The sequence below is a fragment of the Oncorhynchus masou genome, chromosome 14 (assembly GCF_036934945.1).
Source record: "Oncorhynchus masou masou isolate Uvic2021 chromosome 14, UVic_Omas_1.1, whole genome shotgun sequence".
NCBI lineage: Eukaryota > Metazoa > Chordata > Actinopteri > Salmoniformes > Salmonidae > Oncorhynchus > Oncorhynchus masou.
The window spans coordinates 18135321-18205377 of NC_088225.1; the positions used below are offsets into that span (position 1 = coordinate 18135321).

Sequence of the window (70057 nt, forward strand, 5' to 3'; positions counted from 1 at the left end):
TAAGCAAAAATGCATGTGAAACACTCTGAGCATAAGGCTATGACTTCTAGATCGTTTTTTTCTTCTTCTATATGACTAGAGAAAACCAGGCACACACAGCCCATCACTGGTTTAACACCATCCCTACCGTGAAGCATGGTGGTGGCAGCATCATGCTATGGGGATGCTTTTCAGCGGCAAGGACACAGGCAAATCCTTGATGAGAACATACTTCAGAATGTAAATGACCTTAACTTGGTCACGGCCCCAGTCTAACAGGACAGTGACCCCAAGCAATACAGCCAAAGCAATGCTGGAATGGCTTCAGAACAAGAATGTGAAAGTCCTTGAGTGGCCCAGCTGAAATCCAGCCTTGAATCCTATTTAAATTTGTGGAAATTCTTGAGGATTGCTGTTCACCGCCACTCCCCATCTAATTTAACAGAGCTTGAGAAGATCTGCAGGGAAGAATGGGAGAAAAATCCACAAATCCATACAGTATGTGCAATGCTGATACAGATACACTCAAGATGACTCAAAATTGTAATCAATGCCAAAGGTGCTTCTGCTGGGGCCGTGACTCTTGAGTATGAACAATTATCTAAATCAGATATTTCTAAAAAAAGAACCATTTTAAAATCACAGCATATCTTTTGGCTGTCTTTTTGAGTTGGTGAATATAGGTTGGAATCTCATTGATCAACATATCAACCAACTATTACCCAATTATCCACGTGGAAACTACATGGTGTGCCCAGTGGGAAGGGATCACTTGTCACTGACTTTTATTTTGACATGAGGCAAGCAGAGAAGTGGGACCCACATTTGGAAAGTCTGATTTAATATAATTTATTTGGAACCTTTATTTGACTAGGCAAGTTAGTTAAGAACAAATTATTATTTACAATGATGGCCAAACCCGGAAAATTGTGTGCCACCCTATGGGACTCTCAATCATGGCCGGATTCAAACCAGGGACTGTAGTGACACTTCTTCCACTGAGATGCAGTGCCTTATACCGCTGAGCCACTCGGGAGCCAGTAGATACAGTACAATCCTTTTAATATTTTGTCTCAAAAGGACCAATCCCCCAGACAAATGGGCAGACAAAGTTCAAATGTAATTTTATTCAATATTCTGGTTTCCAAAGGTCATGAGAGAACCGTTTCCAAAGATGTATTGTATTGCATTATGTCAGACTGTGACTAGCTTGCTGGCTATCACTGGATGATGTATCAGGCTAGTCAGAGGCTTACTTTCAGGGGCTGGTAATATCACACTGGACATAGGATGGTTAAAGTTATGGTCAAGTTTATTCTGAAGTTGTTTGTATAAAATGTACCATAAAAGGACAAAAACCTTAAATGAATCTGAGCATATTAATCTTTGAGCATGTCACAATGAATGTTTGACAGAGAGCTCAGTCTATTGCCTTGCAGTTTTTGCTCTCCAGAGACCCTGCCACTCCTTCAACTGCTCTTCTTCTTCCACTCCACCCTCCATTCATCCCAGTCCAGTTGGGTTCGACTGGTCTGCCATCCAGCTACCTCCAGAGCTAGAAGAGATGAAGCACAAACAATGGTGACTGACCAGTGTTACAACATCCAGGGGCGTCAGTTGGGTATGGCGCTCAAGACCAAAAATGTAAATTAGACTCAAATCATTCCAATCCCGATTTAAAATGCAACAGCTGTTTAGCATATTGAGAGCTGACTTTGGGACCATGTGGAGCATCGCTCGGAGAGAGTAGAGAAAGAGACACCCCACTCCCAATTTTTTTCTGATTGGGGCAGGGCCACTCTTGTCTACTTATTGCCCCTGATGGGGCGGGAGCGGACAATAAGTAGACCAGAGACAGCTGTTCCTTCTCTTGCGTGAGCATGCCAGATATTATGGGTAACATGGGTAAAGCCTGCTCATGCAAGAGAGGAAACGACAACTTATACAGACAGGAACCGTGACCATTTTTTCTTCAATGGTTAACGGCCTGAGTAAACTCTTATTTATCACTTTTAGAAAGCAGGGACAGTGCCAGTTTGCTTTGTCGGACAGCAATTTCGGCAGTGTGCTGAATGCTTTGAATTTGATGTCGGCATTTGAACTGTCTTATTTGATAGCCAGGAGATCATTGGGGGAGGTGGGGGAGCCCTCCTTTTTGGTTGCCGTTCAAAAACATAAGCATTTATTGCCATTAAAATATGGGTTATGAAAGCTGTAGAGCTAATTAATATTTTCATTCATTCACCCAGTAGGCTAGAGCAAGTTTGGTTTCCTGGTTTTGGCCTTAAAAACAAACAATTGTAGGCTATAACAAATGTGCATTGTCATGCAGTGACAGAATGATTATTGAGATAATATAAATCATTCATGATTACTTAGTTGGGCTAACTTTTTTCAACTTCTTGCTGTAGGTCAACCTCATGATCATCATCATCCTCTGCCTGCATCCTTAATCCCTACCTGTAGCCTACCTGCCTCTGGTATAATGCATTTCCACCACTCACTATCAGTCTTGCTTGTCCATCTTCCTGAATTAAAATTATATATTCTAACAATCTTGCTTGCAAAAGTTATTTAGCTATAGTGTGGATTTGGCACTTTTTAAATATGAGCACCCTGATAGTGATGTGTTGCATACACAGAGGTTGCACTATCAGATGGAGACAAGCTGGCCCGGGGAACAAATGGAGCGAGCCGCCCTGTCGTTGGTTATGGAACTCAGGGGGGGGGGGGCAAAATCAAAAGTAACAGTCGGTATCTGGTGTGGCCACCAGCTGCATTAAGTACTGCAGTGCATCTCCTCATGGACTGCACCAGATTTGCCCGTTCTTGCTGTGAGATGTTACCCCACTCTTCCATCAAGGTCCATCAAGTTCCTGGACATTTCTGGGGGGAATGGCCCTAGCCCTCAGCCTCCTATCCAACAGGTCCAAGAAATGCTCAATGGGATTGAGATCCAGGCTCTTCGCTGGCCATGGCAGAACACTGACATTCCTGTCTTGCCGGAAATCAGCCATACTGCTCGTTCTGTGCGTGGTGGCATTGTCATGCTGGAGGGTCTTGTCAGGATGAGCCTGCAGGAAGGGAACCACATGAGGGAGGAGGATGTCTTCTCTGTAACGCACAGCGTTGAGATTGCCTGCAATGACAACAAGCTCAGTCCGATGATGCTGTGACACACCGCCCCAGACCATGATGGACCCTCCACCTCCAAATCGATCCCGCTCCAGAGTACAGGCATTGGTGTAACGCTCTTTCCTTCGACGATAAACGCAAATCCGACCATCACCCCTGGTGAGACAAAACCGTGACTCGTCAGTGAAGAGCACTTTTAGCCAGTCCTGTCTGGTCCAGCGAAGGTAGGTTTGTGCCCATAGGCGACGTTGTTGCCGGTGATGTCTGGTGAGGACCCGCCTTACAACAGGCCTACAGGCCCTCAGTCCAGCCTCTCTCAGCCTATTGCGGACAGTCTGAGCCCTGATGGAGGGATTGTGCATTCCTGGTGTAACTCGGGCAGTTGTTGTTGCCATCCTGTACCTGTCCCGCAGGTATGATGTTTGGATGTACCGGTCCTGTGCAGGTGTTGTTAAACGTGGTCTGCCACTGCGAGGACGATCAGCTGCCTGTAGCGCCGTCTTAGGCGTCTCACAGTACGGACATTGCAATTTATTGCCCTGGCCACATTTACAGTCCTCATGCCTCCTTGCAGCATGCCTAAGGCACGTTCACGCAGATGAGCAGGGACCCTGGGCATCTTTCTTTTGGTGTTTTTCAGAGTCAGTAGAAAGCCCTCTTTAGTGTCCTAAGTTTTCATAACTGTGACCTTAATTGCCCATCGTCTGTAAGCTGTTATTGTCTTAATGACCGTTCCGCAGGAGCATGTTCATTAATTGTTTATGGCTCATTTGGGGCGGCAGGGTAGCCTAGTGGTTAGAGCGTTGGACTAGTAAGATTGCAAGTTCGAATCCCCGTACAAATCTGTCGTTCTGCCCCTGAACAGGCAGTTAACCCACTGTTCCTAGGCCGTCATTGAAAATAAGAATTTGTTCTTAACTGACTTGCCTAGTAAAATAAAGGCAAAAAAATTGAACATGGGAAATGGTGTTTAAACCCTTTACAATGAAGATCTGTGAAGTTATTTGGATTTTTACGAATTATCTTTAAAAGACAGGGTCCTGAAAAAGTGCCACATCGTTGGTTAATAGAATCTTTAAATACTCTGAGGCACCTTGATAAATTGCCTCAATATTCGTTGAATGTTTTCCTTCCCTGGAGAATATTACAGAAATTATAAAATGAGCTTGGTGCGCACACATTATGCAGCGCAATAAGAGAAATTGTAGCTAGTGGAAATATATGGGTTTCCTCTAGTGGCCAAAATTTTAGCATGGGCAGCGCCATGAGGGCTTCCACCATTTTAATGTTGTCAACTGGATGGGACTTCCAACTTCATTGGCGGAGCCCTCCTGGTGACCGTGTTCAAAGAAAAAAATAAGAAAATTGACTACATCAAAATGGAGATTGCCTCAATGACGCTGCTCATATACGCTACGATGGCACATATAAAAGATGAAACTTCTATCTATCTCTATGGTATGATAAGGTGACATGTAAAGGGGCCTTAACTCCCTTTTTTAAAAGGCATGTGTAGATTTTCCATTTTGTATTCCGTGATTTTGGACATTCTTTGGTCGAGTCATGCGTCCTTGTCAGTTGTAGGCCTAAGTAAGTAATTTTGTGTAGGCCTATGCTTTTTATTTCAATGCATGTTTATGATTTATCTGGCATAGTTTACATTCGCGACCAGTTGTTTTATTCACCAGATACTCACCTTTATTTAACTAGGCAAGTCTTAAGAACAAATGCTTATTTACAATGACGGCCTACCAGAAGTCAAGTCAAAAGCCTTCCTGCGGGGACGGGGTCTGGGATAAAAAATAATAATAATAATAAAAGAAAAGAACATTGATATCGGCATTTGAAAATCGTACTTGTTGTGACTTGATAGCCTGTATTATGCATCTATTTCATGTTCACTGTATGTGCTGTTCCACAAGTAAATGAGTAAATTTATGAAGTTGAGTAGTGGTTGACATTTTACACACCATTCCACAGACATTTAAACCCAATATTGAGGTGATAATTAATGGCTGGGATCATTTTTTATTGGTTTTTGCTGTTCTCCAAATAGCATTTTAAACTGTGTAGAAATGCAGTAAATGAGCTTCAACTTCCAAACAATTCCTTGGGAGAGGGGCATACCCTAGGTTTAGCTGAACGGATGCCACTGACAACATCCCAACATACACGGTGGGAGTAAACAGCTACTGACTGAGCTTACCTTTGAGGAATGGCTGAAAGATTTGGTCCATAAGTTTATGACTCTCATGCACCAGCTCCCAATGATCTTGAGGGAAAGGAAAAAGGATAACATAGAGGAAAAAGGGATAACAGAGTTATAACACAGCATTGACAAATAGATTGGTTTAAACTGTCATGTAAAGATGATCATTAAAGGCTCACTGTTGCTGTGTGACATTGAGAGTTGTTTGAGAGCCCCCTCTAGTGGCGAGACAGGGTGTAACACAGTGCAGAGGCACACTGCTTGGCACACAGCCCTAATCTCATCACATACAGATGCATCTGGTCCCAAACAAACACACACAGAGCCTAAGGGAGAGAAATAGCACATTCAAGAACACTCAGATGACATACACCATCTTTTAAAATTACATGATGTATTGTACATCCATCTAGAAACAACCCACGTCACAACTGAGTACAGCAGTTGGTGGGGGATTACTGAAAGATGTTATACACACCATGTTTGACTCCGATAAGGAAGGGCTTGTGGTTGTTTTTCATGGCCAAATTAAGGTCTTCTGACCTACAAAATGAAAGAAATTATATCATTGATCATGAACATCCAAATCTGAGCACACTTCACTTTCACACCAAACAGGCAGACACCAACTTACGTATAAATAAGTTCCCCTAGCCTCACTCCCAGTTTGATTGGCACTGTCCTCCTGAACTCTAAAAACATAAGCAGCAGAAAAGTATGTTAAAGCCATTGATAGTTGATAGCCATAATGATCAACAAGCCATTTCATTGTTTATTATTCACTGAATGTCAGCCATACCCAAGAATACAGGCTCTTTAAGATTGGCCTCTAGTGGACCGAGGACCCGTCCATCTCTCAGGTATTGGTGGAGCACAATAGCAAGCCGAGCTTCGTTGAGTGTCTCCATGACAACTGAACGCACTGCTTTGTAATTTGCACAAAGGTGGAGGATGGTGAAAAGGAAGAAGAGGACGAACGTCAGCCTGAGGAGATGAGAAAGGATGGAAAACAGATCAATCTCCATCGAATAACCAATAGGTTAGCTATATAGAGCTGTCATGTCCTATCTCATACAGTGGCAGTGTAAGCAGTGCAATAGAGGACTCACAGTGGACTGTCAGTGACAAGAGGAATAAGGATCAGACTGACCAGCAGGCCAGCCAGATTCACTAAAGTCTCCTGTAAAGAACACATGAATTACAATAAGATCCTCATCTTAAAGCAGCAGTACAAGACAGGATAGTAAAAGCCATGGGTTAGTTACAGTATCTTACAGTATCCTCAAGTAAAGAAATATGTATGGAGCACCTGGCTGCCATCTTTGGCAGAGATGTCCGCCATGTTGTCTCTGCGAGCTTGGTGAAGAGTCAAAGCAGCTCTGGTGGCCCCACCTGCAACCCCGACAATGGACTGACAAACACAGAGAGAGATCGAACAGTGTACATTTACATTTAGCAGATGCTCTTATTCAGGGTGAATTACAATCAGTGCATTCAACCAAAGTAGGTAAAACAACCACATATTAGGAACATTGCAAGTAAAACCTTCAAAATAGCTGGTTGCTATCTGCAAAATCAACGATAGTGAGAATATGGTATTCAGATTTACCTTGAATATTCCAGCAGAGCACACAATTAGAGTGAAGCATGTTGGGAAGTTAGGAGCCAGTATTTCCATGAACATGGCGATATCATTGAGAACATCAGCAACAAGCCTAAGGAAAACAGCACAAGCATTGACATACCCAATAATCCCATAACACACAATGAACACTCACTTTGGTGATGCTTGACATCCCTACCTCCATTTTTTGGCCTCAGAGTCCAGTTTATTCCTAAAACACAGAGAAAGACAACATTTGAAAAACAATATTGAAAATGACTAATAGTAGATTACAAAACAAATCAAAACTCACCCTTTAAGCCAGGCAAATAGGATTCTTCCCAGCATGCCTGTGCCATCTAAAATGTAGATTGTTTTTGTTTTTAAACCCCTTAACTGGAAAGAAGACAATAGTCTTATCACAGTCATTAACACTAACCTCGTAATAACCAGGTAATTGTTGCAGCAGCAACTGTTGCCTCTTGGTTTCCAACACCAACACCCCTTAAAGAGGCCTGGGTGGCAAGAGTACCTGAAAGAGAACTGGAGAAGGCCTGTGTGTGTGTGTGTGTGTGTGTGTGTGTGTGTGTGTGTGTGTGTGTGTGTGTGTGTGTGTGTGTGTGTGTGTGTGTGTGTCAGAGAGGGAGAGGGGGAGAGAGTGCAACAGAGTGTTAAATGTACATAATATATTTGACATTTCAAAATAATGGCACACATATCCACAAAACATCGTCCTCTGTCTTCCTCACACAGACCTACCTGAAGAGTATCCCAAAATTGATACTGCAGGTAATCGCCACTGACACTCTCTGGATACCCTTGAGGCAAGAAGACACTCTAACAAGAGTAAATGAGATATGAGAGATGAGAGAGAGAGAGAGAGAGAGAGAGAGAGAGAGAGAGAGAGAGAGAGAGAGAGAGAGAGAGAGAGAGGGGGGGGGTTAGGGACGGATTGACATTTACAGTATGGGTACCTGGAGGAAAATGAGGGAGGGTCAAGCTTTTTCAATTTCAGTCAAGGGGAGGGTTTAGTATTTTTTAAATCTACTCCAGTGGAGGGTCATGTAATTTGTAATTGATGACATTTCTATATTTCTCAGTGTTTTAGAATGAGTTGCTTACTAGGCTATATATCGATGTGTGCCCGATGTCTCCCCTCATCTCTGATTCTCCACTGGGCATGCAATATCAAGTGTGCTTAAAGGCTATTTAGTGTGGTCTCAATCAAATGATCCATAGCCTATATGTGCATGCTTGGAGAAGCACAGAGCAAAGTTATATTTCTAAGATAGCTGTTGGGATGGGGTAAATAAAACTAGGAAGCATTACACACTGCAATGGATATTCCAACCCTGAGCCCCAGCCTGCTCTGTTCTTGCTGACTAATGCCTAACCAATGGCTGTGCTGTGTAGGCCTACGGTGGCAGTTCAGGAGAGTCAAAGACTTCTTCTGAATTTTTGGGGGATTGCGCGCCGACTAGCCTATGTTCTGCTTAGGTTAAGAAGGAGAGGGTGAATATGAGAAGGAGCTATAGGAGGACAGACTCATTGTAGTGGCTGGAATGGAATAAATGGAACATATCAAACACATGGAAACCACGTTCGACTCCTTTCCATCAATTACATTCCAGCTATTACAATGAGCTCGTCCTACTATAGCTCCTCCCACCAACCTCCACTGGTGTGAACAAGCTTCACAACTCAGCCTGGAAAACACCCTCCATTCACCTTTTATGGTGCCAATAACACCCTCCATTCACCTTTTATGGTGCCAATAACACCCTCCATTCACCTTTTATGGTGCCAATAACACCCTCCATTCACCTTTTATGGTGCCAATAACACCCTCCATTCACCTTTTATGGTGCCAATAACACCCTCCATTCACCTTTTATGGTGCCAATAACACCCTCCATTCACCTTTTATGGTGCCAATAACACCCTCCATTCACCTTTTATGGTGCCAATAACACCCTCCATTCACCTTTTATGGTGACAGTAACAACCTTTATTTGCTGTATAATTTGGAACTATTGGCATTAGGCCACGGCATGCAAATATTTAGTTTATTACATTTACATTTAAGTCATTTAGCAGACGCTCTTATCCAGAGCGACTTACAAATTGGTGAATTCACCTTCAGATTATTGGGTTTAAATGCCCTGCCTTGGTATAGGCTCTGGGATTAAATAGGCAATGATGTCGTGTTCCTATCGCACAGCAATACCATAGCCTACACATACTGTGAAATATTTTACCTAAACTACTGCCCTATTTAATGTATTAGCAGTCATTTATGCTGTAACTGGAAAATAACTGTCAGTTTCTGAACGAGAAAACAATGGCACATTTTCATGGACCTGTCAGCAGAACATTTTAATTTGACAATGTTTTACATGGACTTTTCCCCCAACCTAAATATGATAGAGAAACCGTGAATTCTGAAACATAGTAGGGCAGTCTACAAAAAAATGCAATTACAGTACTTACAGTAGGTACAGTTCTATTTCTTCTGTGTTTTTGTTTTACTTCACTTTTTAATGTATGTTTTATTGTACTACTGATATTTATTACTGCTAGAAAAGCATTTCACAGTAGGCTACTTATGCACATGAGAATACAAATTAAAACGCCATACATAGGCCTACTTCAATGTAAAAGATCAGCTATTAAATTCAACTGCATACCGGTATTATAAACCGCGCTGCCTATGATTTTGCAAAACTTGAAATACATATAGCCTATCTATATACAAGGCCACAAGGTCCAATTCAATGAGAGATGTGGATGGTAATTTGTTGTTTGGCGTCTTTGAGAATATAAACCCTGTACGTCCAGAAAAAGTGAGGAATATATTCTCCAAATATATTCCCTAAAAAAGGGAAACAGATTCCTATATCTAATTATAAGATTTCTATGTCTAATTATTTTCGATTTTAAATATAAACACATCTATTTTCATTCTTCTAACTAATGGTAAATGGTTGCATTCTTGTTCATATGTTTTCCTGTTTTTCGTTTTTTATGAAGCTTTTCATCATATCCTCCATTTGTACATAATACTTCCTCGCAGTGGCGACCCGTCGTTCAGGGCAGAGCCCCACCGGTTTTACGCAACAACAAAAAAACAATCTACTGGCAAATCCTTTTTAATCCTTGTCATATGAAGATAAATTATAGATAAAACGTATCGGTGCTCATCGGCCAATGGACATAAAGATTACACAACAAGTTGGAAACCGCAAATTCACCAATGAGTTGTTTGGAAGGAATCAGTGGCTAACTGCAAGCACTGCAAAGCAACCACTAACATTAGTCTGCTATTCAATGGAGTGGCTGTGTGTTTTTTTCAGAGTTCCCACCATAAATCCAGAGAATGGCAGACTTTGATGACAAAGTTTGTTGACAAAATGTGCCCACAAAGGACCGCCGCACCACCTTCACAACGTGATTCCAAAAATGTATTTTATGCTGCTGCATAAATGATGTAATATGCAAGGGAGATATGTACACTGTAGCTAAGAAAGTAATACTAAGTGTATGTTGTGTAGTAAGCTGTTAGTAGCCCATGTCATTCGTGGCCGGTGTGTGCTTGTTTGCGCAGCTTTGACGGTGCTACTGATAGTAGTTGTGGCACCTGGGTTGCACGTGCAACTTTAGCACACACAACATTCTACAATAGAATGTTGTTATTTGACATGTCAAATTAAAAGCTTATTTAATGCATCGAAAAGTGTTATGACATGTATTTTTTTTGACGCGCAAAGACCCAAGCGGCGTTCAATGTGCCTCACCCTAATAATTTGGTCTTTTTTCACCTCTTTATTTTGCCTACTGTTCTAACTTGGTGGTGCACATGTAGCCTATAACCTGTTTTGGAGAGATGTAAATCATTGAATATTGCAAGAGCTTTCATTGTCTGGTTTATATGTCCCCTTTATTTACCCTACAGTTCTGACTTGGTGTACAGGGAGAATACTGTAAGAACGATCCATGTTCTGAATTCTGTCGCTGTACATTTCAAAAGTGCTGAGCAAATAGTTATATTGTCTACGTCCATCCTACCTCGTTCATTAATATCTTAATCAAATGACGGATTGCCTCTTATCCGCTCGTCATCCCCTTATGCCATAGTTTGTACATCTAAATTGCCAGTAGAAACCACATTGGTTTAAGCAAGTCATCCATATCAGCTATGTTTTTTTAAAGGCAGTAAATGAGGCTGAATGGACTGTTTTGCTGCCAGACAAGGCTCCGCTGATAGCCAGGTGTAACAGTGGTAAGGTGTTGGGACTCTGCTGTTGGGACAGCTTTATGTAGGCCTTAACCGTTTGTGGGAACCATTTGTTACTGTTATAGTGCAATTAATGTATTGTTTAGTGTTGTGTTGTGTAGTGGCTTTGTTGGCATGCATCCCACATTTTTGTTTTTGCCCCACCAATAGATTTACATGCTAAAATTGCCACTGCTTACTTGGAATACAATATATGTGCGTACACATGGTCTAAAGTTTGCGGAGAGGTGAGCACATTCTCACAGTCAAGCTAAAAAAAATGTAGATGCCAACTTTTGTGTGAAAAGTGGCGCAAGCACATTTTGGGGTATTATTTTGTACTTAGGAAAGGTTTATAAATTAGGCCCCTGGTCTGTCCCAAGAAGTGAGGGTAAACGGTAGGCATTTTCCCTGTTATCCAATTTACGTTGAATTATTTGGGGTATAGATGAGGGTCACTTGTTTTTTTTCAAGCGTTCAGGGAGGGTTTAGGTAAAATATATTTTGCTGAAGAGGGCCAACCATTTTCACTTCAGAGATGTCCGATTTTCTCAATGTAACCCTTATTATAAATAACGTTCACTCCCTTAGCAGTTGTGAGACTATATTTAGTGAGCCTTTATCAAAATTCATTATAATGTAAAAAAAAATGTCTCACTTTGAACACGCTAATGATGTTTTTTCCAGTCGTCCCACCGTTGCCACCTTCTCTTTCTCTCTCCATTACTCCATCCTTCAACTGATATTTCCATGACTCGAGGGAGCCATATCTCTCCGTTGCCACCACTGGCATTTTCTCTTTCTCAATTTAATGAAACACCACCTGCACGGTTAGACAGATGTTTGTAAATAATATATTTAGTTATGCATTTTATGCAATAGTACTTTCTGCTGCATGTTTTCACTTCCCAAAGCTTTACTTCCGTGTTTTCAGAAGCCACGTCAGCTGTACAAATTCTGTATTTTCTATTGGCTAAGGACTGAAACTGTCCCCGCAGTTTAGACCAATCCCGCGATTGCTTTGGGACAGCTTGATCCAGAATCACAGATAATTTCCCACAGGCTTCGAATTGAGCTTGTTTGTCGTATTTTTGTGTGTGTGTGTTTCTGTGTGTGTCAAACAAAATCAATAAAATTGTATTTGTCACATGTTTCGTAAAAAAACAGGTGTAGACTAACAGTGAAATGCTTACTTACGGGTAATTTCCCAACAATACAGAGTTAAAGATACAAAAATGGAAAAGTAAAATTTAAAAAATAATAACAATAATGAATAACAATAACTTAACTAAATACAAGAAGTACCTGTACTGAGTCAATGTGCAGGGGCACAAGGTAATTGAGGTAGCTACGGTATGTACATATAGGTAGGTGTAAAGTGACCAGGCAACATGATAGATAATAGACAGTAGCAGCAGTGTGTGTGTGTGTGTGTGTGTGTGTGAGTGAAAGTGTGTGTGGGAGTGTGTGGCGTCAGAATGCATGTGTGCGAGTGTTATGTGTGTCTGTGGACAATTGTGCGTGTGCTTGAGTGACATCACTGTTGAAGAATGCAGTCTGGTAGTCCCCAAGTACTGAAATAAATATTCCTTACCTCTGAGTCAGAGAACAGAGTAGTTTGGCAGAAGTCTTGAAACAGGGTGTGCAGGTTAACTTAGACTACAGTAGCAAAACAGTTGACGTATAACAGAGACCTTGAGAGAGTGGGCATGTCTCAACACATAGTTATCCAATTACCTAAATCATTCTCACTTATGATGGACCAAACATATGAAACAAAGCGTGCATGAAAGGTGTGAGTTTAAAAGAGGGATACAGGGGGAGACAGACATGAATACAGTGTCATAAAGATATTATTAACATGTACAGAAGAGGATAAAGAAGAACAGAGTACATGAAACCAAGCTGTTTGTTTTCCCTCAAGGCAAGGCATGTTTTGACTCACCTATGCAAGTTTTCAGGAATGTTGCACAGAGCGAGCAAGAGAGAGAGAGAGAGAGAGAGAGAGAGAGAGAGAGAGAGAGAGAAGAGGAGCTAAGAGGCACTGTATTCCATAACATCATGATTGATAGAATAATAGAATGTGGAGAACCAGCAAGCATGGTTGAAGTGGAGGTAGAGTGTAGTTAGATATAGATAAAGGTAGGGCCTGAGTGTGTGGGAGGGAGTGGGACGTCAGAGGAGGTTGAAGTGTGAACAGTAAAGGGGCGTGGAGGTTTCACACAAGAAAGAGTTATAATCCACTCCCAGTCTTCTACTTTTTCAGACACCACTAACATTCATGGTGACCACAACCAAAACTGAGACTGCAAAAGAAAGAAAGATTGCTCAAGAAAATATTATAAACAAGAAACATCTGGATAACATTTGGATATGTTAAATCAAGTCTTCACGAACCTGAAGCCACAACCAACTAGCAGCTGTGATCATTAACTAAATCCAGGAAGGAAAATAAATCAAAGAAAATATCAGCTTTCTTCTTCACAGCTCTGTCAGCCGTCATAAGTGAGGATTTCAGTTTGACTGGAGAGTAGACAGAGGCATACAGAGCTGTACTTTCCCAATCAAGATCAAGCCTGGACTCGTAAGCCAATTATTATCTGTGATATTTTTATGGTGTGTCATATACTATTGTTTCATTTCAGATACTGTGTGCTTTGTTAATCCACAAAAATGCTGTTATGTTGTTCGGTATGTGATTCCCTTTGAGAATGAGTGTATGAGACCATATGGGAAAAGAGCTTAGCATCGCTCATTCATTGCTTTGAGTAATCAGGACTTTACAGACACTCCAAGTTATTTCCCTAAATTACTTCTCCTTTATGATCAGTTGATGAGGAGAGGTCAAGAAAAGCCCCCAATAATGTTCTGTTGTCAAAGGCTGAAGGGAGGGACGATTACAATGTAACTATTCTTCATTCATTGATATGATCTTTGCCGTAAGAATACATATCAAGTCACTGGAATTCACCAGGTCAAGTCTGAAACTGGGACAGGAAAAGGCTTCTCATGTTAACATTACAGCAGTAAGATAATGTTGACGGTATCTAATGACATCTAACACACTTAAATGTGATATACACTGAGCAAAACGTTAAGAACAGCTGCTCTTTCCATGACATAGACTGACCAGGGGAATCCAGGCGATCCCTTATTGATGTCACTTCAATCAGTGTAAATGAATGAAGGGGAAGACATGGTAAAACAAGAAGAAGCCTTGAGACAATTGAGACCTGGACTGGGTGTTTGCTATTCAGAGGGTGAATAGGCAAGACAAAAGATTGAAGTGCCTTTGAACGGGGTATGGTAGTAGGTTTGTGTCAAGAACTGCTACGCTGCTGGGTTTTTCACGCTCAACAGTTTCCTGTGTGTATCAAGAATGGTCCACCATCCAAAGGACATCCAGCCAACTTGTTGGGGTGCAACTCAATATAAGGAAGGTGTTTGTAATGTTTGGTATACTCAGTGGACATACAATCATAACATTTCCCTCTTGCTGTTTTCTTTCTCCATGGCTAATGATTTAACTCTGGCATATATTCACTTGCACACTGCAGTGTAATCATTCCAGTTCTTCAGGCTCCTGTTTGATTGATAACAATGCATACCTCATCCCATGAGGCATAACAGTGTTTTGTCTGTAGAAAGTACCCTGGCAGAGAATGAGCCTCTCAAACCATTTTTGTTGGCATGTCAGTGAAAGACAATTACAAACAAACTAATTTAGTTTCAGTAAACTAATATCCTACATCCTTTATGACAATGTCACAACTGCAAGTAATACAGTCAGTCAGACTTGAATAATTGTATTCCCTTGTTCTGCATTTGATCTATCCTCTGAACTCTGCTGCATCTATTTTTTCCTCAGAAATGTCTGCCCAATCAGCAACAATGGAGGACATTCCACTGACTGCTGTCCCAGGTACAGGTGAAACGACAGATGCCCAAAATGACACCACCTGCCTTCAAGTGATCACCTGCTGTGGTCGTGACCATACTGTTCCCTCCTGTGCCAAGGACAGGGACTATAGGAGACTGGCCATTAGCAGCATCATCTGTGGACTCTCCTGCATTGGAATTTTAGCTTTGGTCAACTCAGTCAAGGTAATTTCAAGCTTTTTTTTAAAACCTGTTCTTGTAAACATTCTGTAATGTAATAAAAGATGTTGCCCCTTTAGGGACCATCTTGGTTCTCAAAATGTGCACATCAACACTTAAGAGTCTATATGTTAGATATGAGTCATATCAAAATATAATGTACTCTTCTATCCCTATGACAGGCTCGAGAGGCAAGGAAGACGACACCAGAGAAGGCTAAACAATACTCCCAACGGGCAAGAACGTTTGGGATCATTTCTATTGTGGTGTGGGTGGTGATTCTGGTACTCAGCCCACTACTATTGGTACTGGTGTCATACATACTCACTCTGATAGACTGACCAATTCCCAGGAACCACCAAGGTGGATGTACTGTACCATAAGGATGGCTACAGGACAGCGGTCCAACTACTTTAGTATTGATCTTGGACTGCCGTGACACTGTGAGGTGGGAACAGATGGAAAAGCACCTCTGGTGACTCAGGGAGACTCCACTGTATACAGCCTTCCTGAGTATCATTCTGATAAGTCTTGCTGATAAGGATTTACAAAGGCACCTTTAACTTTCTTTTGTGTCACTCTGGAATTTATCGCTGGAAGACTGGTTTATAGTTAACATTCAAGTGATGCCACAGCTATAAATACGTTATAAATATTAAGATATTTTGACATTTATCAGTAGCCCAACCAGACTTTTAGCACTTAGAGTAAGGACTGTAGTCAAACTACCTTCTTCCTGAATAAGAGGTTGGTTCAGAGACGAGAGATGAGCAAGGGGACACAAAATAACCAATTGTTTTTGAGATAGCATTTAATGGACACGGATTATTTGCTGACATTCATGAGTCCAAGACTGTATGAGTATAAAACAGCAGATTTAAAAAAATCCTGTATAAATTCAAAACAAACTGTGAGGCACTATACAGGGGCCTGACTCCAAAACACTCCCATGTCCACTATCGGTCTCGACGTTTCACTTTCACCATTTATGATATGCAACACAAACTTAATTTTTTAACAATGTTATATTTTTATCAGTGAAATAAATAATTTGTATATGTGAGGAACTAAATATAAATGTCGAATTATAAAGGACAGATTGTGAACTAGGTATAATTAAATGAGGGCAGTGTTTCTGATTTACAGTAATAGTGAAAACTGCCTTTGGTTTTAAATACCAAAAATGTACAATACTTAATTTTGTTTACATTATCATTTCTACATTTACTGTATTCATGTCATTGCCTTACTTTGTATTTTATATTTATACATAGCATGTTTTAAAGGATTTTGTAATTAAATGAAAATACATTTACATCAATTTGATCTGAATTAAGTTCCTTTTCAGGCTATTTGCCTCATTTACATTAAGTTAATAGCGACAAATACCTTTTACTTAATATAAAGTCACTCTCCAGCTGTAACAAAAAAATGCATACATATACATTTATTCAATACAAACCACACAGTAAAGACAAATATTTTCAGAAATATAATTACAAAAAATGTGATGTAATAGAAAAGTAATGTGTATAGACAAGCAATTTTCAATTAAATATTGCTATTCAAAAACAAATATTACAATCCACAATGATACAAAACAAACTAACTGCATTGATGAAAATATTCATGCTAATGTTTCCATAGAAATACTCAGAGTGTCATGACGTTTACGTTCAATTTTACAAGTAACAATTCAACATAGATTATTTTTTACAAAAATGTATAAAATGGACAATATACATTTTATTTGCTATAGTTATAATCCGGAGGTGAAGAAAACAATACAATGTAATGTGTATACAAGGCGAGAATTGGCAGGAACAGTCAGGCAACAATTAAAGGACGGTTCTAAATGAAAATATGAAATCTGTGATTGTCAGAACCAGAAACATTACAGCTGTAATTTGGCCAAAAACAGAATTCTCAACATTCAATATATCTTGAAAGTAGCTGCCATTTGATGCTAGTTGCCAATAACAGGTTTGCACCTACAGCTCAATTGGGAATTATCATCTGGAAATTGTTTGGCTAGTAAGAATCCTTACTTGAGAAGTATGTGCATTCAATAACTGCTGTGTAAATACACATTGATGTCAATGGATAATATCCACAAAGATTTGAGTTGCATGTGAACTTCCAAATGTAGGATTCAGTAGCAAATAAAGCAGGACGTGTTTAATAATGATTAAAAGGCTGAGGCATTGGCATATTAAGAATGCAGATTATCAACAAAACTGGTGGTAGAAATAGTAGCAGTTTTAAATACAAACACTTATGCACTCACTGACCTAAACCAATGATATAAAATGCATTACATCCATAGATAATCAAATATTACAATAACAGTATATTCCATATCGTTATCTACAAATAGTACACAATGAAAATACAAAAATTCTTCAATGATCATTTTAAACGACTCAATGGAAGGTAAATAATACACCCCCACAAAAGAAAAACATTGTAAACAATTACAGAAGATGAGGACGAGCTTGATGTTGGATGGGAGGCAACGGGACTGGGCAATTTGTAATAACAATATTTTGAAAATGTAAATGTGCTATTGTCTACCCCTTTGATTGGCATTTGTCAACAGATATTCTGGTCAAAAGCTAACCAGGAATCCAGCTGGTCAAGCTTGGAGCAAAGAAGTGAATCAAGCTCCTGCAGATTGAGGGTGGGGTGATCTTTAGAAGAGAGGCAACCCCCGCGCTTGGGCCTTCCAAAAGGAGAGCCAACCCCAGCTTTCCTGGGTAAAACACCCCCTGCCCCAGCACCAACAAGTGGCTTCCTTGGCTTTCTGGCCACACCAACCTCTGGGAACTCCACAAAACGCTTCATGCGCTTCTGACCAAGGAGGGAATGAGACCCATCGCGTCGACTGAGTGGCACCTCAAATATGGTCTCCAGCCGTCTGGGACGAATAAAAACAAACACAGAGCAAGGAAGTTGTTAATGAAAGGAAAGTGACAGTCAGTCGTTACAATGATGATTACATGTACTGTAGGATGAACAATAAGATGCATGAGTGAACAGTAACCTTTCAGGGGGCTTGGTGAAGTTTTTATTAGTGTAGATTTCCTCCAAACTGAACTCCTTCTTCTTCACCCTGTTGGAACACAACAGATGAGTTGGGGTTTTAGTCATCCATGTCATAACATTTTACGAATACAGGTGGCAAGTTTACCATATACACACAGGCACACCATCACACAATCACACATACCTGATAGGCTTGGGCAGGCCCATGGGTGTGAGGTTGTGGAGGGGTTTGGGTAAGGCTTTGCGAATTCGAATGGATGACACTTTCCTTCGTTCCTCATGTTTGCCGGATTCCAACTGTGCAAGCACCACCACAGTGGTGAAGGTGGGTTAAAGCCAGACTCTTATCTACACTTCTTTGTAACTAATCACATAATGTATGTCATATGTAAATGACATAGTTCACATTAAATATTACGTGGTCAGTGTACCTTAATTTCAGAATCTGACAATGCTTTTTCCTCTCTCATCCCTATGGCTTCGAACTCATTCCTGAAATGGTTTTTGTCCTCCACATTCTCCCCATCCTCCTCATGCTGCTGGCTTGTCTCATTCTCCAAGGGAATCTTTGACAATGCACTGGAAACATGATGGAATTAATAATTTTTAACTACTGTAATCAAAAAGGAAAATATGTATTTTCAAACAAAGGACAAAGTGGTGTTTTACCTGCAAAAGGAGGAGACTGAAGCAGAGGATATGTCTGATGTCAGGTCACAGGGGTCAGAACTGGAGAACAGGTGACGTACAGAAGAGCAGGTTGGTGAAATGGAAGAGGAGGAAGGGGAGGTATCATGACTGCAAGCACTACTAGTGGCAGCTAGACTTCCTTTTCGCAATTTCCTGGAGAGGAAGGCCAGGGGGCTTGACAGGAAGCAGGAGGCCCAGACAGAGATGGAAGTGGAGGGTGGCACACTGGGTAACAGGTGGTAGGACGGGTTGCCCAATGAATAGGTCCTTCTTGAGGGAAACACCTCCTTACGCAGGCATAACGGAGCCATCTCCCGCTCAATTTCCACACTAGAGACAGTATGACGGCGTGGACGCCTGGACGGTGCGGGAGGAGTGGGGACAGGAGGAAAGAGGGCGGGGTGGAGCCGGGGTACGGAGAGGATCCTGCCATGCAGAGAGGTGGTCCAGTGGCTGTCATGGTGGAGGAGAGCAGGGATCTCTGGGCAGGAGTAGCTGCGCAACAGACGCTTCTTAAGGGTGGTGTTGTTATCTGATGAAAAGTCCATCTGCTCACCAATCGCGGTATTTCTCTCCTCCTCTTCTTCCTGCCCCCTCTTCCTAGTCACAGGCCTGTGCTTCTTACATTGAGTCGCTGCTTTCTTTGGCTTCTTTTTCCCCCCCCTCCCCCTGAGCCTCGTCTCAGAGGGTACAGGCAGTTCAGAACACTCATCCTCCTTCCCCTGCTCCTCCTCAATCACCTGGTCAATAGTCTTGTTCTGGCCAAGGTTAGTTGGTTCACAGACAGTGGAAAACACTTCTACATCAGAGTCCATTGCCACATAATTTCCTTGCAAAGCCATAGAATGTTTCACTATATTTTTGTTCAGCTTGATTGAACATTTGGGATAAGTTCGCACAGGCCAAGGCACAGTTCCCTTTTTTTCTTCAACTGTTATTTGAGTAAGTTGCAGGGACTGAGTTGTCTCGGCATTGTCCTCTGTGGACGGACCTCCCCTGACTCTCTTACGTCCACCAAGGGGTTCCACAAACCTCTTATCCACCAGTAACGCGTCACTGACAGACATTTTATTAGATCCATTCCGACTCTTCTTTGGGCTCTTGCTAGAGTCAGACCCACTCATTTCTGCTCCCCAACCTGTGTCTTTGTGGACAGCCACCACTGCGGTAGTCTGTAATGTCTGTTGTGTAACATCTGAAGATCTAGAAGCTACATGGACATTGTCATCTTTGCTGGGCTTCAAAGAGTGCAAGTGATCGGCCCCAACACCAGTCAGCCCTGAAGACGTGCCAAGCTGTTGGGTTGAGCGTGAGTTATGAGACCTCCTGGATTTATTTTGTTTCGGTGGTTTTAGTGGACAACTCTCTTCTGATGTGATCTCATTCAACTTCAGACACTTTTGTTGATTTTGACATGACGCCACTTCAACCACTGTGGAAATCTTCCTCTTCTTACAGATATATTTTTGCTGATTTTTGGATGCCGTTTGAGGCCACTTCCCGTTGATATCCAAGTACTGATCAGAGACAGGCAGTTCATGATTTTCTTTCATCAATGCGGTTGTCATGGTAGTTACCATTTCCATATTACATGCTGAACTAGAGTCAGTGTCACCATAACTCAAGGCACTGGTCATACCCCTACTATTGCTGGCTGCTATGCTGTTGTCACACAAACTGTCATTACTGTGCTCTAGTACACTCCCATTACTTGAAGTGGCCATTACTGTGAGAGACGTATTTTTCTTAATACGCCCACTTCGACCTCTACCTTTGTCCTTAGTCACCTCCATCAGAGGTACATGTGTTTCAGAGGGTTTTTGAGTGGTTTCAATGTATACGGTAGAACTCTGGCTAACCCGAAGCAGCACCCTACTTTTAAGAGACTGAGATTTAGAAGTTGCACACGGTTTTGATCCAACCCCCGGCTGGACAAGTTCTACATCACTTGCGTGCTCTACCGATGTTAATGTGTAACTTTCTAACGCAACATCTACCTTGTCTTCTTCTGTGACCTCTTCACATCGCTCTCTTTTCATCAGTTTCACGCTTTTCTTTTTCTCTGCATCTCTCTTGATCGCTATAAAAGGAGTTGCTCTGCATCTCCTCTTAGCTTCCTTTGCTGAGCCTGCCATATAGCCTTGCTTCCCTTCACACTCATCTGTCTGCTTTTGAAGACACTGACTGACTGAGGCACAGTTGTTCAGTGTTGTGTTTACAGGTTTTCTGGGGCTTTTCCGGATAGACATATGTGACTGGGAACCACACACCAACATGTTTTGGTCTTGAGGCAGACCAACAGTTTTTATGCTGTAATCATCTGCCTGGCATAGACTCTCAGAAGTGGTATTGTAGATACTGGAAAATGGACTAGATGTTTCACTGTCAATACAGTCCCAGATTTTGTACTCTACATACGATTTTGTGGCAAGCCGTTTAGCCTTGGGCTCACAGATTCCTACTTCAGCTGGAAAACTAGAGATGCGGTCGGCTTCAGACGCGTTAATTGCAGCAGAGGGACTGCTCTGTGTTGCGGCTTCATTTAGAAAAACAAATTTTCGGTGTAATGGTCTCCGGTGAGCCCCTGTCAAATCCACCTGCTCCTTCATTTGAACAATGAGAGACAGTTTGGACCCACATGAGGAACTTGAGGGGTCAGGGGGTTGAAAGGACGTGGAAGAGCATGAGTTGAACTGGGACTCCGTTGATTCAGAACCACACTTGATACTGCTTCTGAGTAGAGGACTACGCTGCATACAAGGTAATGAATCATTATTATTGGTCTCATTTTCTGAGCTGTTTAACATACAGGTGTCCCTTTGCGCATCTCCAGGTGGCATCATATTTTGTTTCCCCTCAAGAGAAAACTCATCCTCTTCTGGAGTGCCGTGGGTTTTTAGATCCATGCTGAACTTTAAGTGTTTACGAGAGGCAGGGTCATTTCCTCCTCCTCCAGCTTCCAAGTGTTGCACTGTGCCAGAGGTTAGCTCATACCCAGGTCCTTGTTGGTGAGAACTATGAGAGGCAGAGGAGACGTCTACATCTGGTTCAGGTGGGGAGCTATTGGGTTTGAAAAGTCGGACGGGACTCATGACAATCTGTGTGAAACTGGCCATCTTGGTTTTAAATGACTGAAACAATGGGCCAATCACCCATCGTTTGACAGAGGTCGGGCTTCCAGTGGACTTTCCACAGCCAACCTCTTCATCCGCCTCCATGCCTGATTGGTTGAAATCATGTTCAGTCTTGTCAGTAGTATTTACATCAAAAGTTAATGTGGAAGAGGATGGAATTGCTTTGTTATTTGAGCCTTTTGTGTCTTTGTTCCTATAATGGAAAGAAACAAAAAGAACACATGAACAGAGAAAAAAACAACACTATTGTACAAAATACAGGTATGTTTAACAAACTACAATTGGTGGAATGGTATTATTCATCCAAACTAAGGCTAGGCACTAACAGCTTGTTTTTATGAATTCCCTGACTAGTACCCCTACCTTAAACTACAGTTGGGGATATGAAGAGGTTGAACGTAATCAAACAAGCCTTCAGCTAATCTGAAATGTTAACTCCATCCATTTCACTTCATCTATTTTTCCTCCATCCTTTTTCATCCCAAAAGAGATCAACCTGGTCAACTGAGCAACACCATCCATGATCACTGATCTCACTAGGCAGGTTTCCATTGACCCAGGTTTATTTGACAAATGCAATGCCGCAAAAAAAAACATTAACATGTAATTAAAAACAGTAGCTATAGGAGAACGTTTCTAAAGATCGACAACATTTGTATCCGTTCGACAGGGGGCGGATTATTATTATTTTTTAATCTTTATTGCAACAAATCATGGAAATAATTTTCTGAATAAATGATTGCTGAATAACTTAAGGCACGCAGGACACGTGATGTCATCACCAAACTATAAAGCTCTTCTCAACATTTAATTCTAAATGCCTACTGTTTTCTAAATGTATTATTCAACTATGAAAATAATGTTTCGTTGCAGGATAAGATTGGTCTTGACTTTCAAGAAAGCCTGAATTGCTTCGCCTTGCTTTTCTGATCGGCTGGATGCAAGTTTCACCATTCAATTATTTCAGATCTACAGGAGTGCAGGTTTCACAGTGGCACATGGGAATTATATGAGAGGTTCTCTAACTTTTGGGGGGAGGAACCCCACCATGTAAATAAAGTGATAGAATCAATGGCCAAAGTTCACTTTTTTTCATTGGGACTATGACAGTCTATTACAAATCTGTCCGACAGTGCTTTTGATAATATTTAAATCTGATGGAAGTATGGTTTGAAGTGACTGAAATGCACCAGAAAGGTATTGGGAAGTTCAAAAGATCCGCAATCATTTTGTATGCTCTTTTCTGTAGAAAATACTATCATTGGTGATGTTCTTTTCCTCCCAGTCTTATTTAGTGCCTGGTCTTGTCCACTCTGTTCTAATGAGCCCTGCGGGGCTTGTGGGCATTGTAGAGGGAAACAAAGTTGCATCTTTCAGTGATGGGGTCTTACTATTTTGTTGCTTAAACAGTTCAAAAGACTTCACCATATTTGTAAAAAAAAATAATAATAATAATACAGAAACCACTGTTTAATACAACTGCATCTAGCAGCTATCGGAGGTTACTGATGTAACCCCAGTTCTATGAACCAAGAGCAATTTTATTTATTTTTATCTCAGAGTTTCTCACGACCCCATTTTCAAATCAGGCGACCCCACACGGGGTCGCGACCCCTAGTTTGGGAAACGCTGTATAAGAATGTGGCAAATAGTCAATTATTGAATTCTATGCTTTTGAAGGTCACACAAAACATGAAACAGATGGGTTGGAGGGCATACAGGCAATAACCAATTTAATCATGAGCAATTTGCCTCAATGGTTAATGGAAAGACTTCAACCACTTCTTTTATAGGTGTGACGGAATTACTTCCAGCTGTTTTTAAATCGACACAAGATAGTTAATTGGAAACGCACCGTAGCAGGCAAATGTTGCATCTATTTTCTATGCAAACTTGCTAAATGTTGACAAAAATCACTTAATAGGTTAATGGAAACAGCCACTGACTGAATCAATTTCTCCACCCATGGTAAAACACTTGGTTTCTAGACATTTGAACAAATAAAGTCATATGCACACAAAAAAACATTGAACTTCTATGTAAGTCATCATACTCACTTAGACATTTGACATTCTGATGCAACATTGAGATCCAAACCGCTCTGCAAAGTAAGTAAATATTTACATCATAAACATATCCATATAGTGTAATCACTTTGCCAATAATTGCCTCTGCTTTAATCACGCATAGTGACCATGAAAAATAAATAGGTTATTAAAGATTTTATGCAAAAAAAAAAAAGGTTTGTTGTTGTTTGGTTGCAAAATGGCTTTTATAGAGACAGCGTCAATCTGCAATAAAACTGATTGTTAATGTAAACATCACTGAGAATGACTGGCTAGTTAGGGCAGTCATGTTTGCAGACACTAATTATTGCTCCTTGCTGTGCATCTCTAAGATGCAGCAGACCGTTTAAGAGGATTAATTTACATCTTTCTACCGTTTACACCACGGCATTGTGTAGGGCACTGTACTACCAAAACACAGTGCACTAGGGTTGGGCATGTCTGGAATAACACATGGTCCTGTCAAAACGTCGTTGATATGCGATCGTATCGTTTATTTTCTCTCTCAGGAAGGGGGGGTTGCAAAATGATTTACAAATTGGTAGGGCTATGTTTCTCATGTACATAAAAAAACTCAGATATCAGTTATATTAGCCTGCTGTGAACCATCTGGAGGTGTGGGGGTAAATGGGAGTCAGAGGGGCGGGGGCACTCAGGGAATCCCTGCCGACGTCACAGGAATATTACCGGCGCAGGTGAAGGCACAGGGGCAATTACGCACAGGGGGAAAAAAAGAGAAGTGGGAAATGCGGGAGGGGAGGAAGGAACGGACAAAGAAATAAGGAGAAATATAGAACAAAGAAACCAGAAACGGACAGAAGAGGACATCGAAAGACAAAGAACAGATTAAAAGAAAGAATGTGAGTGAGTGATTCCCATAATCGCGAGCCAATGTCAAGCTAAGCCACAAAAGAGACTATTTAATTTGTTGATTATCGAAAGGCTTATTGGTGTGCAAGTAAAGTGCTCTGAACCGAGCTAGGATTTTGTTTCCTTTCTTGAACCGGCCGAGTGCCATTCTGTGAACAGTAAATACATCACTTGTTTTTGCAACATAAAAACCTGACTCTTCCTCTGTTTACGCCACCGCATAGATCGGAACCCTCTGGACTGATCACACTAGCTTTTAAAAAACTAATATTATAGCCGTACCAATCGTAGGCTATTGTTATTTCATCTTGATCACCTGGGTAAGAGCATTTGCGACATTCTTCCATTAGGCTACATTCCAAAAGTAGACCACAAGCGAAGGGAAAAGGTGAGAGGAGAATGCGTAGATGGAAGGAGAAGGAATTATACATAGAGCAAATAGATGATGCTGTTTGTATGTGGCTACTATGAAAGTGAACCGTTTGTGCGGGTGATACTGGGTGTATTAATTCCGCCGACTCTGTTGAGAAACTTTTATTAAACGGAGGCAAATGGAGCGAAACAGGTATAAACCTACCTGAATTTGTCCAATTGAAACTCTTGTTTGCAACTGTTTGGACTAATGATTACACCAAAATCAGCTAGATGCAGGCAAGTGTGCAAGGAGGTATTTAATGTGTCACTCTCTGTCACCTTGATAACTCCAATTAGTTTCGCAGCCTGTGCAAGCACAACATTATAAACGTTAATTCGTAGGCTATGTTGTAGCAACCTCATGATGGGTATAGGGAAAATCATGTGGTAGTATCATGTAGTAGCCTAAAGCTATCAATGTTACATTGAGCTGGCTAAATGGAATATGAATGACAGTCATCCAATATGCTGTCATAGAAATAAGGCCATGCTCATAAAAAATGTAATAAATTGTCCACCCTAATCTTAACCAGCACCGACCACCACTGATGTACAGACAGATTATCTAGAGTGGATACAGTAGAAAGCGGCCCATGCACAAATAGACATTTATTGCATACCTTTTTTAGCGGTTGTTTGCGGGGGGGATCAACTCTCATTAGCTTTACCGACAGGGACTGAGACACTTGCATCTAAGGATCAGAAAGGAGTGAACTGATTACCAAACAAGACCCTTTTAAGTAGCCTATAATATCTAAGAAACCATTAAGACTTAAACATGAAACTACCACACTGCTCTCCCTCTTGGCAGGGGATGTATTTTGTCTGGACTCCACCACTGTGTCTTTGGGCTCCTGCTTCTTCGGTGTCTTCTGAATGCGCCCACTCCTCCTCCTGTCACCAGGCTTTTTGCCATCTTCACAGCTGTGGGAGATGAACAGTTATGGTTTGGACTCTTCACCAGTAGCTCCCAGTAATTGCGATGGTAGTTAAAAACATGGGTTTCAAACAAGCAAGAATATAAATAGGGGGAAGAGGAAAGCAAAAGGTGGCAGGGGGACTATACCTGGGGGTGATGGAGGAAAGAGGGAGAAGGTGGGGTGGAGGTTCGCTGTGAGGGGGATTACAGAAAGGGGTTGGGGGAACCTTGGCAGCTCCCTCCATTGGACAGACTATTTAGGGGAGCAAGTCAGGGAACTAGATCAACATCCTCACTCTCCCCCTATATGTCTTTCTCTGTAAAGACAACAGAAATAAACATGCTGGACATCAACATAAGTGAAACATTTGATAAACATGCTTTTATCTCATTTCCAAATTAAGAAGGCACTAGCTTGCTTGCTTATGGTATATGTTCAACAATTGCACAGTATACATTTGTGGAAAATGTTAGCTAGCTGGTAGTTTTATTTTCATCCAGCGAACACATATATAGATCACCTTCTAGTTGAACCTTTCCAGAATGAACAATAAAACGTGATTTGATTAGTTTTACCTTGTCAGCTAACAAATACGCGAATAAGCCACTAATAGCTACACGTATTTGATCAAATGCATAATTTTTGCCTCCTATTGACAATATATCATTTTCGTGCACTCTTTTGAACAAAGCACATTATTGATGTTGTCATGGGGATGGTACACCGGTGGAGGCCACTTCTACAAGAGCTCGTTATTCGTTAACTAGCAGTAGATCTGTGTTGTGCATATCGTGAACTTCAACGCAATAGCCAGCCACGGTCTACGTGGTCGTCAGCTAGCTAAGTTGGCTTGGTAAAGTCGGGAGAATTCAATCATTTCAAGGAGGATAACGTAAAATGACGGTAGGGTGAGTATTAGTAGCTAGCTAACGTTAGCATATATATGCTAACGTTCGCAGCCAGCCAATGCACTGCTGTGATAACGTTATAGTCATAAACATTAAAAATATGCATATTTTATGAAGCCAACTTGAAGTAGTAAACTTACCGCACCGCCCCAATTATTTGCTAAGAAAAATATGACGTTTTGTTATAATATAATTGTGTACAGACATCTTTAACGTAAACACGACGCAGGACGGCGCCCAAGTTTAACCATTTCACAAATGTCGGTTCATGATCAAAAGTTCCACTGGCACACCGACCAAGAAACCAATCAGAGGGAAGCTTTCACATGGAAGAAATCCCTCCAGAAAATCTAACCAATGAAGGAAAGCTATAAACGTCTCTCAACCAACTGCATTCTAGTGAAAGGATCTTGTTCGGTAAGGCCGGCCAACAGAAGTCAGAAAGCAGTCTTTGTCCTCGAGTGATGTATATTAGAACCAATCAGAAAGACGGAAAGTAGCTGGTTCAGAAGCCAGTCTAATACAAAAATGTTATTTTAGCAAATTTGTCTAACTGCTCTTAAAACCAATGTAACACTATATAGAAACCCAAAAATAATTAGTAAAATGATTTAGCAATGTTTCAAGACCTTGCTTGTAGGCTTAGCAGCAGACAAGAAAGACCATATAAAATGCCAATTTGTTTATTTTAAAACAGTAAGGCTACATACAATAAGAGATCATATAACAGAGAATTTGGATGTGTGTGTGTGTGAGCGACTATCATTGGTATTTATTAGGATCCCCATCAGCCACTGCAAACGCAGCAGCTACTCTTCCTGGGGTCCACATGAAACAACATAATACATAACATTATTAGTCAAGAACTGATCATGGTCATGTGTAAAGATCAAAGTCTAGTCTCTTGGAATTGTAGAACTGAGCGCTTCCCTGTTCAATCCTCCTGCAGTAAACACCATCTTTGAAATAGCCCTCATCCACCCAGCCCTGAAAGAGACAGAAAATAGGGATTACTGGGCAGAACCGGCTTGGCCTAATCCAATATAACCAGGTACAGGATCATAAGGGAAGAAGGAAAATAAACTGTGTGACCACCAGGAAAACTAACCAGTAACAGAATGGCAGGTACTGTTGATGTTCCTACCCATAGGACAGTTAATAGAGAAGAAGTACAGATACTACTGCCCTTAATTTAGTCCATTACACTGTAATAGAAAATAGAGAGACAATTCCAACCTGCATCTGCTGACTGCTGAAGGGGCCGTAGAGTTCAGAATTCTCCTCTGTGTCCCATTTATACTCCCACATCACCTCATCACTCACTTAAGACAAACAAAATATGTTTACACATACATCTCAAAAGTCAACAAAAATAGCACCTGTAATAGTAGTGTAAATGGTTTGGAACCAGCTGACCGCAAACCAATTTACTCTCACTAACCTGTCTCATCATCCTGATCCTCTTTGTCCGGAGCTTTGACACTGTGCTTCTCGTCAATTTTGTCTGCAAACATGTCAAGCTCATCTTCTTCCTCCTCCCCATTTAAACTCCTCCCCACTGATTGCTGCTGGCTCTTCCCTTTCAGTGTGTAGGCCAGTTTTTCATACGTCTGTTGGTATATTTCAAACACTCCACTCCCAACCAGTCTGTCTGCCAGTGCCGTGAGCCTGTCCAGTTTTTCGGTATCCCTATTTGTTTCTTCTGCTTTTCCGTTCTCTCCCCTCTGCTTTCCCTTCTTACGCCCACCTAGGCCTCCAAGCCGGCGAAGCCCTGCGGCAACAGTCTCCCCAGGTAATAGCAGCTCCAACACAGCCTCTGTGAGCTGATGCTGGCTGTAGGATGCCAGGGGGTCCTCAACTGGCTCCTTTTCTTCTTCCATGTCTTCCTCTTCATCACTGTCTGCCTGCTTCTCCTCTCGCTGTTTCTCTTCTTCTGCCTCATCTTCATCCCCCACTCTCCTCCTCCTCTTGGCTGCCAGACCTTTCTTCTTTCGTTTAGTAGGTTGCTCTCTTATTTTCACCTAAAGAGCGAGACAAATGCATTACTTCACTGTGTGTAACATTTCTGCAGTGAACAACTAATCAAATAACTAAAGACACAGTTACCCAGTCAATGTTGTCAAGCCAGTTGTCCCTGATCTCCTCATCCTTTTTGACGTAGTAGTTTCCTTCAGAGTCAAAGTGCCCTTCTTGCATCTCCTCATCCAGGTTAAAGGGTGTGATGGGAACTCCCTCGTCACAGTTAATTGTTGCCCCCTCCTGACCTAAAACAAAACATGCACTTTTAGACATTAACAGGTAGACTCAGCGATATGACAGATGCAAAAACTAAACAGCATAGTGGATCAAATTGCTCAACAGCTAAGAGTGTTGAAGTGCAACGCTCAACTTCTCTGCTGATTTGGTCCTGTGGCTACCACGTTGTAATGGGTAAGGCGAACCCGCGCACATGTGTAGATACTGTGTGTGACTGTGTGAGGGAAGTCTTGCTTCTTACTCATCCCAATATCTGCAGTGCTGCTTGTGGCAATGCCATTTCTCAGAGTCTACCTTTAAATGACTGGAGTGCCAGGTCTCAGTTATGAAGACAATCAAATGGGTAAGACAAACCTTCCACATCGTCACTGGCCAATATGTTGTATTTGCTGCTCTTGTCTCCATCTTCTTCCTCGTCCTCCTCGTCACTGTCCAGAGAATGTTTCCCCTTGAACCTGGAGCCCGGCCCAACCACGTCCTCACATAACTGGCGAGATCCCAGGTGAGATAGCAAAGCAAACCGGTCAGTATAGAAAACCCACAAACAAATACCTCTAGCTAACACAAGTAACTGAAAGATTCTTACATCAAAAAGCATTTTGTGTTAGTCAGATGTAATTCGTATGTCCCACTCTATGCTGTTAAAAATGCATGTAACACTGTACTTAAGATCTGAGAACAAGTGTTTGAGGCAGCACCTTTTTCTTTGGAACGTCCTCATCCAACAACTCTCCACCATCGCCGTCCCCAAACGTGACTTTTCTTTTTGACATTCTGTTGATGAAAACAGAAAACAAATCTAAATGTACATGTTTGTAGTATACATGTCTATATATTACTGTACTATAATTAATCAAATGGAAGCAATCGTCTTAGCTCACCACTGCGCTAGCTAACTAAGGTTAGTGTGCGAGCTAACCATTTACTGAAGCCTTTGAATAAGTATGTTATCAATATTTAAGGGAATACACTATTCCACGTGACGTTAACTTACGTGATACGATTATCTCCACAATAGTGTGACTACTACAGCTATAGCTAGGTCAATTTGTTTTGTTTTGCTAGCTGACTAACGTTACAGTACTAGCAGGTACCAAGAAAACAACGACACGTGCAGAGTTGGTAAGTAACGTTAAAGGGACGTAAGTTAGCGAGCTTCACAACACATTGCATGTATCTGAGGATGGATAAGGATAATTAACAATACCAAAAATACAACATGTATTTAAAGGCAGATAGCTAAGGAAAACAAAAACTACCTCTCTAGCTATCGATACGAAAAGTCTGCAAGCGCCAATCAACTAAGCAGGAAGTGATGTCGAACCTGATGCGTACAGTTCTGCGGCGTGTTCAAGAGGTGTCACGGTCACAAAAAGTTCTCTATAAACAATTCAAAACGTTCAGCACCACAACGGGGTGTATTCAGAGTCTGTTCGTTTCGAAGTGTTTAAATGTTATGTAACGTATCCATGCAAGGCCATTTCATGGGTGTTTGGGGGGTATTTGCCCCTAGAGACCAATTTATTGAAGGCTAATGACACTCCTCCTTTTCTTATGAGCCTTGTGTTGTTACCATGTTCAGGTAAGCATCATAGTATTTTTATCATTTTTGGGCTACTACGATTTCAGTGCCAGCACAAGTTTTCCCTTGGTCGAGGTCAGATAACTCTCATTGTTCTCTAGTCCTTTTTTGTTTTTATTGTTCATAAAAATGCTTAATTTCAATAGGTAAAAACTGCAATGATAAAGCTCTGTTTATGTGGCTCTGGCCCTCATTGCCACTCATGTTAATGTAGTGGTGCTATAGGGTCCAACTAGGCCTTAATGAGAGGATTCATTCTTGGTTATGAATCGATCACCAGAGGAAGTAAGGAGCATTTAATCAACTTCAAGAACACATTTAATACAATTTGATATAGCAAGACTTCTTTCTAAAGCATCACTGAGGAAACTTAACATTTTACACAGAACAGGGAAGTGAGGAAGAACACCCTCTCAATGTATACTATCTAGGTAGTAGGTGTGGACTAAAGCGTAGATAGGAGAGAGAATATTGTGAGTCAGGGTTTTGTTTCAAGGAAGTGGGTTGAGTTATTTATATTTCAACACTTGTCCTCTAGTACCCAGTGGAGGACCTGTGTTCGTAACCCGAAACTTTATATTTAAACATTGTCTTATTCTAGATGTGTTGCAGTGAACACAAACTACTGTGGGAATTAGACTGAGAGGAACAATTGAAGGTTTATGGCAGAAAATCTAAAACATATACAATTGGATGGATAGAGAGTGACCATGAGAGGTAAGCTTGGATGACACATTACTCCGCTAGACTGGCAAGAGATAGAGGTGGAAATTGTGTGTAGATTAAAGATCATTGTCATAAAGAATGGACTAGTTGAATACAGGATGATGGCAACTGGTTACTGGCAATGTGTCTTTACTGGTGAAAAAGAAAGGAGGTATTATGACAGACAAACAAGGCTCAAAGGTTATGTGTCTGTACTACTGGTGCTGGATTGATATCAATGATGCCTTTCATCCTCTAAAGGATCCTCTCTTTGTTGGAGAACATTGTAATGAAGATCCATGAGAAGATTTTAACCCATTACCTATCCTGCACCTCACCGATAGATAAAGAAGGATACCTCTACAAAAGGTATTGTAAAACTTAACAGACACAAGCAAGAGACAAATTACATTATCAATATGCTGTGAGATTCTGTAATAACACAGTCTTCTCTTGGCCTTTTGCGTTTCCCTGTCAAATAATAATTATGTCTCAACTGATATTTGATGTTTGAAGCTACTTTATTATTATCAATGTCACCCCCCCCCCCCTATTGATATATCACTGACATAAATAGAACATTGAAGTGGAGGGCTTGTATAATGGCACTCATTTGGGTAAAAATTATCTCTGTATTTATCTCTGTATCTATTCTGACTCTTTACAACTTCCCTTCATCAAAAATATTGTTACCTACTCCTCCCGTTCTCCATCTTTCCCCACCACCCTGGCATCCTCCTCTTACACATACCACACCAGAAAGAGAGGACCTCCTCCTACCAGAGGCGCTGGTTTGTCCTGAAAGCCAATCTCCTGTTCTACCAGGAGCGTCCGGCAGATCGAGACCTGCTGTGGGTTATTGTCCTAGAGGGCTCTGCTGTCCAGCGCTGTGAGTCTGAGGGAGGACTGTTTGCCTTCTCCATGGTGTTCAGAGGTTCAGGGCTGAAAACCTACGGGCTTGCTGCTGAGGACCAGCTGGGCCAGGAGAGCTGGGTCAAAGCCCTGCTCACAGCCAGCCACTGCTACCTTTCACTGTTGGTCAGAGACCTGGGGAAGCAGTACAAAGGTGAGTGTGTGGAGAAAGTGTGGTGTGTGTGTTTGTATTGTTGTATTCATGCTTCAAAAATATGTGTTCCTTTCCTGCCTCTCAACCTGTATTATTTTGTCACTAAGCAGAGGCTAAACGCCAAGCTGGCCCTGTTGAATCCCATCCACGAACCACTGTGACTGGTCCAGGCTCAATGTGCCTTACCCAATCCATGACTTACCTGAACTCATGCTCCTCCTCCTTCCTCATGCCAGGACCAGAGAGGAGAGAAGGGGGAAGCCACAGTGCCAGTAATCTATTACAAGCCCCTCCAATCCCCAGCAACGTGATCAATAAGAGGTCCCCTAAGCATTGGCCCAAGAGAAACGCACGTCACACCGATAAATGGACCAGCACCACCATATGGGGAATGGCCACAAGTGGACTTTGATCCTCTAGAGGATTTCACCAAGCTACATGATTACTATAGAGAGGAGGTGAAGCTGCTGAGAGCTGATTGGCTGAGGAGGAGGCAGGAGGAAGAGGAGCACCTTGAGGAGGATCTCATTGACCTGAGTGAACACTGACCCACAGAGATCAGACAGTCACCACTCTGGTTATTTTGATGAGGACTTTGGTGTGAATGCCAGTAATCTGAAATAAGAAAGTGCCTTTATAATTTGAGGAACTAGAGCATTAAAGAAGAACTAGTCACCTAGTTCATCATGATGGGATTATAGTCCTAGGAAGTTGATGATGACCCTCAGAATGTCTTGTCACAAAGCAGAGACTCATCATCAAACTCATAGGACTATCACCCTTAGTGGTGTTGCAATCAACCGGATGCATCAGCTCATGCTGTATACACAGGTGACTGGTTCCTCTTAAACTCTCTAGTTCCTCAAATGATAGTCACTTACTTATTTCAGGGTACTGGCACGCCTACTGGTTTGTCTGTTACTGTTTGTAAATTATCATTAAAATCACTGGTATATTTTCTAGGTAATATTGATGGTAAGTGTGAAGCTTAACCTTCTGTCAGCAATCAGGGTAGTTATGCAATATTGAAGCAAAGAGCTTCCAGTCGAAGCTGTCATCCACTACAAGACCATGGTGCTAACCTACGGAATAGCAAGATAAACTGCCCCTCTCTACCTTCAGCCTATGCTCAAAACCTACACCCCAACCCTAGCACTCTGCTCTGCCACCTCAGGTTTCATGGCCCTCCATTATTTTTAAGCAACTTTAATGCGCCAAAGGTTGATGCAGCTCAGCCATGCTGTACCACCAGAGGGTGCTACAAACACTAGCTGTGAATTAAACCATTAATGTCCACTGATTAAAAAGTGTGACAAGACTCAGTTTAATTCAATCATCATATTGTTATAGAGAGAGACATAAGTATCAAAGAGCCCTCTCTGGTATTGCCCTGATGGGACATCCATCCACCAGCCAACATGTAACACATTCAGTTGAAAAACCAAGAGATGAAAGTGAGCTAATATTAACAGGACCAATGTAGTCTCTCATGACAGATGTGAGATTTGGATCTGGGTTCTGAGATAAGGATATATGAGGATTAATATAATGTACACTAGTGAGACACCAGTGGTAAAATAAACAAGTTACATATTTAAGAATATCAGATCAACGGATCAAACTGAAGCTCACACGGTGGCAGGTATCCTAGCGGTAAAGAGCATAGGGCCAATAACCCAAAGGTTGCTGGGTCGAATCCCTGAGCTGACGAGGTGAAAAATCTGTGAATGTGCCTTTGAGCAAGGCTCACATCCATATTTGCTTTGGGTCAGCTAAAAGTTGAAACATTAACCTTTTAATTGAAGTGTGAAAGTGGTTTTCTATGTGCATCTCAAAGATGAGACTTTGGCTTCACCACATAGCAGAAATTCATACCAATCATCTAGAATGTGATAGATTTGTCCAGGGGAGCGTGGAAGTGTGTCACCTTACACAAAGCACATCTGTATATTAACACCTCCTCACACTGTGACAGGATATAAACAAGCCATAAGGTGTAACCCAGGGCTGTTCAATTCCCTTCCTGGAGGGCCAAAACACTTTGTTTCTACCTGGTACTTAATTGCACTCACCTGGTGTCCCAGGTCTTAATTATTCCCTTATTAGAAGGAGAGGATGAAAGTCAGAATTATTTCGGCCCTCCAAGACCGACATTGAACACCCCTAGTAACCTGTCTTATGATACAGTAGGCTATGTGCACTCTATATAAGGACGTATGGGGTCCTGTTACAGAACTGTGTGTAGATAATATATGCATATATGCATATATATATATATATATGCATATATGTACACCATATGACCATGCATCCTTGAATGTAACTTCCCTGGTTAAATAAACTAAAGGATCATTAAAAATGACTTTACACTTTACCATGGCAATAACAAGGCAGATCAGAGGTCATAGAACAACCGACGGCAGGTTACAGGCCCTACCCTAGTCTCCCGACACTGGGGAAGCTTCTCACCTGTCTGGTGGCACTTTGGGTTGTTGTTTGAAATTTAAAAAAAATCAAAGACACCAGACTGTAATATATAAAAACAACTAGAATAGTGGATGAACTATGGATGGACAGTTTTAAAATTGATGATGAGTGGGGGGGGGGGGCAGACAAGTTTCCTTTGCTATTTTGGTCTTTCTCAGCTGTCCCTCATATATATATTCTCCTAAGAGCTCCTCCTGCACCCTCAGTCCCCCTCCCTGTGATCCCCTCCAACATGGCATTAGGAGTGGAGCACTTGAGGAGGGAGAGAGAGCTGCTGTGTGTGTTTTTGTTTATGAGTCCACAAGGAAAAATGCTATTTTAGGCTTACGGGTTAGGTTCTGGGTTAGGGTTACAATTGGGGTTAGGGTTACAATTAAGGCTAGGAGTTATGGTTTGACTTTCTGTGTGTGGCACTATGAAAGCAAATGCACGTGTGTGCATCACTAAAGTAGGATCCCTAATAAAACCTAGGAGAAAAAAGGGCATTGGTCAGAAGTTGACAGTGCCTGAAGTTTCTTGGGTTTTTGTCAAAGGTTAACAACATGAGGTTGGTTTTAGGGAGTATAGTTTCTTTAGCACTCCTGCCACTGATGGTAAAAACCTATTAATGGGACCCTTGTACTAATCAAATTGGCTAAATAAAAAAAATCCCTGTAAAAATCTGTCTGTTTAATTTAAGCTTGAGATATCTGAATTGTTTTGGGATGGGCTGCGTCTCCAATCCATCGCCCTCACCGATGTCGGCCTTCTGCATCTGCAGTGGAAAGTGACGGAGCCACAGCGGTGTTTGTCAGTCTTCTTGCAAAAATGTCTGTAGCATCCAATTAATATTACAAGTTTGAAAGTAATTTCCTGAGCTTTCTTGTATCTCTCAGATATAGGACAGACACTTTAAAACATGCTTGCTTTTTTTTGCCATGTATAAATATGTTATTCAATGCGTTTCTATAGGCTAATAGCAAAAGGTCAAATTCAATGTTCCATCAAATAATAAAATACTGTATATATACACACATTACACAGGATATATATATATATATAAATAACCAATCAAAAGTTTGGACACACCTACTCATTCAAGGGTTTTTCCTTTATTTTCTACATAATTATATATATAATGCCAAGAGCGTGCAAAACTGTCATCAAGGCAAAGGGTGGCTACTTTGAAGAATCACAAATATAAAATATATTTAGATTTGTTTAACACTTTTTTGGTTACTACATGATTCCATATGTGTTATTTGATAGCGTTGACGTCTTCACTATTATTCTACAATGTAGAAAATAGTAAAAATAAAGAATAACACTGGAATGAGTGGGTGTGTCCAAACTCCTGACTGGTACTCTATATACAGGGCATTCAGACAGTTCTCAGACCCCTTGACTTTTTTCACATTCTGTTACATTACAGCCTTACTCTAAAATAAAACATTTTTTAAATTATATCCTCATCAATCTACACACAATACCCCATAATGAAAAAGCAAAAACAGATTCTTAGAAATGTTTGACAATTTATACCAAATAAAAAACTGAAATATAACATTTACTTAAGTATTCTGACCCTTACTCAGTACTTTGTTGAAGCACCGTTGGCAGCAATTAAAGCTTCGAGTCTTCTTGGGTATAACCCAACAAGCTTGGCACACCTGTATTTGGAGTTTCCCATTCTTTTCTGCAGATCCTCTCAAGCTCTGTCAGGTTGGATGGGGAGTGTCACTGCACAGCTATTTTCAGGTCTCTCCAGAGACGTTTGATTGGGTTTAAGTCCGGGCTCTGTCTGGGCCACTCAAGGAAATTCAGAGTCTTGCCCCGAAGCCACACCTGCGTAGTCTTGGTCTTTCGTCCAGACGTGACACTTGGCATTCAGGCCGAAGAGTTCTATCTTGGTTTCATCAGACCAGAGAATCTTGTTTCTCATCAAATCAAATGTATTTATATAGCCCTTCGTACATCAGCTGATATCTCAATGTGCTGTACAGAAACCCAGCCTAAAACCCCAAACAGCAAGCAATGCAGGTGTTGAAGCACGTTGGCTAGGAAAAACTCCCTAGAAAGGCCAAAACCTAGGAAGAAACCAAGAGAGGAACCAGGCTTTGAGGGGTGGCCAGTCCTCTTCTGGCTGTGCCGGGTGGAGATTATAACAGAGCATGGCCAAGATGTTCAAATGTTCCTAAATTACCAGCATGGTCAAATAATAGGTCTGGGACAGGTAGCACGTCCGATGAACAGGTCAGGATTCCATAGCCGCAGGCAGAACAGTTGAAACTGGAGCAGCAGCACGGCCAGGTGGACTGGGGACAGCAAGGAGTCATCATGTCAGGTAGTCCTGGAGCATGGTCCTAGGGCTCAGGTCCTCAGAGAGAGAGAAGGAGAGAATTAGAGAACGCACACTTAGATTCACACAGGACACCGAATTGGACAGGAGAAGTACTCCAGATATAACAAACTGACCCCAGCCCCCTGACACATAAACTACTGCAGCATAAATACTGGAGGCTGAGACAGGAGGGGTCAGGAGACACTGTGGCCCCATCCGAGGACACCCCCGGACAGGGCCAAACAGGAAGGATATAACCCCACCCACTTTACCAAAGCACAGCCCCCACACCACTAGAGGGATATCTTCAACCACCAACTTACCATCCTGAGACAAAGCTGAGTATAGCCCGCAAAGATCTCCGCCATGGCACAACCCAAGGGGGGGCGCCAACCCAGACAGGATGACCAAATCAGTGAATCAACCCACTCAGGTGACGCACCCCTTCCAGGGACGGCATGAGAGAGCCCCAGTAAGCCAGTGACTCAGCCCCTGTAATAGGGTTAGAGGCAGACAATCCCAGTGGAAAGAGGGGAACCGGCCAGGCAGAGACAGCAAGGGTGGTTCGTTGCTCCAGAGCCTTTCCGTTCACCTTCCCACTCCTGGGCCAGACTACACTCAATCATATGACCCACTGAAGAGATGAGTCTTCAGTAAAGACTTAAAGGTTGAGACCGAGTTTGCGTCTCTCACATGGGTAGGCAGACCATTCCATAAAAATGGAGCTCTATAGGAGAAAGCCCTGCCTCCAGCTGTTTGCTTAGAAATTCTAGGAAAAATTGGAGGCCTGCGTCTTGTGACCGTAGCGTACGTGTAGGTATGTACGGCAGGACCAAATCAGAGAGATAGGTAGGAGCAAGCCCATGTAATGCTTTGTAGGTTAACAGTAAAACCTTGAAATCAGCCCTTGCCTTGACAGGAAGCCAGTGTAGGGAGGCTAGCACTGGAGTATTATGATTAGGATTCTAGCAGCCGTATTTAGCACTAACTGAAGTTTATTTAGTGCTTTATCTGGGTAGCCAGAAAGTAGAGCATTGCAGTAGTCTAACCTAGAAGTAACAAAAGCATGGATTAATTTTTCTGCATTATTTTTGGACAGAAAGTTTAAGATTTTTGCAATGTTACATAGATGGAAAAAAGCTGTCCTTGAAACCGTCTTGATATGTTCGTCAAAAGAGAGATAAAGGTCCAGAGTAATGCCGAGGTCCTTCACAGTTTTATTTGAGACGACTGTACAACCATTAAGATTAATTGTCAGATTCAACAGAATATATCTTTGTTTCTTGGGACCTAGAACAAGCATCTCTGTTTTGTCCGAGTTTAAAAGTAGAAAGTTTGCTGCCATCCACTTCCTTATGTCTGAAACACAGGCTTCTGGTGAGGGCAATTTTGGGGCTTCACCATGTTTCATTGAAATGTACAGCTGTGTGTCATCCGCATAGCAGTGAAAGTTAACATTATGTTTTCGAATGACAACCCCAAGAGGTAAAATATATAGTGAAAATAATAATGGTCCTAAAACGGAACCTTGAGGAACACCAAAATGTACAGTTGATTTGTCAGAGGACAAGCCATTCACAGAGACAAACTGATATCTTTCCGACAAATAAGATCTAAACCAGGCCAGAACTTGTCCGTGTAGACCAATTTGGGTTTCCAATCTCTCCAAAAGAATGTGGTGATCGTTGGTATCAAAAGCAGCACTAAGGTCTAGGAGCACAAGGACAGATGCAGAGCCTTGGTCTGAATCCATTAAAAGGTCATTTACCACCTTCACAAGTGCAGTCTCAGTGCTATGATGGGGTCTAAAACAAGACTGAAGCATTTCGTATACATTGTTTGTTTTCAGGAAGGCAGTGAGTTGCTGCGCAACAGCCTTTTCTAAAAATTTTGAGAGGAATGGAAGATTCGATATAGGCCGATAGTTTTTTATATTTTCTGGGTCAAGGTTTGGCTTTTTCAAGAGAGACTTTATTACTGCCACTTTTAGTGAGTTTGGTACACATCCGGTGGATAGAGAGCCGTTTATTATGTTCAACATAGGAGGGCCAAGCACAGGAAGCAGCTCTTTCAGTAGTTTAGTTGGAATAGGGTCCAGTATGCAGCTGGAATTTTTAGAGGCCATGATTATTTTCATCATTGTGTCAAGAGATATAGTACTAAAACACTTGAGTGTCTCTCTTGATCCTAGGTCCTGGCAGAGTTGTGCAGACTTAGGACAACTGAGCTTTGAAGGAATACGCAGATTTAAAGATGCTTTCTAATATTCATGATCTTTTCCTCAAAGTTCATGAATTTATTACTGCTGAAGTGAAAGCCATCCTCACTTGGGGAATGCTGCTTTTTAGTTAGCTTTGGGACAGTATCAAAAATACATTTCGAATTGTCCTTATTTTCCTCAATTAAGTTGGAAAAATAGGACTAGCTTTCCAAGCTAGTCGGAAGACTTCCAGTTTGGTGTAGCAGCAGTAAGGGCTCGTCGATACGGCACGGTACTGTCTTTCCAAGCTAGTCGGAAGACTTCCAGTTTGGTGTAGCAGCAGTAAGGGCTCGTCGATACGGCACGGTACTGTCTTTCCAAGCTAGTCGGAATACTTCCAGTTTGGTGTAGCAGCAGTAAGGGCTCGTCGATCTGCACGGTACTGTCTTTCCAAGCACGGAATACAGTTTGTCTTAAGGGCTCGTCGATACTGCACGGTACTGTCTTTCCAAGCTAGTCGGAATACTTCCAGTTTGGTGTAGCAGCAGTAAGGGCTCGTCGATACGGCACGTTACTGTCTTTCCAAGCTAGTCGGAATACTTCCAGTTTGGTGTAGCAGCAGTAAGGGCTCGTCGATACTGCACGGTACTGTCTTTCCAAGCTAGTCGGAATACTTCCAGTTTGGTGTAGCAGCAGTAAGGGCTCGTCGATACTGCACGTTACTGTCTTTCCAAGTCGGAATTTCCAGTTTGGTGTAGCAGCAGTAAGTGCACGGTACTGTCTTTCCAAGCTAGTCGGAATACCAGTTTGGTGTAGCAGCAGTAAGGGCTCGTCGATACTGCACGTTACTGTCTTTCCAAGCTAGTCGGAATACTTCCAGTTTGTGTAGCAGCAGTAAGGGCAGCAGTCTTTCCAAAGTCGGAATACTTCCAGTTTGGTGTAGCAGCAGTAAGGGCTGCACGGTACTGTCTTTCCAAGCTAGTCGGAATACTTCCAGTTTGGTGTAGCAGCAGTAAGGGCTCTGTCTTTCGAATACTAGCACGGTACTGTCTTTCCAAGCTAGTCGGAATACTTCCAGTTTGGTGTAGCAGCAGTAAGGGCTCGTCGAGCTAGTCGGAATACTTCCAGTTTGATGTAGCAGCAGCTAGGGCTCGTCTACTGCGGCACGGTACTGTCTTTCCAAGCTATTCGGAATACTTCCAGTCTGGTGTAGCAGCAGTAAGGGCTCGTCGATTCTGCACGGTACTGTCTTTCCAAGCTAGTCGGAAGACTTCCAGTTTGGTGTGGCGCCATTTCTGTTCCAATTTTCTGGAAGCTTCAGAGCTCGGGTATTTTCTGTATACCAGGGAGCTAGTTTCTTATGAGAAATGTTTTTAGTTTTTAGGGGTGCAACTGCATCTAGGGTATTGAGCAAGGTTAAATTGAGTTCCTCAGTTAGGTGGTTAACTGATTTTTGTCCTCTGACGTCCTTGGGTAGGCAGAGGGAGTCTGGAAGGGCATCAAGGAATCTTTGTTTTGTCTGTGAATTTATAGCACGACTTTTGATGCTCCTTGGTTGGGGTCTGAGCAGATTATTTGTTGCAATTCCAAACATAATAAAATGGTGGTCCGATAGTCCAGGATTATGAGGAAAAACATTAAGATCCACATTTATTCCATGGGACAAAACTAGGTCCAGAGTATGACTATGACAGTGAGTAGGTCCAGAGACATGTTGGACAAAACCCACTGAGTTGATGATGGCTCCGAAAGCCTTTTGGAATGGGTCTGTGGACTTTTCCATGTGAATGTTAAAGTCACCAAAAATTAGAATATGATCTGCTATGACTACAAGGTCCGATAGAAATTCAGGGAACTCAATGAGGAATGCTGTATATGGCCCAGGAGGCCTGTAAACAGTAGCTATAAAAAGTGATTGAGTAGGCTGCATAGATTTCATGACTAGAAGCTCAAAAGACGAAAGTGTCTTTAAAAAAAAAAAAAATTTTAATTTGCTATCGTAAATGTTAGCAACACCTCCGCCTTTGCGGGATGCACGGGGGATATGGTCACTAGTGTAACCAGGAGGTGAGTCCTCATTTATCATAGTAAATTCATCAGGCTTAAGCCATGTTTCAGTCAGGCCAATCACGTCAAGATTATGATCAGTGATTAGTTCACTGACTATAATTGCGTTTGAAGTAAGGGATCTAACATTAAGTAGCCCTATTTTGAGATGTGGGGTATCACGATCTCTTTCAATAATGACAGGAATGGAGGAGGTCTTTATCCTAGTGAGATTGCTAAGGCGAACACAGCCATGTTTAGTTTTGCCCAACCCAGGTCGAGACACAGACACGGTCTCAATGGGGATAGCTGAGCTGACTACACTGACTGTGCTAGTGGCAGACTCCACTAAGCTGACAGGCTGGCTAACAGCCTGCTGCCTGGCCTGCATCCTATTTCATTTTGGAGCTAGAGGAGTTAGAGCCCTGTCTATGTTGGTAGATAAGATGAGAGCACCCCTCCAGCTAGGACTCTCATGGTCTGAGAGTCCTTTAAGTGCCTCTTGGCAAACTCCAAGCAGGCTGTCATGTGTCTTTTACTGAGCAGTGGCTTCTGTCTGGCCACTCTACCATAAAGGCCTAATTGGTGGAGTGCTGCAGAGATGGTTGTCCTTCTGGAAGGTTCTCCCATCTACACAAAGGAATTCTGGAGCTCTGTCAGAGGGACCATCGGGTTCTTGGTCATCTCCCTGACCAAGGCCCTTCTCCCCCTCTTCCTCTTGGTGGTTCCAAACGTCTTCCATTTAAGAATAAAGGATGATGTGTTCTTGGGGACCGTCAATACTGCATAATTCTTTGGTACCCTTCCCCAGATCTGTGCTTCAACACAGTCCTGTCTCTGAGCTCTATGGACAATTCCTTCAACCTCATTGCTTGGTTTTTGCTTTGACATGCACTGTCAACTGTGGGACCTTTATATATTTATTTTTTATTTTACCTTTATTTAACCAGGCAAGTCAGTTAAGAACAAATTCTTATTTTCAATGACGGCCTGGGAACAGTGGGTTAACTGCCTGTTCAGGGGCAGAATGGCAGATTTATACCTTGTCAGCTCGGGGGTTTGAACTTGCAACCTTGCGGTTACAAGTCCAACACTCTAACACTCTAACCACTAGGCTACCCTGCCGCCCCAAATACAGACAGGTGTGCCATTCCAAATCATGTCCAATCAATTGAATTTACCACAGGTGGACTCCAATCAAGTTGTAGAAACATCTCAAGGATGATCAATGGAAACAGGATGCACCTAAGCTCAATTTTGAGTCTCATAGCAAAGGGTCTGAATACTTATAAGGTATTTTTAAAAATATGTTTAATACATTTGCTAAATTTTCAACAATATTTTTTGTTATTTTCTTTGTCATTATGGGGTATTGTGTGTAGATTGACAAAGGGGGAAAAATGAATGGAATCCATTTTAGAATAAAGCTGTTTGAATACTTTCCAACTGCACTGTATATATATATATATATATTAATATTATTTGTTTTATTATTGTTATTTAATGAAACTTTGAATTTGGCCTTTTGCTATTAACTCAGATATATACCACCACAGAGGTCCTTAAATTCAAAATTAAATAGCTGAATGGTCCTTGGTATAACATTTACATTACATTTAAGTCATTTAGCAGACGCTCTTATCCAGAGCGACTTACAAATTGGTGAATTCACCTTCTGACATCCAGTGGAACAGCCACTTTACAATAGTGCATCTAAATCATTAAGGGGGGGGGTGGTGAGAAGGATTACTTATCCTATCCTAGGTATTCCTTGAAGAGGTGGGGTTTCAGGTGTCTCCGGAAGGTGGTGATTGACTCCGCTGTCCTGGCGTCGTGAGGGAGTTTGTTCCACCATTGGGGGGCCAGAGCAGCGAACAGTTTTGACTGGGCTGAGCGGGAACTGTACTTCCTCAATGGTAGGGAGGCGAGCAGGCCAGAGGTGGATGAACGCAGTGCCCTTGCTTGGGTGTAGGGCCTGATCAGAGCCTGGAGGTACTGCGGTGCCGTTCCCCTCACAGCTCCGTAGGCAAGCACCATGGTCTTAACCACCATAACCACCACCATAACCATCTTACAACTCCATTTGTTTGCCAAATAGAAACCAATCTCGGGCCCTTAGACTCTAGAGGGATTATGGGAGACCTCACTACCGACACCAATTAACATGGTCTAATATACACAAACACTGTACCAGAGTGTTCCCAAAATATTCAAAATATTGATGCATTGACAGTATTTTATGTAATGACATTACACATGCATGCTGGACAGTGCAGTGCCATGCAAAATGTGAGAAGGCCGTTTCAATTGCCTGTGGAAATCGCTGGACATATGAACATAGAAAGTGTAGACAGAGAAATATATCTACCCATGCATGCACATGCATAAAAATGTACATTTCAAGTCGCTGAGAGCACAAAATGTGTTTATTTAAGCCTTTAATATTGTAATGGAAAAACTAAAGTCAATGATAGGTTGATGTGCCACACTGAAGGGTGATGGTGATGGAGACTATGGAGGGGTGGGACGGTACCAAGATGTGTCCAGCCAGCCAGCCAGCAGTCCATCAAGCCTTTTACGTCCTGAATGTCCATATTAGTCCACGTGGGACACTAAACGTATGGCCTGGTCCCTGTTGTATCGGGTTCCCTTCATTCCAAGACTCCTGGGTCTATTTCTGATCTCCTGTAAGGTGATAGCTTGTCCCTCATTCTGCCTGTCGCTTAACTTTTGCTTCAAACTCATCCCTCCCTCTCCCTCTCTCTCTCTCTCTGCCTCTACAAATCCAAACTTGAGGCTGTGGCTAAAGTTAGCGCGGTCTACAGAGGTATATAAGCCCCCGAGGATAGAGGTTTAATGCGGCTTCACATCAGTCTCTTCTCTTGTTGACCATCCAAACCTCCATACATACCGTCTCGAGATGGTGAGTAACACCGGTCCTCACTTTCTGACTGCTTACCTGTCCACTACACTGTGTGCTGTCGATGGGAACCTCCAGGAATAACACAGCATTTCCAGATTTTCTTGTTTTTCTATTTTAAGCTTTTTTTGCTAGATTGAAAAATAAATTATGGAACAACTTTTTAAAACTCAACTATACTTTTTTTGTTGGTGATATTTTTAGACATTTTGTGTAAAGCTGTTCCTGGATATATAATATCATTCACATGATCTAAACATTTTGTTAACACTTTATTAACAACATTTATATATAACATGCTGTAAAAGGTTAGCTACCTGAGGAAAATTAATGTTTTATTACATCCACATTCAAAAACATCCTCCTCTGTCCTGAGCCAGAGAAAGAATGTTCCTGAACTGTTCTGAGAACATGTCAAGAGCTCGGTAGTAAGGGATGTTAAACTACATTAAGACATAGTGGCAGGATTTAATGGTGGGCCACACATATTCACCCCACATCACACTGATAGTCAAAGCTAGATAGCAGATGCTAGATGGCAGACGGAACAGTGTACTGGACCTACACACAAGGACATCCTTTCACCTGTCGCTGACCAGGAACAGCTTGACACTGAAGTCAAAGGTCACTAATTGGCCTCCTGAGGCCTACAGCTGCAGGATGAACAGACCTAGAAGGTCCCATTGTTAAGCAGTTGATGTGATTGTCCTTCAGGCACCCAAGAAGGCCAAGAGGAGGGGAGCAGCAGCAGAGGGCGGTTCCTCCAACGTGTTCTCCATGTTTGAGCAGAGCCAGATCCAGGAGTACAAGGAGGTGAGGATTTCTTAACACACTATGCAACACCTCATCACTTTCACACCTTAAAATGTCAATGGGACAGATTTCCTTTCAACTCCCTATCTGGGCTGAGAGTGAGTGACTCTAGTCTGGCTACCAGTCAGTTTCATTGTAACCTAATTCTGCTGTAGAGTGGCTGAAATAGTTGCTAACACTGAAACAGACAGGCACAGCGGCTAAATTGATACTGTTATAATCATGAGTCAATCATAGTGTACTGTTTTCCTTGTTTCATTAAAGGAGCGAACCCCAAATTAGATTTAGGTGGCTGGCCTCTGATTGGTAAATTCTCAGTGCAGTTGCTATTTTGTCTGCCCCCCTCCCAACTTAAAAAAGCAAAGAATGTCATGAGGAGAAGCTCTGAAGTTTCTGTAACCTTTTGAAGCTCTCCAGGCCTCCCTCTCATCTGAGCCTTCAGCTGTCACTCAACCTCTCATCTTAAGTCCTCTGCTGCTGAGGGCTGCATGTTTAAGTATGGCAGGACAACTGGGCCCTGGCTGGCACTCTGCACACAGAGGAGAGGGGAAGGGCAGTGGGGTGGGGATGAATGGGGGGTGACTGGGGGTGGACAGGGGGAGAACAGGTGGGGACAGAGGGGAATAGAAGAGGTGGGGGGGGCACCTTCTTGAGCTTCTGATAAGGTCTAAAGTTTGGAAGGCAGGTTAGTGTACCTGTTTATGAGGAGAGGAAGGTCGGAGAGGTGAACGGTATGTAGATGAAAGACGGAGGGTAGAAAGTGGAAGGAGTGTAGGGAAGGATACTGTGTGTATGGAAGGATGGATAAGGTCAGGAAATAGGGATCTGGCTGTAGGTGGGAGATTGTATATGATAGTATGTGTTTTCAAAAGTGTTGTCAAGGGATATGGGCACAGACTTGACGGAGGTAATTCTTGCTGCTGTAAGTGATACAGACTTCTTAAGTTTCACTTGGGGAATGTCTGGCATCATCATTGGGACAGTCTTAACACTTTGCCAGGATGGGGGAGTGTGTGCATGTGTGTGAGTCAGGAAGATGGATTACCAGCTGCTTTTTTAAGTTCAAGACCAACCATGGGGGTCCTCTTGGGTTTCATAGACGTAAGAGATGAGGTCCAGAGACAGGCTGGGACAGTGGAAGAAGGATTTAATAGGTGTAACTTAATGAGCTCTCCCTAAATGAACGTGTAAGAATTTAAATTTCTTCTGTTCTTTTTAGGTCTCGCCTAACAAGGATTACATAGCATTGTGACATAAATAGGCAGCACCTGACACTTAAATGACCATAGTTGACAGAGGTGTCTCTAAGTTGTATGGAGTGCACATACTACCCACGTCCCACTACACACAGGACTGAACCCCCCCTCCTCCATGTCCCACTACACACAGGACCGAACCCCCCCTCCTCCATGTCCCACTGGGGATGACAACTTGGCAGACTCTGGTGACTGGTGTTCATGTCATGTCAGACATTATCTGTCTTCCTCACTTCTTCCCTCCCTCCTTCCCTCCTTCTCAGGCTTTCACAATCATTGACCAGAACAGAGACGGTATCATCAGCAAGGATGACTTGAGGGATGTGCTGGCCTCAATGGGTGAGCAAGGGTTACATTTAAGACCTTTTAAGATTCTGAGGACACATGTGACTGACTTGTCTCTATTAAAAGTGTGCCTTAGCATGTCCACAATGTCCTATGTGTGTGTGTGTGTGTGTGTGTGTATGTGTGTGAGAGAGAGAGAGAGACTGAGAGAGAGAGAGAGAGAGAGATAGATAGATAGATAGATAGATAGATAGATAGATAGATAGATAGATAGATAGATAGATAATGGTGCTTGCTAACCTCCACTGCCTCCCTGCTCTGTAGGCCAGTTGAATGTGAAGAATGAGGAGCTGGAAGCCATGGTCAAGGAGGCCAGCGGCCCCATCAACTTCACCGTCTTCCTCACCATGTTCGGAGAGAAGCTCAAGGGTGGGTATATAACTCACTGTACTTGCTTGCTTTATTTCTGTTGCACATCTCCTAATTTCTTAATTTGACTCTGTTAGGCTTACTATCTAACTTGTTATAACCAGGTTATAATCGCTTCAAAGTGTTAGTGGCTTTCTAAGTACACTTCCATATCTGAGGACATTGCATGTGTCTTGCTGCCAGTGTAACATGCCTGACTGACGCTCTGTGTGTCTCAGGGGCTGATCCTGAGGATGTCATCGTTAGTGCTTTCAAGGTCCTGGACCCCGATGCTACCGGTTTCATCAAGAAGGACTTGTGAGAATATTTCCTTCCTTATTTTACAGTTGTAGTAATGAGTGCACTCCATAACAGAATCCACAGCTTCATGAATGTTTCTGACTTTGTCTCCCTCTCTGTCTCTAGCCTTCAGGAGCTCCTGACCACTCAGTGCGACAGGTTCTCTGCAGAGGAGGTGAATACATTTCTAATCATTCAGTTTTAATATTATCATGATCTCTCGTTGTCCCTTGACTTGGCGAGTGGCTGACCCTCCTTCTCCTCCACTCAGATGAAGAACCTGTGGGCTGCCTTCCCCCCAGATGTGGCCGGCAACGTAGACTACAAGCAAATCTGCTATGTCATCACACACGGAGAGGAGAAGGAGGAGTAATGAAACAGACAGAAGAAAAGAAAACAGCCTCCCTTGCCATTCTACCTTCCTGCTCCTCTCTTCTTCCTTCTATTCTCTCATACCTTCCTTCTCTTTATGTGTACTCATGTGCGCTGTCTCTCACTCACACAAATTCTCTAAAAGACTCGTCTCCACTCAAGACATTTGTGTGAGAGCGGGTGCTCATGGGTTGTCTATGTTTGTTCGTGGGGATATGGGATTATTTTCAATAAAAATGATCTTTTAACATCTCCATCTCTTTCTCATCCGCTTTCCCTTCCCTTAACCCTCTTCCTCCTTTTCATCTCTTACTCCTATCATTGGTTGTTTCCCCAGTCTCTCTGTTAGAAGAAATGCACACAGCAAGTCGTATTCCACTGCTGTGGTATGGATGTGTAAACCCCAAGGTGAAAAGGAGCACCAGTCTTTGCCTGGCTGCAACAGCTGAGGTTAGACCTGGAAGTCCTTTCACTCCCCCTTAATTTAACCCTCAGGTGGGCAAATAAACCAAACAGGGATATCGTTCTATAAATATTGTAGATGTTATCTCCTGTAGATAAGGTGGGAAAATAGGAGATATTCTAAGAAGGAATGAGGCTAGAGAAAAACATGGTCTCCTTAAAGTGACGGCTACGTTTTTCTCAAGAAGTGAAAGGCTGCTCGAGAGAAGAGGACCCAAAGAAAACTCGTCTTCACCTCCTTTCCCTCCTCCCTTTCCTCCTTTAGTTCTACCTCTTTGTTTTCTATAAGCTCCTTTGTTTTCTGCACCTGGACTAACTTTAGTCTGCCAGAAACTCCTCTGTAATAAATAAAAGGGACTAACTGTGAATAAAAGCTCTTATCTTTTGTACACTAGTGTCTCTGTTCATGAGTGGTTCTGGTAGAGTGGGGTTGAGAAACAACAGGGCTGGTGTGGGTGTATTTCCTGTGCTGTGTGCATTGGGGGAAGAAATACAAATTTTCTTGAGACACCACCAAAATCTTATCCGCACTCGGCCCATTTGTAAAGACAGCAATCATACATCTTTACTGCCCCCTGCTGGACCATAGACTGTCTGAAATATGAAGTTTTTCCAGAATGGAATAAAATGTTCATGCACAACTCATTGGGAGAATGTGGGCTATATCAATATGAAAAGAGAATGCAAGGCAGAGCAGGGTTCTTTAATATATTATGGTTTATTATTCATCACAACTGTCATTATCATTATTAATGAAATACATCATGTGTAGATTTTCTGCAGTTAAGGAATGAATTTTATTATCTAGGATTTTATTTTTCCACCAATAACAGTTCCATGTAAACTGAAAACAACAAGACATACAGTTGGGGAGAAACCATGACAAAATAGAAAAACATAACAGCAACAACCTTTAAAAAAATCTAATCAGTGGGACACTCCCGATTAAAAGCAATCAAGCTCAAGGATTTCAGGACCAATGCAGAAATGCACTCAGGATCTAAATGTCTCTGTTGACTCATCCTGGCTATTTCAGGCGTGAGGACTGATTCCAGATCCAGATCAATTTGGGAGCAATGACAGGATGACTGTCACGACCTCTTGATGACTCAACATAGAATCGAGGACCTTAAGGAGCCTATCCAATTGGATGAAGCCTGGGCCTGCTTGGAGAAATATTGCTCCATCGTGATTGTTTCTATAGCATTCTCAGGGTTCTCCAACATTCTCAGAGTTCTCCAACTTCTAATTATTGCCATGAAAACTACTGATCTCAGTAGTGGCATTGCTGGCCGTCAGTGCTGCTATTTGACAATATGCTTTGTGAACAGTAAGGTTTGCATAAACATGTTCAAGTCATCTTCGCCGACTCTACTCTGATCCAAGTGATTCTGAGAAGACTGAAAGCCAAATGTGAGGGAAGAAGTGGGAAAGCAGAGGCTTAAAAAAATAACATGAGTTGGGGAAAAAAGACAAATAGTGAACAAAAAGGACATTTTGGCTACGATTACACTAAAGACCCTCCTCTCCTACAAAAACAGTACAGAGAATCAGTGTTGAGAATCAGTGTTGAGAATCAATGGTTTCCACCAAGGAATGGTGTTACAGTAACTAACGGACACTATCCATCTAATGTACAGTATAGATACGTTACATTACACTGTGTGTGAGTGGGTTAGGGAGTTATTTAAACATCATCATGGTGGTTGGTTACAACATACTGGTGTGACAAAGACAGACAACTTCAGATCTTCTTTACAACCCTTGTCATAGTTGACTAAACGCCTCCCAGTTTCATATACAGTACTTTATGACCTTCGGCTCACTCAAATTATGTCATATCTAAAATACTCATGTGAATCCTAGTTCATCGGTTGATGGTCATTCCCTTGTTCTTCAATCACTGTCAGGTTTAATACTGTAATAAGGTAACTGGAGAATTGTGGGCCTAACATTACCCATAGCTACCACAGTAAACTTGAAATATGAAATGACAAACAGGATTTGTTATCTTAGAAGATGAGGACAAATGTGCAATAATGAAATCAAAACAGCCATACCAGTATCTAAAAAAAAACAATACTTAACATTATCCTCAAACTGGGCTTCACATCGCCAGCCATCCTTCCAGTTAACCAGGTGTACTTTACTCACATTAGAAAAATAGCAGTCAGATCCAAAATAAAGAATACATATATAATATCTGATTAAATTAACCAACTTTGTACATAAATACATCATAGCCCGAAGGTCAGAGTTCAGAGGTTAATGCTACATTGGCAAGCCTGACCCGCCCAGCACCAAGTGGCTTCCTATGGGTCCTAAAGGCGCAGGTGTAAGAGGTGAAACTATCCCATAGAGATGGAAATAGGCCTCATCATTGTATCTGTGCCATTATAGCATCTGTGACAGCTTCATTGAGGCAATCTCCATTTCAAAGTAGTCAATTTTCTTCTTCGCGATTGGCTGATCCCTCCTGATGTCCTGGTTGCACAACTCCAACAGGGTCACCAGTAGGGATCGGTCAATGAAGTTGGAAGTCCCACCATGTTGACTACATTCAAATGGTGGAAGCCCTCATGGCCCTGCTCATGCTAAAACAGCCCTTTGGCCACTAGAGGCCTCTATCATTCTGTATGAACTATCCAGATGAAATTCAACAACCTACCTACCAACCAAACAGAAGTGGCCAACTTAAGTTTCTCAAATCACTCTAAATAGATCACATTCCAATGGGTTAATTTACTAAAAGCCTCACCCTTATTACTATTTGGCTAAATAAAAATATATATTATTTAATTTATCACAAGCAGAAAAATAATAGATGGACATTTGGTCTGACGGGCAGATTCAGAGTTGTCATTAAATGCAGAAGGACCCTCCCTGGCTAAACTACCAGTATCTATTATCATCTCCCACTATAAACATACTCAAGAGAAACTTGAAAAGACAAAAAAAAAAAATTACATTCTAAAATGAAATCACTCTGTGTTGTTAGGGAGGTGCCATCCTGATCCATGCATGTCTGTCTGTCAAGGCTCAGAATGTCATGTTCATTTCTCCCTCACCTTACAAACCCTCCCTATCGCAGTGTAAATCTCTCCATTTACATTTAGTCACTGGTCAGAAGACTAGAGATCAAGAGATTAGAGAAAGGGGGGAGAAAACAAGCAACTCAAAAAAGAAGACAAAGACATGAGAGAAAGAGCAGAGAAAATGGGTGGCAATATTGAACGGTAACTCAGCTCACTACGCTACTAAGGCACACACTCACACAACACTTAACACTACAATAAATAGGTCCTCCCAGACATCCAAACACCATAGTACTACCAGCAATCACAGTCCTCAGTGCCTGGGTTTGAGATATTTTTCAATTGTTTACTTTTATCTGCAGGCATTCCGGTTGGACATCTGACCACAAACTGGACATGACAGGGCATTATGGGGAACGACTCAAGGGTCCTACATGGATTTAGGATGTTCTATTTACACCCAATCTATAACTCCAACCTACTCTATGTCCACGGCTTGTCTGTCCACCAGCTATAGTCTGATAAAAACTAAATAAAATTATAAACTAAATGAGAAAACAGTTGTGTGATCTTGGGAGATCCATTGTGAACCACACAGACAATTCTCCAGTTGCAAAAGGAAACGTGTCCCATCTTAATTATTCAAACTCATTGATGAAGAAAGCATGGGGGGGGGTATGACCCCTGGGGTGCTAATAGAACCATGATCCAGATGTCTCCTGACTATATGTAGTCCTCAAGATGCACTATACAGGAGGCCTTCTCCTTTTCTCTCTTTCATTCTACTTCTGGGGGTCTTTTGTTTCCATGTCCTCTTTTTTTCCCTTCTCCGTTTTCTTTCTGAAGGAAAACAGGAGAAACTAGGCCGAATCTCTTGGTGCTGTGGCTCCATTCTTCTCCTCTGCCTCTCCTCCCCCCCTGTCCTTTTTCTTCCCCCCCTTCTCCCTTTTCTTCTCTTTCTCTGCCCGCTCCTTCTCCTTCTTCTGGCTCTCCTTGTCTGCTTTGTCCTTCTTCTTCTCCTTCTCTTTCCTCTTCTCCTCCTCCTTCTCTTTCTTCTTGTCTTCCTTGCTCCTCTTCTTCTTCCTGTCATCCTCTCCTCCTGTAGCTGCTGCTCCTCCTCCTCCTCCTCCGTCTGGGAACGGGGGCAGAGGCGTGTTGTTAGCGGTGGGTGATGGGATAGTGGGTGTGATCTGCTCAGAAGTAACTTTGGGGGAGAGGGTGTTGGGTGGTGTATGGTGTACTGGGGCTGATGCACCAGGCTGGCTCTGTGCTGAGGTCTGGGCTGGGCCAGAAGAGGGGCCTGGACCAGACCCAACCAAAGGACTCTGAGAGGCAGGCGCCCTAGCTACAGAGCTAGTAGACATGGGTGGTTTGTGGGCGGGGCCTCTGGGTGGGCTTGAAGCTGCCACTGAGGGGTTCTGTCGCTGCATGGCCTCCATCCCAGAGGCCCCAGAGAAGGAGCCCATCTTCTGAGAACGGAAGGGGGTTTTGGACTTGCGGAAGCCGGGGAGGGAGAGCAGGCTGGAGGACGCCCTGAGGGGCCCTGGAGGGGGGATGGACCCCAGGAAGGAGAAGCTACCCCCGGAGCTGATGGCGGAGGCCCGACGCTTGTGCTCGTGGATGTCCCGTGTCCCATGGAGCCTTCGGACAGGCTGGTGGGTCAGTTCGCCCCTGGACTCCCTCCACTTCCTTACCTGAATACTGCACTCCCTCTCGATCAGAGCCTCGGTCACCGCCAGAGACACCACCTACACACAGACAGAGACATACAGAGGAAGTCATCAAACCAGATTTAGACACACAGACAGTGAAACGTCAGTTGACTCATTTGACTCGTGTCAATGAGTCAGAGTAGGAGTATGTTTAGAGAACACATGTATGTCTGTAAACACTGTTTACAGTCTCACCTCCTGCACCAATAGGTCCTCTCTGACAGACTCAGGTGGGATGTTCCGGAGGCGCTCCATGGTTTCGTACATGCCCTGGACCTCCCGCAGTTTATCCACCGAGCCAAGCATCTGCTTGAGCAGCACCAGGCCCACACGGAACACTATCTTCACTCCTAGAAAACAGCACAGTTAGCTTATAGTTATCCACAGCATCATGTGCACTGTGTGTGTGTGTGTGTCTTACCCTCACAGAAGAACATGTCCCACACACGTAGCACACAGGACCACGGCAGGGTGCGTGAAAAGACACACATGAACCACTCGGTCATGTAGAGAATGGGGTCTATCTTAAACTTCTTCAGGTGACGGTAGGCCATGGGACAGACACGACGTAGCAGAGAGAAGAAGATCTCTCCGTCCAACTGGATTGCTTCCTAAAAGAATGATGAGTCGGCTCAGTGTACACCGAAGAAGAAGATACAGTGTGTGTTCGTTCATTTACTCACCAATCCAGCACTATAATATCCAGGCAGGTACGTCTCACAGATCTGCACCAGACACCAGAAGGCATGCTGCAAGTTGGGAATATACACATTACACCACATTATAAACACCTCGCCACATCCCACTACTTCATCATTCTAGAACATTGTTCCCATTCCCAGTCTCCTCCACAGTCCCCCTCTCTCTCTGTGTCCCCCAGCAGCCCCTCACCTCCGCAGGCATGTGCATGAGCAGGACAGCAGCCACCGGGGCCTGGGCCTGGCAGTATCCCTCTTCAGGTCTGTACACTGTGTAGGCTTTCAGTACCCGGTACAGATCCTGCTGCCTGGAGGCCACACCAGAAGAGAACAGACAGTTTGCACACATGCACCCAAAGTACATTTTTATGGTACATGTCAGCATGCTCTACATGGACTGAACAAATCCTATTATACGTCAGTAAAGCATGGTCATTTACCCGTGTCCACCGCGAGCAGCAAACATCTCATGGAAGGGGAACTGTCTATGCAGGTCCTTCTCTATAATGTCCAACCATTTAGGGTCTCCCTGCTCCCTCTCCAACTCCTACAGAGATTAAGAGAGAAAGAAATGTTCAGATCATTTCTAATTGAGCAACTTTAAAAAGCAACAAATCTAGTTGGAGCAGAATAATATGGAACAGGACTGAGTATAACTAGGCCTTTAACAAAGCATGTCTGTGTCAGAGTGAAAGCAGAGAAAGGGAAGGAAAAAGGGTTTATCTGATATGATCTGTCCAGACCCCCAGGTCTGTGAAGGTAGACCCAGTCAGGCTGGATTACTACCCAGGATAAGAGGCTTAGAGCTGGGGAGTTCTCTGCGCCCCCTAATAAACACCCCCTGGAGATCTAACTGGTCGAACGAGCCACAACTCCTCCCCATCGCATTAACTTCTGTTCCAGTTAGTCTGTCTACCTAGGAGGTCACTGAAGAACTTCTGTTCCAGTTAGTCTGTCTACCTAGGAGGTCACTGAAGAACTTCTGTTCCAGTTAGTCTGTCTACCTAGGAGGTCACTGAAGAACTTCTGTTCCAGTTAGTCTGTCTACCTAGGAGGTCACTGAAGAACTTCTGTTCCAGTTAGTCTGTCTACCTAGGAGGTCACTGAAGAACTTCTGTTCCAGTTAGTCTGTCTACCTAGGAGGTCACTGAAGAACTTCTGTTCCAGTTAGTCTGTCTACCTAGGAGGTCACTGAAGAACTTCTGTTCCAGTTAGTCTGTCTGAAGAACCAGTTAGTCTGGAGGTCACTGAAGAACTTCTGTTCCAGTTAGTCTGTCTACCTAGGAGGTCACTGAAGAACTTCTGTTCCAGTTAGTCTGTCTACCTAGGAGGTCACTGAAGAACTTCTGTTCCAGTTAGTCTGTCTACCTAGGAGGTCACTGAAGAACTTCTGTACTCAAATATGTTCTTTTGATTACAGTGATATTTTGACTACAATGACCCTAAATAGAGGCTGTAGGAATGATGGCCTTGGATTTGAATGGGTGAAGAGTACATAGGCAGAGTTAGTCTTTGAGTGCCTGCTTCACAATAGACATGTTTTGCATAGTGGATGTGTGAGTATGAAGACAGAAAGGGTGTGGGTTAGTGGCAGTACCTCAAACTTGCCGGGGTTGGAGTCCAGGAGCTCCTTGCTGTTGGAGAGCAGCTGCCAGGCTTTAGCCCTGAGAGAAGAGGGGATCCCCTTCCTACAGCGCAACTTCACCTGGAACACACACATACACTTATGTTATACTCACATACAATGTATGTAATAGATAAACAATCTCATACCATACATAGACAGAAGTAGCTAAGTACCTTTTGGAAGCGTCTTGAGACCCATTTGTCCCAATTGTTGAACATGTCCAGCCATTTCAGCTCTCTCTGCCGTGCTACATCAACTCTGATGTCCTTATCACTGTAACACATGGAGGAAGAGTTATCAACATAAACACACATGCATGTCAACCACACTGGGCATGTAAGACAGTGTATTTATTGCTTTCCATGGATTTTTCTGCCATTGAAATCCTTGGGCAGGGCACCTAATTATTATTTTTTATATATAATTGAAATATATTTTCAGGATGGAAAAACGCTTCCACTGTCAACGTAAACGACTTAAACCAGATCGGATTACTGAGACTGCCAATGTTTGTCCTCCATTGGGCAGCACTTACACTGGTGCTAAGTGTCTGGATTGTTCCTTTCATCTGGATGATCAGAGTGTGTGGAGAGCACAGCAGAATGATGCCGCCATCATGGCGATCCACAAAACTCTGTCTGAAGAAGACTCGAAGAGTTGCTTCAATTAGATGTTCAGCATAATTCATAAAGATAAAGTGTATCGAAAAACTCTGGGAGGAGATGGAACACATAGCACCCATTACCACGTCTTCATCCCCTCTACATTGACTGACCAAATGATCCAAGCGTATCATGCCAACCCCGTGTGTGGCCATCTTGGAGTTTACAAGACCTACCGAAGATTACAGGGGGTGGCTTACTGGCCAGGCTTACGGGTTGATACCAAGAAGTTCTTACACAGTGGGAAGTCTGCCAGAAATACAAACCAGACATTGGCAGACATGCCTGGAAACTGCAGCAGACATGGTGAACCATCCCAATGGAGTGCTGGGAATTTACCTCATGGGACCTTTTCCTCCCAACCGGGAAGGAATTTTTATTGGTGGTAGTGGATTACATACACACTGGTTGGAGTCGTTTCCCCTCCGCAAAGCCACTGCATCCGCCATTGCTCTAATTCTGCAAAGGTGTCTTTACCAGATTCCAGACCAAATTCTCTCTGACCGAGGTCCGCAGTTCATATCAGGAATCTACAAAGAGCTCAGTACCTACTGGGGTGTAGCTGGCACGGCCTTCCATCCACAGACCAACCTGACCGAGAGGGTAAACCGCACCTTGAAGGAGATGATTGCTTAATTCGAGGGGGGATCAGCATCTTCCTGAGTTTTGCTTTGCACTGAAATCCGCAGTCCAGTAGATTTCTGGGGTCAGATGGACTGAGTCTTGCAAAGTTCCAACGTTTCACCTGACTGCCCAGCATTTGATGCAGTCCAACAGCACCACACATTGCTAGCCAGAGTGGAGGCCAGCAGAATCAAAGCCAAACAACGACAGGTCAGAAACTATGACAAACATAGACGAGAGTTTCCCACCACAGCCTCATGTCTGGGTCTGTTATCATCTGTCAAAGACTTCCAAACAGTCCACTGCCAAGCTAGCTTCAAGATGGAAAGATCCATACTGTGTGGTGCAGCAGTTGGGGCCGGTGAACTACTTAGTCTGTTTGGAGGACACTTGGGAAGATGTCAGGACGGTGCATGATGTTGACCTAAATCCCTGCTACCCTACTGCAGAGGAGGCAAAAACAACACCTGCAGGAACTCTTCTTGGAGGGGGACTTCCCTGGTTTAGTGTCGGAGAAATCTGAACCTGCCAAAACCTGCATCCTCTCTGTTTCTACAGGCTTTGGCAAAATCCTGCACGGAGTCTTCACCATGCCCTGCCACTTTAAGAGCGCATCAGCAGTCAGGAAGGAGGAAATAACGATAGCTCTTCCGGCTCTGTGAAGAACTCTGTTGGCGCGGAAGTTTGACAGTGTGTGCAACTCTGCAGAAGTATTGATCATTTTCAGCATGCTTAGTTGTAAAGTGTTTAAGTCGATCACTGGTGTTACCGCTCTAGGTCGTGGCTGTAATCTTTTGGGACCGCTCCCGTCATTGTACGCATGGAGTAGTAACAACATTGTTGCGAAGCTTTGAAAAACAAACCATTAGGTGTATCAGACAGACAGTGTAACTGCAAGCCCCCCCCCCCTCACATTCCCTCTATCGCTCCTGTGCTTTTCACTGCAGCAGAATCTCTTTTTAGATGCTCCTGTGGTTGGACTATTAGTCCCATGCCAGTCATATTTGGTGTGACATTTTAGTTAAAGGGAGTTTGCGTGAGAGTTATTGTTTATTGTTGTTTGAACTGTATTGATTTTGTGTGGGACCATTTACATTTGGCCAAGGAGATTTTTAGGCATTTTAAGGCCTTCTTTGTATTGTCTATGAACACACACTCCACACACCCATTCATACTGCCCCCCCTCTGAGGTAATGCAGAATATTGCAAATCATCTAATGTTGATGACTGGGCTCTTTCTTGTCAATTGTTTCTATGAAGTTGCCTTTAAATTGCTCTGCCATTATTATTGGTTGGGTTCCCCCTGTGCTGTGACATGCGTTTTATATGGTGTCTTATCTTTCCTCTCCACTGGCTATCTGGAAAACAGGCTACACTCTAGGCAGTCTCTTCTGCTGATGTGTGTGGATCTGGTAGTGGTACTCTCTCTATTCTACTCTTTTCCTTTCAGCATGGTTAATACCTGCCTGGCGCCCGAAACAAAATCTTTCTTTACCCCTCTCTAAACTCTAAAAATTCCTCTACAAAGTATGTAGAAAAGATAATAGACCTCATATTATATATATACTATTTTTCATAATAGAATCTTTGAGAACATCAGCAAAATAAAAGCTAAAATTACAAAAACAATTAATTGAACAGTATCAACTTTGTTATTATGTTTGAGCAAAAGAACACAGCATTAGAAATAGAAAAATGCATAGAATTGCAGGTAATTCACCTTAAAAAAATACAAAAATGTTCTCAGCTCCAAGGCAGAATATGTAGAATTGCAGGAAAGTAGATTTAAAACAGCAAAAATGTCTCTCGGTGCCATGGAGAAGTTTGGAGAAATGCAGGAAATTGTCTTAAAAATATAAAAATTGAGGGCCTCTAAAATTCAGCCCCACTGACTGCGCCCACTGTCACGACCCCTGCCATACCCACAACTTAACACATTTTTGTTCTGGATTTAAAAAAAACTGCTTATCTAAATACGGATATCCTAAGATTGGATGCAGCTACAGGGTCATGTTCATTCAGTACATTTACATTACATTTAAGTCATTTAGCAGACGCTCTTATCCAGAGCGACTTACAAATTGGTGAATTCACCTTCTGACATCCAGTGGAACAGCCACTTTACAATAGTGCATCTAAATCTTTTAAGGGGGGGGGGGTGAGAAGGATTTCCTATCCTATCCTAGGTATTCCTTGAAGAGGTGGGGTTTCAGGTGTCTCCGGAAGGTGGTGAATGATATGTACAGAGTAGATATACTAGAATGATATGTACAGCAGTAGATATACTAGAATGATATGTACAGCAGTAGATATACTAGAATGATATGTACAGAGTAGATATACTAGAATGATATGTACAGAGTAGATATACTAGAATGATATGTACAGAGTAGATATACTAGAATGATATGTACAGAGTAGATATAGTAGATTTCAAACAGGAGCTAGAGTTGTTTTAAATGGAAGCTGTGCGACCTGAGATTCTTTAAAAGGAATACTCATCTACAGATTTATATTATACTTCATATTATATGCTCATTTACAATATTTCTGTCCTACACTACTCTCTCTCACACAGACACCCTTTGATAACGACACTGAAGTGGAACAGGCTTAATCAAGACCAAACTAAATCAATAAAACAGAAGAGGAAGTGCACTTAGAGAGACTGTCCGAGGGGAGGGGCAAGATACGTTCTCCAGACAGAGAGGGAAATGAGTGGCTGGGCGAGGCACAGTCAGTACATATTGTGTCACAAAAGCGCTCTCAGCACTATCTATCTGAGTCACACAAAGGAGAGATGAAGAACAGACCGATAAGTTTAGAGTGGATATAGGGAGGACTGGACAGAAAGTGTGGGGAGGGAGAGATCACTTGGGCAAGATGGGTGACTCGGAGAAGATGACCAAGCCAGGAAAGACGGTTGATTGTCAAAGACTCCAGCCCCCCAAGTCATAGAGTTCTGCTACCGCACGGCAAGCGGTACTGGAGCACCAAGTCCGGGACCAAAAAGCTCCATAACAGCTTCTACCCCCAAGCCATAAGACTGCTTAATAGTTAATCAAATGGCTACCCGGAGTATTTGCATTGAACACCTTTTGTTAATTATACGTTTTTGCACAGACTATGTACACTCACTGGACTCAACCATACACTCACATTCCAACACACACACTTGCATATTGACGCTACACATACACATATCCCTTCCCACTATGCTTCTGCTACCCTCTGTTTGTTTAGATCTATGCATAGTCACTTTACCCCTACCTATGTACATATTACCTCATACCCCTGCACATTGACTCGGTACCCTTTGTATATAACCTCATTATAGTTATTTTATTGTGTTACTATTTTTCCTTTAGTTTATTTAGCAAATGTTTAGCTTTTTTTAATTTTTACTCTGCACTGTTGGTTAAGGACTCGTAAGTAAGCATTTTACGGTAAGGTCTACTACAACTGTTGTAGTCGGAGCATGTGACAAATATAATTTTCTTTAAGAGAGAAAAAAACAAACCAGTGTAATTGCCTATCTACAGTCAGAGTGAAGACACAATAGATGTGTATTTTACATGGGTGTGTGCATAGAGTGAGGGTGTGTTTTTGTTTTACCATGCCCACCTGCCCTCGCTGTACTGGGTCCCACCGAGGAAGCCATATTTGTCAGTGCGTCTGACAGCCAGGCCATTGATCTCTGAGTCTGACCCGATAGAGCTTCCATCCTCCCCCAAGCCAGACAGAGACTCAAGGGTCCCTGACATCATGCTGGCTGACTCCAAGTAGCTGAGGGTGTCTGGGGCTGGGGCTCTGGGGTAGGGCAGGGAGAGGGAGACAGGTTCCTGGAACACTGGGGGGCTGGGGTGCTCTGCTCTGGAGGGAGTGTTGGGTAGCTCTGCCCTTCTGGGAGATTGGCTTGAGGTCTCAGGTATGGGAGACAGGCTGGGGGTGTCCAGTTTGGGAGGGTTTTGGCTTTCTTCTGGTGGCTGACGATTTTGTGCTTCAGGGGCTACAGCTGCTTGGGTGGAGTCTGGAGGAGGGGGAGTGTAAGTGGGGGCAGGAGGAGGGGGAGTGTACGTGGGGGCAGGAGGAGGGGGAGATTCCACCATAGACTGAGGCTGAGCATAATCAGTAGCAGGATTAGTGTTCACAGTGACATGAACACTGGGGTAGAGATTAGGGGTGAGATTAAGACAGGAGGAGGGGCTGGTAGTCTGCTGTGTTACCCCCTGTACCTCTTGCTCACTGTGGGCCTGTGTAGGGCCCTCTGAGGGGGCATTCAACAGCTCCTTGCCCCCTGGGTTACTCACTTCCTGCTTTACAGCCAACACTGGGCTGGCCCCTGCCCCCAAGTATGTCTCCTTCACTCCCTCCCTCTGCCACAATGCTACATCTACCGGTGGGATGGCAGGAGTATCTAGGGCTATTACAGGTAAGGGGGCAGGTCTCTCTGGGGGTATTAGAGGTGGGGGCACTGGAGTCTCTGGAGTTAACGCTGATGAGACACGTTTGGGGGGACTCGGTGGAGGTCCTCTCCCCCCTCTCTTGGGAGAAGGAGGGTGTGAAGGAAGCGTCTCTCCTGGTACAGTTAATGTCAGAGAAGCTTTGTCACCGTACAGAGAGGACTTGGGGATTGGGTTCTCCTTAGGGGGCTCTGGGGTGGTGCTGCTGGGAGGAGGGGGGGCAGTAGAGGGTATGGGGAAGGAGGGTGCAGCATGTGTGTCACCTATAGCTGGAGGTGAGGGGATTAGGGCGGAGATTTCGGCCATGGCGCCTCCTTATTTTCTCCTTGACAGATGGAAAGAGAAGAGAAAGGTTTCATGAGAAACCAAAGTTAACAGAACTCTTAATCATGATCACATGGAAACAACCTCTCCACATTTCCATAGTGTATTAGAGTAAATTATGTTGGACTGATGATAATAAATAATACTGAGGCCATCAGTCCCTGCCACACACTTTTCAGACAAGTTTTTCACAAAAAAACAAAGTCTTTGCTTCCACAATGTTAAATGAAGAAGTTGGCTGTACATTTCAAAATCATGGACATTATTTGAGAGATAGGCTAGCTAATGCCCAAAGTTTTACTGGCTACCATATTGGTGGAATTGCAGTTTTGAACAGTGGGGAAGATTCTAATAACAGACAATGAAAACCAGCTAAAATTAAACAAACACAGTTCCCTATATCTGAAAGAGGACATTGGCCATTCATTACACACCTACCTCCTACTCTTTGTCTTCTATTTGATATTTAGTTAGTGGACATGGGTTTGGATTTTTCGAATTATTGCCCATTGGGGTATTTTCAACAAGCACCATCTCCACAATACAGTAACAATACAGTAATAGGTAGAATTATGCATGTCTATCTGAGGTTTCACTTAATGTTGTTCAATATGATGATTTGACCTGTGTTATTTACTATACCCAAACCCACCTCTTCATTTTTGCCCAATATCTATCCAGTGTCATCGAACACTGAAAATTCACGGACAATCTACAGAGCTGGATGTTGACAATGACATGTCTACAATTCAAATACATTGTAGAATACGTTCATTCAAAAGACTGCCTGGCCCTAACGAACAACTCAGGTGTGGCCACAAACATTATCAAGTGCATGCACTAACAAACACAACAGTCAGACAAAATTACCTTCGCTAGCAACCACCGATACAGTACCTTATTTCTTCTACCAAGATTACGGACAAGATTGCATTTATATTTCGCTGATCTAAGCAGGTTGGTTTGCTAACTCGTGTCAGCCAACACGCTAACTACCTAGCTACTATAGCTACCTAAAAACGAACGATTGTGTTTTCATATCCTCTCGAGGCCTCATTCAAAGTAACACAACTTCCCAATTCAACCACAGGAAAATTATATTGTTGCCAAACAGGCATCTTCGTTTTCTAGTGGTCCACTCCCCTCCCTAACGCTGGGGCCCTGCCTGACCATTGGGTCCACGGCCTTGCCCATCCGCTTCCCTCGATATAAACTCTCTCATGTAAACTTACCCACGGCCCGCGTGTCTACGTGATCCGTCCGCCTGGACGCCCAGGGCAGGGAGTTTGTCCGCGGGCCCCCCACAGCTCCGGTCCGCTAAGCTCCTCCGTTCAATGAAAGCACGACAATGAGAAGATGGACTGTCCAGGCAACAAAGGGAAAATAAATAGACAACGGCTGAGCAGGTTAGGAGGCGCAATGTCCCCCAAAACTAGCTAGCTAGTTAGTTAGCTTGCTGGCGAGTGATGTTAACCTAGCTGTATGTTTGGGTTACTCTCTGACATAACTGCAGAGAGTTTAAATCTTACAAATGTATATCATTTTACGACCAAATGGTATTCCTTTCTTCCAAACTGCCCTTCACAATCAGTGTGCTGTTAGACATTTAGCACAAATCGCCTGCATTTCCTTCTGCTGACAGCCACGTGCGCGCTCCTGTTAATGCGATCGGGCACTCACACGTATAGGCATAATCGGGACCATCTGTCAACACGAGTGGCAAAGAAAATAATAATATCAGGTTAAACTAGAACTAAGTAGATAGTATTTGTCTTAAATAATCTTTCATTTTCAAATATGTTGTTAAATTTGTATATGCACCGTTTGATTGAACTAAACTATCCTCTGTTTTTTAACGGTAGCAAACATTTATCGGATTGTCGCTGTCTCTCTGTACTCTGCTTCCCTCTGCTGTTGGTATAAAGCCATTACTTTTTAGAATTATACCAAAATCTCTACGATTTAACAGCAGGTAGCGCAAGACTTTAAGACCAGAATGAGACCAGTAGGTGGCATAAGATATTACAGTTTTTCTCGATTGCTAAAACACTAAAACCCATTGGCTGAACAAAGTTCTCAGTTGCCTGGACTCATTTAGCTAATTATGCCGTCTGTTGTCAATACCTTAAACCATTTCACATAGTAAAACACAATTTGCAGATCTCACTTAGACTTTTCAGCAAAACTCTAAACACATTCTCATTCTCAAAACACATTCTGCACTCTAATGCACATGTCATCCATACTGGTAAACACAAGTGGCAACAATCAAATACAAATAGAGAATACATGTCATTGATTGAGCACAACCACTCAAAATTGATTTAACCTGTTTCAAATTATACGACACAACCAATATAAGCCAGCTCAGAGAGCAAACAGGTTGTTGAAGGTGGGAAGGAGAAAGTCTGAGAATGGATAGAAGAAAAAATGTGAGAATACGAGGACGAGTGCGTATGTGAGGTGGACGACGAGGAGGAAGAGGATGAGGAGGGCAAGAAAGAGGACAGGGAGGACGAAGAGGAAGAGGAAGACAAAGACTGGAAATATCTGATGAAATTCGTGCAATAGTTATAGACCATGTTCTTGTCCATGAACTGACAATGAGGGAAGCAGGACTTAGAGTGCAACCCAATTTGAGCTGATTTTCTGTATCCACCATAGTAAGGACATTCAGAGAAGAGAACAGGTACAGAATACTACTGTATTTTTGTAATTGCAAATTTACTGTACTACACTATATGCAGCTGTTTCAATAGACATTTGTAAAGTTAATCACTGTATGTATTGTACTGCATGAATCACACAAACCACACCAACTCTTTTCAGGCTGCCTGGACCAATCCTCATCAGTATCAGTCCCAGCCCAGCCCAGCCCAGCCCAGCCCAGCTCAGCCCAGCTCAACCCCAACCCAGATCAAACCCAGCTCAGCCCAACCCAGCTCAACCCCAGCTCAGCCCCAGCCCAGCCCAGCCCAGCTCAGCCCAGCTCAACCCCAACCCAGATCAAACCCAGCTCAGCCCAACCCAGCTCAACCCCAGCCCAGCTCAGCCCCAGCCCAGCCCAGCTCAGCCCAGCTCAACCCCAACCCAGATCAACCCCAGCTCAGCCCAACCCAGCTCAACCCCAGCCCAGCCCAGCCCAGCTCAGCCCCAGCTCAGCCCCAGCCCAGCCCAGCTCAGCTCAGCCCAGCTCAACCCCAACCCAGATCAACCCCAGCTCAGCCCAACCCAGCTCAACCCCCCCAGCCCAGCCCAGCTCAGCCCCAGCTCAGCCCCAGCCCAGCTCAGCCCCAGCCCAGCTCAGCCCCAGCTATGTCGGCTACAGTTTCAACAGAATAAACACATCAAAACTCACAATCAAAGGATGATGCTTGTTAGATGCACTATTGTAAAGTGGCTGTTCCACTGATGTCAGAAGGTGAATTCACCAATTTGTAAGTCGCTCTGGATAAGAGCGTCTGCTAAATGACTTAAATGTAAATGTAAATGAATATGTTTTGTAACTGCAGAACTACTTTTGTAGAATTGCAAGGCTGCCACATGCAGGTGGAAGGACAGCTATATTCACTCGGGAGCAAGAGGCCGTTATAGTTGGCATGGTCCTTCAAGATAATAAGACTCGCAATAAGACTCAGAGAAATCCAGGAACGAGTGATACAAGACAACACACACTTCCAGGGAATTGACAGTGTGAGCATTTCCACTATTGACCGTGTCCTCCATCGTAACAGGATGCGAATGAAACAAGTATACAGAGTACATACAGAGTACCTTTTGAGTGCAACTCACCAAGGGTGAAAGAACTGCGAGCTCAGTATGTGCAAGTAAGTGTACATTCAGAAACATTTACTGTAATCCAGATTGTCTCCAGTACTAACACATACCATGTGAATGACATTACTCTTCAGTACATACAATGTATGTTAATCAGAAGCCTAATTGTACTCTACGGTATAGCACTGTCTCTGTACGACTTCTGTACGAATCCTACATACAGTATGTTGTATTTCTACACAGACAATATTTGACTTGGAATCCTTGGACAGACCCCATGAGTTCATCTTTGTTGATGAAGCAGGCTTCAATCCAACAAAGAGGAGAAGGAGAGGCTGAAACACGATTGGACAGCGGGCCATTGTTGAAGTCCCTGGTCAACGAGGTGGAAATGTCACAATCTGTGCTGCTATCAGCAACCATGGTGTTTTACATCACCATGTTACACTCGGGCCATATAACATCCAGCACCTTCTAAGATTTATTGCCAATCTAAGAGATATTTTATTTGAGCAGCAGGTTCAAGAGCAGCAGGGTCAAGAGCTAAATGAGAATCCCATTCCCACCTATGTGATAGTGTGGGACAATGTCAGTTTCCACCGAGCTGCTCATGTAAGGGAATGGTTTAACATCAATGGGCAGCTTATGAACTTGTACATCTAAAGCGAACAAGGCCCCTCCCCATGAGAGGAATGTCATGTTCCCGAGCCCGCCTTTCCTGAATCCGATTGAGGAGATCCAGAAGGAGAGGCCTTTTCTCCTCTTGGAGATGGAAAGTGTATGATAGACAACCCTACACCAGAATAAAGCTGCTGCAAACCGTCGCCATGGATTTTAGCCTGTGGTGATATAGGTGAGGAATCATGTCAGGGCTGGATACGGTATCATCTCCTCCTTAAACACACTCAGAGGCTTCGCCCCCCGTTGCCTCAGGAGGGACAATATTGCTTGTGATGGGTCCGGAGACTCGGAAACCCTGGAAGGGCGGTGGATCTGCCCTGACCCAGCCCAAAGACAAGGCACATTGATCACATGTTTACTCCTTTGATTTTTGCACCTTTTAGTATTGTATACTGTATTACAGTGCATTGTAGGCTGTATACTGTACAATGGACAAATTGTATGGCCCTGAACAGTGTGCTTTCCATTTATTAACAGTACTGACTGCTCAATATTGTACTGACTGCTCAATAGATTTTGACTGGTTGCAGGCTCTTTTGACTGGCACCTGCCATGCAGACTCCGACAGGACAGGACAAGGTGCTCCCAACGGTTGCATCTGTGGTAATATAGGTGAGGAATATCAACAAAGAACAAGAATTACAGTATCACAGAGACAGGACAAGTTTGTGAGATGCAGGGTACAGTACTGTAAAAATAGGGGTACAAGGAGGAAGAACAAAAATCAAAATTGCAAAGTGCAAAGCAGAGTAGTAATTTCTGTTCAATTTTGAGCTACTATGATAGAACATGTTTTCGTTCATCAAAAGACAATGACGGAAAATATTATTTTTTTTTAGATTAAAAATGTACTTCTCCCTGAGAATTGTATGTTTTGAACAATGTGTTTTCTATTTTTCGGTGTATTGTTTACTGACTGCTTGAGAGTGTATATCATTTTGATCACTTTGTTTATGATTTGAGAGCAGTGTTTGATTTTGAACACAGGTAAAACTGTTTTGAGGCGAATGTTTCATTTTGCGAGAGGAGTCAGAGGTTATGTAAATAGTGCTTGAAAATGAGGTTTTGTGTTTAACGTTTTCAGGAAATGAAGCAAGATTTCAGAAATTGTGTTTTAGCAATTGAGAAAAACTGTAACACGTTGTAAAACAAACTCCGTGTTGCCAATTGACTGACTTTTCAGTTCCAATCATTACTATGAACATAATGTACATTATTGGCGAAGTATGCATTATGATGCATCATTCTACAAATATATTGTCGTAATGTATTATCCTGTAATACCCTATGTTTCCCTGAGTCGTGGCTGAACAAGGATATGGTAAATATACAGTACCAGTCCAAATTTTGTACACACCTACTCATTCCAGGGTTTGTCTTTATTTTTACTATTTTCTACATTGTATAATAATAGTGAAGATATCAAAACTATTAAATAGCACATATGGAATCATGTAGTAACCAAAAAAAGTGTTAAACAAATTAAAATATATTATATTTGAGATTCTTCAAAGTAGCCACCTTTTGCCTTGATGACAGCTTTGCACACTATTGGCTTGCTTACTTACAAACCAACAATGCAGTACAAGAAATAGAGTTAAGAAAATATTTGCTAAATAAACTAATGTACAATTTTCATAAAAAGTAACACAGTAAGATTACATAACAATTACGAGACTATATACAGGGGTCACGGGAACAGGTACCAAGTCAATGTGCGGGGGTACAGGTTAGTCGAGGTCATTTGTATTGGGTAGGTCGGGGTAAAGTGATTATGCATCGATAATAAAGAGCGAGTAGCAGCAGTGTAAAAACAATGGGGGGGTCAATGTAAATAGTCCGGGCGGCCATTTTATTAATTGTTCAGCAGTCTTATGGCTCAGCATTCTTTTGGTACCCTTTCCCAGATCTGTGCATTGACACAATCCTGTCTCGGACAACTCCTTCGACCTCATGGCTTGGTTTTTGCACTGTGAATTGTGGGACCTTATATTGACAGGTGTGTGCCTTTCCAAACCATGGCCAATCAATTGAATTTACTCTAGGTGGACTCCAATCAAGTTGTAGAACCATCTCAAGGATGATCAATGGAAATAAGATGCAGCTTAGCTCAATTTCGAGTCTCGTACAAAATGTTTGAATACTTATGTAAATAAGGTATTTTTTATTTTTAATAAATGTGCACAATATTCAAAAAAATCTGATTTTGCTTTGTCATTATGGGGTATGTGTGTAGATTGATGAGGGGGAAAGTATTTAATCCATTTTAGAATAAGGCTGTAATGTAACAAAATGTGGAAAAGGGGAAGGGATCTGAATACTTTCCAGATGCACTGTACATTTGACATCCACAGTAGTACCATGCACAACAGAGGAGGCTGGTGGGAAGAGTTATAGGAGGACAGGCACGTTGTAATAGCTGAAAATTAAATTAACGTAACGGAGTCAAACAAGTTGTTTCCATGCGTTTGATGTTCCTTTCATTCTATTGTGTACATGGTAGGGTTTGGAAGTCATAAGCGTTACTCAATTGTTATTGTCATTGATCCAACCCAGCCACTTACAACTCTCTGAGTAAAGCTCACCTTTATTTATCCAGGTAGACCAGTTGAGAACAAGTTCTCATTTACAACTACAAAGCAGTGCGACACAAACAACAACACAGAGTTACACATGGAATAAACAAGCGTACAGTCAATAACACAACAGAAAAAAAGTCTATATACAGTGTGTGCAAATGGCGTGAGGAGGTAAGGCAATAAATAGGCCATAGTATTTGCATGGATAAATATTTAGAAGATTGCTATGGAGAAACCAATCCAACGGGGGACCCCCAGACATGTCATAGAGTAGGATGGAATCCCTGACTGTTTACAAGGGAACTCCCTGGTTACTGGGTAGCCTCTCCTTCTTTCTTAAGTCTTCCCCTCATTCTTCCCTTTCAAGCTTATGTGGTTTAGAGCATTCTCTCTTTGCACGACTGAAATTGTATTGTGTTGTGTTGTGTCACACCGCTGTTGTGACACAACACATTGTTTTCTGTAACGTCCCTCTGGCTCTCTACCCTCACAGTGTTCGGTTCCACCACTAGAGCTGGAAGTATTTACTTTGATTCTGGAGTCTGACCAAATGTTTCCATAATAACAACATGGTTGCATAGTTCTGCATTGAAAAACAACATCTGTGTAATCTCAATGGTAACTTCACATGTTTTCTCTACAATGACTCACTCTGGCTTGTAACTCGGACACACCATTGACATAATGAGGTTAGAGAGAACATAAAGGATGTGTGATTAATGTTTGAAACCTTGTGTTCCATGTGTTCCTCCATTTTGTTTCTCTTGCCGTTTCCGAGGTCACCATAGTCGCTATGTGTTCCTGAACCTAGGCAGCTTCCAGGGAAGAGCTTGTGTTGTGTCTTTTAAATTCTTGCTTGAGAAATGTTTTTTTGCTTAAATGCAATTTTTATGGAAATATATTACAGTAAAGTACTTAATCGTTACCCAGAAATGATTTGATATTGATATAAAAACGACTGCATTGGGCCTTTAACAAAATCTAAAACAAACTGAGCAGGGCCAGACTAACGCATTTGGGGCCCCAAATATATGGGAAAACAGAAAGCTAGCA

The 70057-nt window shown here is 42.7% G+C and overlaps 5 protein-coding genes, 1 long non-coding RNA gene and 1 pseudogene across 9 annotated transcripts; 3 read left to right on the forward strand and 4 right to left on the reverse strand.

Moving 5' to 3' along the window:
* Nucleotides 1-1078: 1078 nt before the first annotated feature.
* rusf1 (RUS family member 1) lies at nt 1079-12148 on the reverse strand. The gene is made up of 14 exons (XM_064986750.1): nt 11858-12148; nt 7686-7763; nt 7366-7480; nt 7240-7285; nt 7126-7158; nt 6933-7038; nt 6633-6734; nt 6433-6503; nt 6123-6307; nt 5958-6015; nt 5802-5866; nt 5503-5649; nt 5321-5386; nt 1079-1534 (listed from the first exon to the last, which is right to left on the reverse strand). The coding sequence occupies exons 1-14, from the start codon at nt 11990-11992 to the stop codon at nt 1449-1451; spliced, it is 1293 nt and encodes a 430-aa protein (XP_064842822.1). The 5' UTR covers nt 11993-12148; the 3' UTR covers nt 1079-1448.
* A 1150-nt stretch (nt 12149-13298) lies between these two features.
* On the forward strand, nt 13299-16086 carry LOC135554440 (uncharacterized). Its single transcript, XR_010457695.1, has 3 exons — nt 13299-13783; nt 15068-15303; nt 15480-16086. It is a non-coding gene; the product is annotated as an uncharacterized LOC135554440 (long non-coding RNA).
* Nucleotides 16087-16776: 690 nt separating this feature from the next.
* LOC135554437 (uncharacterized) lies at nt 16777-27888 on the reverse strand. Its single transcript, XM_064986749.1, has 10 exons — nt 27485-27888; nt 26583-26752; nt 26305-26440; nt 26137-26208; nt 24224-24267; nt 19012-22359; nt 18774-18921; nt 18527-18639; nt 18341-18409; nt 16777-18214 (listed from the first exon to the last, which is right to left on the reverse strand). The coding sequence occupies exons 2-10, from the start codon at nt 26678-26680 to the stop codon at nt 17890-17892; spliced, it is 4353 nt and encodes a 1450-aa protein (XP_064842821.1). The 5' UTR covers nt 26681-26752; nt 27485-27888; the 3' UTR covers nt 16777-17889.
* Nucleotides 27889-28011: 123 nt separating this feature from the next.
* Nucleotides 28012-30944, reverse strand: LOC135554439 (CD2 antigen cytoplasmic tail-binding protein 2-like). 2 transcript variants are annotated; one of them, XM_064986752.1, is made up of 7 exons: nt 30860-30944; nt 30299-30374; nt 29955-30087; nt 29451-29608; nt 28786-29365; nt 28581-28666; nt 28012-28331 (listed from the first exon to the last, which is right to left on the reverse strand). In XM_064986752.1, the coding sequence occupies exons 2-7, from the start codon at nt 30371-30373 to the stop codon at nt 28221-28223; spliced, it is 1143 nt and encodes a 380-aa protein (XP_064842824.1). In that variant the 5' UTR covers nt 30374; nt 30860-30944; the 3' UTR covers nt 28012-28220. The 2 variants fall into 2 exon arrangements, with proteins under 2 accessions (XP_064842824.1, XP_064842823.1); XM_064986751.1 differs by having other exon boundaries at nt 30595-30907.
* A 732-nt stretch (nt 30945-31676) lies between these two features.
* LOC135553750 (sesquipedalian-1-like) lies at nt 31677-33920 on the forward strand (annotated as a pseudogene).
* Nucleotides 33921-44798: 10878 nt separating this feature from the next.
* LOC135554441 (myosin regulatory light chain 2, skeletal muscle) lies at nt 44799-49211 on the forward strand. The gene is made up of 7 exons (XM_064986753.1): nt 44799-44929; nt 45641-45739; nt 47259-47334; nt 47605-47709; nt 47928-48006; nt 48115-48163; nt 48260-49211. Exons 1-7 carry the CDS (start codon nt 44927-44929, stop codon nt 48359-48361), a joined length of 513 nt encoding a protein of 170 aa, XP_064842825.1. The 5' UTR covers nt 44799-44926; the 3' UTR covers nt 48362-49211.
* Nucleotides 49212-49520: 309 nt separating this feature from the next.
* Nucleotides 49521-63687, reverse strand: LOC135554442 (TBC1 domain family member 10B-like). 3 transcript variants are annotated; one of them, XM_064986754.1, is made up of 10 exons: nt 63200-63687; nt 60796-61968; nt 56068-56167; nt 55865-55972; nt 54708-54814; nt 54461-54575; nt 54253-54318; nt 53991-54180; nt 53765-53919; nt 49521-53605 (listed from the first exon to the last, which is right to left on the reverse strand). In XM_064986754.1, exons 2-10 carry the CDS (start codon nt 61947-61949, stop codon nt 52718-52720), a joined length of 2883 nt encoding a protein of 960 aa, XP_064842826.1. In that variant the 5' UTR covers nt 61950-61968; nt 63200-63687; the 3' UTR covers nt 49521-52717. The 3 variants fall into 3 exon arrangements, with proteins under 3 accessions (XP_064842826.1, XP_064842828.1, XP_064842827.1); XM_064986756.1 differs by having other exon boundaries at nt 60805-61968; nt 63200-63686; XM_064986755.1 differs by lacking the exon at nt 63200-63687 and adding an exon at nt 62838-63020.
* Between the last annotated feature and the right edge of the window lie 6370 nt (nt 63688-70057).

Excerpts from the sequence above, each read along its gene's own strand:
- rusf1 (XM_064986750.1), bottom strand. The coding sequence starts at position 11,992 with ATGCCAGTGGTGGCAACGGAGAGATATGGCTCCCTCGAGTCATGGAAA. Across the intron at positions 7,159-7,239 it reads CTATTTGCCTGGCTTAAAGG|GAATAAACTGGACTCTGAGG; the intron begins GTGAGTTTTGAT and ends TCTGTGTTTTAG. Across the intron at positions 6,016-6,122 it reads TAAAGAGCCTGTATTCTTGG|AGTTCAGGAGGACAGTGCCA; the intron begins GTATGGCTGACA and ends TTATGTTTTTAG.
- LOC135554437 (XM_064986749.1), bottom strand. The coding sequence starts at position 26,680 with ATGGAGGGAGCTGCCAAGGTTCCCCCAACCCCTTTCTGTAATCCCCCT. Across the intron at positions 26,209-26,304 it reads CCAAGAGGGAGAGCAGTGTG|ATGCAAGTGTCTCAGTCCCT; the intron begins GTAGTTTCATGT and ends TCTGATCCTTAG. Across the intron at positions 18,215-18,340 it reads TTCACCAAGCCCCCTGAAAG|ACGGCTGGAGACCATATTTG; the intron begins GTTACTGTTCAC and ends TATTCGTCCCAG.
- LOC135554439 (XM_064986752.1), bottom strand. The coding sequence starts at position 30,373 with ATGTCAAAAAGAAAAGTCACGTTTGGGGACGGCGATGGTGGAGAGTTG. Across the intron at positions 30,088-30,298 it reads AGGACGTTCCAAAGAAAAAG|TTATGTGAGGACGTGGTTGG; the intron begins GTGCTGCCTCAA and ends GGATCTCGCCAG. Across the intron at positions 28,667-28,785 it reads GGATCAGGATGATGAGACAG|TGAGTGATGAGGTGATGTGG; the intron begins GTTAGTGAGAGT and ends GTTTGTCTTAAG.
- LOC135554441 (XM_064986753.1), top strand. Across the intron at positions 47,335-47,604 it reads GGATGTGCTGGCCTCAATGG|GCCAGTTGAATGTGAAGAAT; the intron begins GTGAGCAAGGGT and ends CCTGCTCTGTAG. Across the intron at positions 47,710-47,927 it reads GTTCGGAGAGAAGCTCAAGG|GGGCTGATCCTGAGGATGTC; the intron begins GTGGGTATATAA and ends TGTGTGTCTCAG.
- LOC135554442 (XM_064986754.1), bottom strand. The coding sequence starts at position 61,949 with ATGGCCGAAATCTCCGCCCTAATCCCCTCACCTCCAGCTATAGGTGAC. Across the intron at positions 55,973-56,067 it reads TCTCAAGACGCTTCCAAAAG|GTGAAGTTGCGCTGTAGGAA; the intron begins GTACTTAGCTAC and ends TGTGTGTTCCAG. Across the intron at positions 54,181-54,252 it reads GATATTATAGTGCTGGATTG|GAAGCAATCCAGTTGGACGG; the intron begins GTGAGTAAATGA and ends TCATTCTTTTAG.